We start from the raw sequence: 67,833 nt of genomic DNA, 5'->3' as shown, positions 1-67,833 counted from the left end.
ATATATAAAGCTATTTGAAAAGGAAGGAGCTTACTGTTGCATCAGGAAGCTGACAGACTAGCAGGCTGACATCTCTTGCGTTTCAAAAGGCCCCTTCAGCCTTAGCTAAAAACATTTAAGGTGGATATCTACAGCTCACTCACAGTGGGAAGAACCATCTTCCATGAGTGTTGGCAAGCTGTTCTGACTCTCAGGAGGGAAGTCTGAATGAAACTGGTGAAATCGCATAGTCTAGAAACAACATAATGTTTCCCTTGAGTAAGAACTGCACGTACGGAGCTGCGGATGTGGTTCTGTTGGTAGAAAGTTTGCATCGCGCACACAAAGCTCTGGGTTATGAGACCCTAGCATCTCATACGCTGGGTTTGGCGGCACACACCTGCAGGCCCAGCACTCAGGAGCTGGAGGATCAGGAGTTCAAGGTCATCCTTAGCCTCCTAGAAAGTTTTAGGCCAGCCTGAGCTGCTTGACACTCTTTCTCCAAAAAAGATTTCAGAGTTCACAGCCTCCTTAGTGACTATGATGAAACTGAAAATATTGAAAGTGAAAATATGCTTACCATAAACAGGCCAGCTCTAAAGAGTAACTGCTTTTTATTTTTGAAATATAGTAAGAGTTGGAACTCATTCTCTTTGGATGGATACCTAGCTCAGCCTAGATATAGTAGGGAGGGCCTTGGTCCTTTCTCAGAGCAATGTGCCTTAGCTTCTCTGAGGAGTGGATGCGGGGTGGGATGGGGGAAAGGTGGAGGGAATGGGAGGAGGGAGGGAGTGGGAACTGGGATTGGTATGTAAAATGAAAAAGGATAGTTTGTTTTCTTTTTAAAAAATTAAAAAAGAAATATAGTAAGAGAGATTACTTTTTATTACTATTAAAATTAGAGTATTCAAATTTTTTTTAGAAAAATAGAAATTTAGAGCTAGGCGTAGTGGCGCATGCCTTTAGTCCCAGCACTCGGGAGGCAGAGGCAGGCCAATCTCTAAGTAAGTTTGAGGCCAGCCTGAGCTACAGAGTGAGTTTCAGGACAGCTAGGGGTGCACAGAAACCCTGTCTCAAAAAGCAAAAACAAAACAATAAATTAGAAATTTAGGGACTGGAAAGATGGCTTAGGGGTTAAGAGTACTTGCTGCTCTCGCAGAGAACAAGAGTTTGGATCCCAGCATCTGTATGGCTGCTGACGACTTTCTGTAGTCCAGCTCTGGTTTGATGCCCTCTTCTAGCCTCTGGGGGCACACCCACGGTGTATTCCCCCACTCCACGCCCGAGAGAGAGAGACAGAGACAGAGAGAGACGGGGGGGGGAGACAGAGAGAGTTTTTATATGCTAAATTTGGCACCCACTTTCAGGATCCCTTTTTCTGGCAAAGCCTACAGCAGATTCACAGACTTCTGATTAAGAACAAACTAGCCCAAAGCTCTGGGGATTGTTTCCTTATGAGTCACTTCATTTCCCAGGCTGGAAAGTCTGTTCTCTGGCCAAAGACCACATCACAGCACTGGCCAGCAAATACGGTTGTCAGGGAGCCAGCTGACAGAGGATAAAACTCTCAGCCACCATCGTCACCACTTACAATGCGGCTTGATGCCAACCCTATTCTGCCCCCCAAATAAGCGTCTTGTGTTCCCAATTAATTGCCATTCCTTGGAGGGATTAGGAAAAGACAGCCTTTGGTTCCACGACGCAGCTCAGGGTAGCTTTGCCTGTGTGCTGTTTCGTCTTTGAATCACATCTTACTGTGTGATCATTAAAAAAAAAATCAAAGCAAACTAGAAGTCCAATATTTATGCAGTCTTGAGGATGACCATTGTGCCATAGAGTCACGGGAAGATGCTTAGCTTATGATGGAAAGAGGAGAAAAAAGCAGAGCCAAAGTAACATCTCCTACGCATCCGTGATAAACTATGCCCAGGATAAGCCAAAGTGAGCAGCAGGCCCTAGGACCAGCGTCAGCAAAGTCAGGCGAATCGCGGTTCCTGTCTGTTTTCAGTATTACCTTTGGGGTTACATAATTTTTGCAGATTTGAAGTCAGGAGACAAACGATACATCTGTGTTAAATTAGCTCCCAGTGGCTCTCCCTCCCTGATCCCAGCAGTGCACTCCTCCTGTGGCTTCCCTTGTGACTGGCTTTGGGGGTGTAAGGCCAGGACAGAGCTAACAGAAAGAACCCCCAGACTCGGATGACCACAGACCCCGAGCCTGGCATGAGAAAGAGCAGGGAAGACCCCATCAGCTTTTCCAGCATCCGTCCTGTGTCCCTTCACACCCCTCCTAGTTTCCGTCCTAGGGGTGTGAGAGGGGGGCTCCGTGTTTAAATTCATGGGGTGTGTGGAATGGACACGCTGTCTTGCTTTCTTCATGTCGTCAGAGACTGATGGTCACAGTCACATCACCCACAGACTGATGTTCGGAGTCAGCTGTAAATGGCTTGTCTGTGGTGACCAATTAGTGGTGAGAAACATTACAGTCCCTCAGCTGCCAAGACCCTGGCCTGGCCCAGCTTCCGCCTGGCATCTGCAGCCCTCATGGGGTCCCCATGAGAGCATGAAGTCAGCTACTCCCACGCAGCTACCGAGAAAACTGTGGATAGGTTCCTACTGCAGAATCTGAGGGAAAGAAAGAGACAGCTCTGACACAGAGAGGCTCCAAAGGCTAATTAGGGGTCAAAGTCAGATCCCAGTGAACTGCCTCCAGGTCTGCCCTCAGAGCCCCGCTGAACTCCTCAAGCAGGGCTCCCAGGAGATTCTCTTTCAAGGCCAGTCCTTTTAGGGGAAGTGAGCAAGGGCCTAAGGGGCCCGTCCTGTTCTCTGACCCCAGTGCTCTTTTAAGTCTGGACATGCAAATGACCTGGCTTCCTTTTCTGCAGGACCATGGGGACAGTTCCACTGCCCCACCATTTCGACTCCTGTTGGAATGAAAGGCTGACGTGCCAGACCAACTTTCATAACCACTTTCACTGTTCTCCTCAGACTTGACAGTGTCTTGGTCTCTGGCTGCCTGAGGGGTGACGGAGAGTTGCCAAGCTGAGGGCTAAAGAGGCAGAGGAATGTGAGGAGAACTTGACCCCCAAAGTGGCAGGATAGTAGGAGGAGAGATCAATGAGGGGAAGATCTAGCCAGTGGCCTAAAAGAACAAGGGAAGGGTACCACACAAACAGCCCAGAGGGCAGAGAAGCAGGCTTAGCAAGGTCGTGTCCCCAGGCAAACAGGCGCCAGAGTCTCCTGGGGGTAGAAACCCTCTCAGCTATGCCTGGGCTCTGAAGAGCAAGTGTCTCTGCCCACCTCAGATGTAAACACACTCTTGTCCCTTTCAACAGAGCCCAGCCATTCCAGAAACCCACCCAGCCTCCTGCCTCCTACTGACACAGCACCTCTGCAGAGGAGGTCTTCCTACAGCAAGACCAGTGCAGGACAGAGCTAGGAAAAGGCTCCCTCTGGCCCAGAAACAAGTGAATTAAACACGGGAATTAAACAGGTCATCCATTCCCCCAGATCACACCAGCAGCCCAAGCTTCTGCAAACCCTAGGGCTCTCTATGTAAGAGTGTGCACACTGTACCATAGATGACACCCAGAAGCCTCTCTCCTCTCTCCTCGTAGGCCCTTTTCCATCACCGTTTATCAACAACCTCTACTCAACAGCTACAGGCTCAGAGCACTCATTAGCTCCAGGAAACACAGCAGGAGCCCTTGAGGGTCAGAAGGGATTTAACCCAGGAAGTGAGGACCATCTACAGCCCTTGTGGACAACACAGTGGGTTTGTGGACACAAGCATCCCCTGCATTTGCTGTGCACACCAGATGCATCGTGTTTTTCTCCTCTTGGTCCTGAGGCAGCATCCCAGCTGTCAGGTGTATAGAGACCAACAAGGTAGAGATGACAAGGTCTCCCAAGAACTTCCTGCCAATGGCTTGGGGAATTAGCATCCTTCTGGTGAGGGAGGTCTGGGAGCTCCACGGTCACCTTGTGAGAGACTTCGCTCTGAAGGAGAACCTGTATTCCATCTTGTGGTTCTGTTTAGCACCCAGATCTCTGCTCAGAAGGGGCTGTGGATACTGTTTGACATGGCAAGGGAACAGAGCACAGAAGAGTCAGGCCACAGTCTCACTTTCCCTCACCTAGCAGGTTCCACAGCCTCGTCCCTGTTCAGACCCCTGTACCACACCACCTCGAGGGAAGTAAAATGTGCCAGGATTCAGGGCTGTCCCTTCTCCTGAATGTGCTGCTTCAGCCCACAGCACAGGCCATGGAGACCACCGTGGAGTCCACCACAGTTAATGGTGGCTGTTGGAGCTTGGCCCTTCCTCCTCTGGCTCTCTTCCTCCTAGCCTAACCTTCCCCTGGACTCAGCACTTCACTCTTTCAGTCACTCAAAAATGGTTTGCCAGCCTGGTGGTTCAGATCTGAGATCCCAGCCTCCCAGGAGGCTGAGGATGGAGGACTGAAAGTTTCATGCCTGTCCAGGCCACAGAGCAAGCCAAAGGACAGCCTGGACACCCAGTGAGACTCTGTCTCAGAATAAAAGAATGAAAGGAAAACAAGGAGCTGGGTTAGGTCGGTGGCACACACTTCTCTAGCGAGCTTGAGACCTTAAGTTCAGTCTCAAGTCAGGAAGAGGAAAGAAAAGGAAGAGAAAGGAAGGGAGGGAAGAGAATGGAAGGGAAGGGAAGGGAAGGGAAGGGAAGGGAAGGGAAGGGAAGGGAAGGGAAGGGGTACTCCATGAGTAGGTAGAAGACTCCAGGACACCATAACACAACACTACACAGCACAACAAAGCATAGCCTACCAGAAGCCATGCTGGAGGGAAACCCCCTGAGGTTAGGTCCTAACCACTGTACTCTGTTTTGAATCTCATCTCTGTGCTGTGATTCACATCTAGGCATCGTCTTCCTGCAACTTTATCAGTCTCTTTCCTTCTTCTTCAGCTTCTAAGGCATCGCTAATCTGGCAGAGGCATCGCTTTTGAGGAAAGCACACCTGCTCTGCCGGGCCTGCTGAGGAAGAGCTGAGCTGCCCTGTCCTACAGCTCCTCTCCATACCCCTAAACCTTCTCAGCAGGTCCCTGACTGCCAGCCTCAGGCGCTGGTCCCCGAGCTCCATCCCATAGACCAGAGTTCACGCAGAGGGAAGAATTTTCAAACACAGACCACAGTTGCTGGGTCAGCCATGGACGCCTGTGCTGTATTGCCTAAAGGATGACTGTCTCCATTTAGTTGAGAGGCTCTCTGAAGGTCTGGGTGCCCCCTTGCCTCCTTGAAGAACAGCTGGGCTTGGGAGGCTGAGTCCACACTAGACAGTGAGCACTGCCCAGCAGGGCAGGCATTGCTCAGCTCCACAGCCCCTGACACGAAAAATGTAAACCCAACAAAAAATAAACAGAAGAAAAAATACAGGGAGGGGCAGGGAACACAACGTGGCCCTGAAACAGATGGAGGATTGGAACGAGTGGGATCAGAGAGAGTGGCAAAGGCCTCCTTGTGTTCCAGAAGGTTCAAAGACAAGTTTCCCTGGGAGTGCTCATCATGTGACCACTTCTGCCCTGAGGCGAGATGAGTACAATTTTTTTTTTTTAACTTTTTATTTTGAAAACAATTCAAGGATTATGGGGAAAATGGCAGTCACCAGAACTAAGATACTCACACTGGTACAGTGGCACCAGGGGCACTGATCTGGGGCTTTACCACCTGTGTTTGTTCTTTTGTGACCCCGTCAGTTTTGAAGATTAGGACATTGGAGAATGGCCTTCGGTTTGGTCCTCCACAGTCATTTGTTTAATCAGGCTGTGTTGCAGGTTTGGGCAGGGAGTGCATGGTGGCAGAAGTTCACAGAAGCCCATGTGCTATCCCTGGTGTGGTTGGTCTTGGTGAGCTGGCTAAGCGGCAGTCTGTAAAGTTATCCTATACTGCTGCTCTGTCTGCCTCTCATACTCTATGCCCAGTCCCCCTCAAGTTCAGGGGGACTAGCTCTCCATCTACAGACAAGTCAAGAGAATTCTCCTACAGTTCCAGCTCAAGGTAACACTGGTTCTTTGTTGGTGTGGGCCAGTGAGGATGGAACCAGTGGCCAAGTACAAAGTAAATGAGAAGCTTTGACAGTCTTTGAAATTGTGTGTATGGGCCGGGTGGTGGTGGCGTAGGCCTTTAATCCCAGCACTCGGGAGGCAGAGGTAGGCGGATCTCTGTGAGTTCGAGGCCAGCCTGGTCTACAAGAGCTAGTTCCAGGACAGGCTCCAAAGCTACAGAGAAACCCTGTTTGAAAGACCAAAATAAATAAATAAATTGTATGTGTGTGCACATGTATGGGTGTTATTTCTCAGGAGCTGTTTTGTATTTTTTGTTTGTTTTGTTTAGACATGATCTCTCACTGGAGTAAAGACCATGGGGTAGGAGAGACTAGCTGGCCAATGAGCCTCAGGGATCCTTTTTTCTCTACCTTCCCAGGACTGAGATTGCAAGTGTGTGCCACTAGGCCCAGATTTTTTTTAACACGTATGCTACTGGATCAAGCTGTCTTTACACTTCTAAAGCAAGCACTTTACTGATTAAGGTATCTCCCTAGGCCAGGTCCAAGATACTTTAAAAAAAATCATTTCAAGAAAGCGTGACGTAGTGGCACGGACCTTTAATCCCAGAACTCTGGAGGTAGAGGTAGGAAGAGCTACACAGAGAAACCCTGCTTGAAAAACCAAAAATCAAACCAAACCAAAACAACAACAACAAATCCTTTCAAAATATGTTATCAACTATTTATTCTTTCGTCGCGTTGCCTTTCCTAACAAACCATATCTTGGCTAAAAAGATCATTCCAGAAATCAGTCCTGTCATATCGTCCCTGGGATACCTGAAAAACCAGACAATTTCATTCAAAAACAAAGTAAGAGAAAGCAACAGCCAGACATTGACCTTGAGTCAGACAGAGCACATGTTGCTGCCAACCTCACTGGACTCTGCATGGTGGCTCCAGCTGCCTCTCTTCCTAGGAGATTGTGGAGCGCACCTCTAGCCCCACAGCTGTTCTGCATGTGCCCATCCATCTTCTCTCATAGCCCAGGCCCTCTGTGGAACCTTCGCCACCCTTCCCCATCTTAGAGCGTCCGACACAGGATCTCCCCTGGATGGGTGCACTTTTATAAATCCAAAGACTTCTCAGGGAACAGACAGTGGGGTACCTTATCCATAGGCACAGAACAGAGTGCATGAATCCCATCTGTAACACCCACAGCAAAGTCCCTGCCCGCTCACCCATCCCAGAGGCCTCAGAGTGCCCTTGGCATCGTGTAGAGAAATGAACTGCCCAGAACCCAGCTGAGAGACCGACCTTGCAGGACTTCAGTAGCTTCTCACCATGGCTCTTCAGATCCCAGGGTACACGTGATTGAGGAAACCTCTAGTGGTAACCAGAAACGCTGGTCCCGGTTAAGAAAATTCAATCCCATCCCCAGAGGGATTCTTCTCATCTCAGTCAGCGTTGGTTGCTCGTGGCTTCCTGCCAGCAGCACACAGAGGTACCTGTGTGCCCCCTGTTGTGATCAAACTTCCATCAGCTGCCCCAAGGAGCTGCTCAATGTGAGCTCCACCCCCCAGCCAAGTCTTCTGGGGACTGCTGACTCCTCAGCCCCAGGGGTGCTCCTGGAAAGTTCCATGGGCACCTAGCCTTCAGCCATAGTGGTCACGATGTCCCTCTGCCACCCCAAAGTTTTCTCATGGGTTTTGGTTTCACCGTGTGGCTGGTGTTTTCCCTCAGCTGGTTCAGCAGGGCCGACACTCCTCCAGCTAACTCTAGGAAGTGTTTTTCAGTGGGCTCTGTCTGGGCCACCTGTGGGAACTAGGGCGGTTGTCCTCTCCAGTCCGTTGGTTTGGCTGTGCTTTTAAACGATGCTAATATTAGTGAGGTCACAGGATGCTGTGACCATTCAGTGGCAGAATGGGTGTGACTAGAGTATGAGGTATAGACGCATGGTAAGTACAAATCCCCCCACGTTGGATAGTGCAGCAGCCTGTGCGTGGTTCTGACCCCAGAGATTCTTCAAACAACCACTCTACTTGGCAATGAAACTCAGAGAAGAGAGAGTGAGGTGACAAGGGGAAGGATTGTAACACCATAATTGGGCATGTCCTTTCCCACATCAGCCAAGGGGCAAATGGGACTAAGAAGGTCACTGAGAGGACCTGCTGGCCCAGCAGACTTCATGGGCCGCTGACGACCTGCTCATCCAGGCATCTAAGGGAACCGGTGGGCAGATCTTCCTTCATCCTTATGGTCTGGGAGGATGGAGTGTGTCATCAGTCCACCAGTTTCTACACCACACCCCATAATCTGTCTCCAAAGGGAGCTTCCTTTCTGGGTTTAGGACTAAGACAGTGTTCACTGCAAGTCCTTGTAGAAAAGAGCTATAAGAAGTTCTTTGCGGCAGGGCTCGGAGCTCTTGGGTTCTAAGTGTTGCTGCTTGTCCCCAAAGGTTTGCATTGGGGATGGAAGCTGTATTCAGGTACAAATGTCCTATCACAGTATTTATGACAGAGTAAACAGCTGGAGTGTTCAGTTGAAACAAACAGGCACATGTGTGTGGAAACCAGAGGAAATCCTAGAAATTGTAATTGTTCCTCAGGTATATATATATATATGTATATATGTATATATGTATATATATATATATCCAAGTTTTCTCATTGGCTTTAAACTTGATGAACAGGATACGGTGGCTGGCCATTGAACTCCAGGAATCCTCCTGTCTCTGTTTCCTCTGGGCTGAGATCATAAGCACACACCAGCTTTTGTCTTGAAGTGGGTTCTGCAGATCTGGCGTCTTCTGCTTGCATAGAAAGCACTTTACCAGCTGAACTATCTCCCTTGAGCAGGGAATGTTTGGATAGTTTTCACACACTTGAACCTGAGGCTAGGAGTATACACAGGGAAGTCAGGATCCACCTTGCTCTGACACTGGTTCATCTACCCAGAGATGCAGAGGGAGAGCGGGGAGAGTTGGCTGAGAGAGATTCCAGTTCGCTGGCTGTAGATTATGGCCTTTGCCTTAGTTTAGCCTGAGAAAAACGTATCCTTCTGTTTTCCACAAATAGAGGTTGCACACACCACACCACACACACACACACACACACACACACACACACACACACATCACATGGATTCCTGCAACCACCCAGACAAGAACAAGGAAATGTTGCTGCTGGCTTCAGATGTCTGAGCAGAAGTGAAAGCTGACTTCAGCCATTTTTACCCCCCAAAAGTCTCAGGGCCCCTAAGAGAACTGGTGGGGACAGGACCCAGGGGAGAGATGGTAAAGGATGTCAGGTTAGACGGGGCATCCTTTGTCAGACATTGTAGAAAGTCAGGGAGCCTCAGAGAGGTCTTTTTGGGGCATGACTGAGACCAGACCCTAGGTCTGACTCTCCCGGCTTTGCGTTCAGCCTGACTGCCTCCCTCGGTCACTTTCCCCGTTTATTTTTGAGCATTTGAGGTGACTTATGCAAAACTCGGGGCTCTCTTTCCATGACTCTACACCGACCTCCTGGTAGCGGCCCATCTCCAATTAAAAAGTTACGATAATCTAACCCAAGATTCACCTCAAAGTGGTGGCATGAGACATTAGATAGCCGCTCCCTTTGAATGGCAACAAGCATATGAGACAAAACTGTCAACAAGACAAATACAAAGAACAGCCATTCAGATCACTGGACGATGACCACTCATTAAGAACTTCTCTTGTGCCAGGATGGCCACTAGTCTGTGGCCTGGCTGTGCAGCCACCCTGCAATGTGCTATCTTGGGTAAGGAAAATCATAGATTTGCTCGTGGTGGGCTTGGACCCAAGGCTAATGGAAACCAGCGGTGTACCAGGTAGAGGGAGCAGGTTTGGTCTGGGGGGAGGAGGAGAGAATCTGCCGTTGATAGGTTAAAGGTTATATATTCAGTTGTAGACAAGAGGTAGGAAAAACTACAACTTTCCTGGCTCAAGGTTATAGCTTTGGTTCCAGGAGGCGAAACACTCAGCCAGAATAGGAGAATCCTTCAGGCGAGGTGGCTATAATGAAGTTGAGATCATAAAGTCTCTGCACACACCCAGGGGATTGCTAACACAAGCGTGAGTGAGGTGGTGGGTGGGGGGGAGACCTGAGAGAGTGCAGCCAAAGTGAGATCAAAGAGAGACGGGAAGGCTTGTCGTACAACTGTTTCTCCAACCACACCCAGCTTGGGCAGCCAAGTGTGGAGAGCTTCTTGTTCAAGATGTCTGAGCATGCTCTCTGTTCAAACGATTATCTGGCAACACCGAAAGAGACCAGACCCTTGGGGGTCCGGACTGAAAAGTAGAGTAAAAGGGCTGAGAGGTGGCCCAGTGCTGGGTGTACTTGCTGCTCTTGCAGAGGACCTGAGTCTCGTTCCCAGCACCCACGTCTGCTGGCTCACAACTGCCTGTACCTACAGCTCCTCCGGGGAGATGCAGGACTTCTGGCCTCCACAGGCACCCAACACACAGGCACACATACAATTGAAAATAATGAAACATACATAATTGAAAATAATGAAAATAAATCTTAAAAAATGAAGTAAATGCTGGCTGGCACAGCTCTGTGCAGAGACGACAGTGGCTAAGCACCATGGAAGCGGTTCGTTTGGTAAACCAAGCCCAGATTAGTTCCTAAAATCAAGCACCAGGAACTTTCAGGAAAATCAAGCAAAACCAGAATCACTGAGATGCAATGACCAGTTTGCAACAAAGTGACCAGACATGAGACAAAAAAAAAAAAAAAAAAAAAAAAAAAAAAAAAAAAAAAAAAAAAAAAAAAAAAAAAAAAAAAAAAAGCCTAAGTGACTAGAAAACAAAGCAAAACCATCAAAAAAAGCCCAAGGAGACTTCAAAGCAGTTACTCTGGACATGTTCCGGAAGTTAAAGGAAGCTAGTCTCTAAGGTGTAAATGGTTACATTTCATGTTAAGAGTCAGAAAATACGTGCTCTCAACAGAGAAGTGGAAATTATAATAAATAAATGATAGATAAACAAATAAATAGGCTGGGGTTATAGTGTAGGAGTTAAAGAATTTTACCAGCATACACAGGCACTGGGTTTGACCCCAAGTACTATAAGAAAATAATGAAGAAGATTTCTGAAGCTATGAATTACCAAAACTAAACGGGAAAGCCATGAGCGAGGCCTGTGCCTACAGCTGAGATTGAGAACTGACATAAAATCACATTGTAGAAATACAGGTCAATCTCAGAGGAGACAGCTCAAAGTGTGGACCTCGAGAGCAGGAACGGTAACAGGTAGAAAGAAAGTTAAGGAAATTCTTTCCTACAGTGTGCTTTCCAAGAGAAAGAACGGCAGGGCCCCAATGTGGCAAGGGAACTCCTGATGTCACAGACATGGGGCAAGTCTGGGACATGGCCTGCGGAAATCCCCATGCTACCTGCGAGAAGCAGTCACTGCGCATAACTTCAACAGCCGTCCTTGAGTCTTTTTCCTAGGCCTCGGGACCTCCACTAGGAAGCGAACATGTTTTTCAGAACTCACTGAGGGCACAGGAGGCTGCCGTTTGCCTGTGATGCTAGGCTGGTAACTTTCATGGCACTGTGGTCACAGTGAGGAAAGGCTTGTTTGGGGCTCATGGTTTTCAGAAAGTTGCATCACGGCACGGTGGTGGGAGTGGTTTGGTCTCTGGTGATGCCAGCCTGTGGTAGACTTCTTCCATAGGGTACAGACTAAGAAGCTGAGAGTGGGATTGCTGAACCAGAAGTTAAAGGGCCAGCAAGAAGGCGCTTTCCCCTGAGCCGGAGAGTTTGAGTTTGTTCCCTGGAACCCACACGACAACTCCTACAGGTTGTCTTCTGACCACCACCACACATGATGCAGCAGGCACTCCCAGCCACCTAACATGTGTGCACACGCTAAATAAACACATGCATATTAAAAAAAAAGAAGTTAGTCCATGAAACATTATTTAGTTCCGTGCATTTGCAAAATTTGTTTTTTTTTTTACTGACTTTGGCTTTAGTCCATTGTGTTCAGAAAAGGTACTTAGCACTGTTCCGAGTTTTCTTAAGCTTATTGGCTTTCTGTGACCTGATAAACACACTCCATCTCGAAGCCTTTCTGTGTGTGTCTGGTGAGAATGTGCATGCTTCTGCCACTGCTCGGTAAATTCCGTGTGTATGTTGCCAAGGCTCAAAAATACGTTTACAATGTTCCCGTCTGGTGCTCTAGCTGATCTTAGGGTAGGACATCAGAGCTTTCAATGACTACCGTAAGAGCTCCCATTTCCTTCTCCAGTTCTACACAGGCATCCTTTATACATTTAGATGCTCTGATCTTGGATGCAAATATAGTCATAGTGATTACACTTTGCTATCAGCATGGATGACTGTTTTATCTACAGCCCATTTCTCTGGGTTACCTCTTGCCTGGAACCATCTCTTCTTCCCCATTTCTAGTCCTTCAATCCAGCCTAGAAGTAATCCTCAGTTTGAAGTATTTAAAGGTCATGTTTGGTCCTTTGACTGTGTCATCTCGGTCTCCTAGGCTGCTAAGTTTCTACTAAGAAATACACTTATAGAGCCATGGGGGGGAGGGTTCCCTTGTATGTGATTGCTTTCTGCCCAAGAAGGGACAGTGAGAGCTTTGGCTCTAAGGAAGGAAGTGGGGTAGGTTCTGGGCAGCCTTATCAGCTTGGGGTTAGTATTGGCCTTCAGAGGCAAAAGTTGTGAGCAACCGTAACAATAGCAAAGACACTAGGGATCCTCAGCAGATCCCAGGATCTCCTTTTGCAACCATGGAAGAAAGTCATGACCAAGAAGAAACCTCTAGGCACTGAACTGCTATACTGGCCTGGGATTAGGACAATGTACCCAAAATGCTTTCTGTGCTCTGCTCACAGCCAGGCTCAAGTCACATGCTCCCCCGAGGGACTGCGGCTTCCTGGCTGTACTCCAGAGCTCTCCGGGACCTATTTTCGCCTGTGGTGGTTGTGAAATCATTGTTTTTGTGGATAAACAAAGGCTGGGAACTCACAGGCTGCCATTTTGCTGCCTTCACCTCACTTCTATTTCATTTCCTAAATGTTAGTTTGATCAACCAAGTTGATTTTCCAAACTTCTCAAGCTTCAGGTCCCATGGAGCAAAAACTCCATGCCTGTGTGAAGTTTCTAGAAAGGAGTTTCTTAAACCTAGGAGGCAGCTGACTCCAACAGGGGAGGCAGTAGGCCTCAGCGCCATGCAGGACAACGCTGATGTCCCAGTTTATAAATTGCCCAGCTCTGAGAGTCCCACTGTATCCCCCAGCTGTCTGAACTTCAATTTCCTCATTATTTAGAATTAAGACAACAAAACTCAGGTCTTGGGGTTCTTGTGACAATGGGTTTGTTAAGTAGCTGGTCCTCAAATGTACCCAGAAAATGTTTATTACTTCTTTTTGAAATATCACAAGTCCTTACACATAAGACCTTACGGGTTTCTTGGTGGGTAATAGCTTGGCGCTACCTAGCCTGCTTGAAGCACATTTCCTTGCCTTAAAAATGTGGATGATGCTAACGTCTATCTTCTAAGGTTTTCGGGTCTCTAGCATGGTGTCCGCTCAATGTATGTCAGAGGTGACTCTGTCTGTGGCTGCAAGACTCTGGTAAGGCTGCTTTCTTGCAGAGGCCTGCCAGCCCACTTATTTCCAGCTCTTCCTGGCCAGGACAACTGTCTTGCTCACATAGAAAACCAGCTCCGGATAAAGCTGAAACTCCAGCTGAGCAGTAAAGGTCCCAGAATCCAGTTTCGGTGCTCTCACCTTGCCTCAAGTCGTTCCAGGGAATTTCCCCTGGGCATAAGCTACTCCAGATGCCAGGCTCCATCACCGACCTCACTGGTGAGGACCAGCCTATATCCCGAAAGACAACCACGACATCTGAACAGTGTGAGTCCTCTCTATTCCTTCCCCTAGGCAGAAGCTCCCATGTGTTCCTCTCCAGCAGGACATGTGTAGACCCTCCTCTGCCCATCTCCATGGCTAGCACCAGGTCAGGGCCCTGGTGGCTAGACAGTAACCTCTGACCAATATCATGCTCTCCTCCTCTCTCATGACTGCTGTTTTGTTTACTTGATTGTACGTCTCAGTCCTGTAAAGAAACTTTGTTCATTGGTTTGTGTGATTGCTGTTGCCTGTATTCACACACTATAATAAAGTAAGACCCACGAGAAGGGACAGGGCTGCCTTTCCGGCCACTGTGCCTATAGTGACCTCTGACAGTCACACTGTCGAGTGACTGAAGGAGTCATCATACTTGGGTCCCATCATCCCGTTTTACAGGGTTAAGAAAGGGACTGCTTTTGGTTCAAGTTAAGAGCCAGGGAGCAGTTGCATGAGACCAAACTCCAGGCTCTCCCATCTGCAGTCCGCTCCTCTTTTCTCTCCAACGTGTGTTTCTTGGAAAAACCCTTGCCAGGCCTCCATTCCAAACTCCCACTAATGACAGGTTCCGGGGCAGTGGTGCTGGGAGCTTCCAATCCTGAAGGCTGAGCAGCCTGCCACAAACCAAGCTCTCTTAGTAGCTCAAAGGTCAGAAGTCTTTATAGTTCAGCCACCGCAAGCCCCCCTGAGACCTCAGGGGGACACCCTGGCTGCAGGGCCCACCCTGGCAAGCTGTGGTCACTGCCCGCTCTTACAGGCCTCAGTGCCCAGGCCTTCCCATTTCAGCAGTAGCTATTGGTAAAGAGTCAGGCTTTCTTCGCAGGACATCACACAATAATAGACTGCGCTGGGCAAACACAGTGGCTTCAGGAGTTGGCATTGGTGGATTCTCTCCAGGGAAGAAGAGGCCACTTCTTCATTTAGGGCAGGACTCCAGGATGCCCTGGCAGCACCTGGTACCCACTGACTACCTGCTTGGACTCCTGATTCTTTCATGTACGTCGGGATGCTTCACCTTCACGCCTCATTTATAGATCGTGTTGATACTTTGTTCTCTAACAAACTTCCCTGCACAACGGACCAAAGAACACATTTCTGAAAAAGATGGAGTTGAGGTAGCAAGTCCAAAGGGGAAGTAAGAGGGAAAAGATTAAGAAGTATGGAAGAGAAGGGCAACAGACGACAACCTCTTAGAAAACGTCTCTGCTTGCCCAGGGGATACTCCTGACTCTCGATATTTTAGAACCAGAGTAGAGACCACACATAGGCTGGGAAATAAGTGTCTGGAAGATAAAAGCGCCTTCAGAGATCTAGTTCTTCTTGAGACTGAGACAAGATCATCTACCCGGTGTTCCCAACTGCCTAGTGGGTGTTCCCTGCTGGAGACACTGTAGACATAGCATTTCCAGTCCCGGCGACAAGGCTGAGGAACAAGGCTCCTGGCTATTTCCTAGCACACAGTAACTGCATGATGTGGGGTAGCAGGGACTGGGGTGTGAGGGGGGGTAATAACAGACAAGAAGGTGTGGCCCTGTGTAAAGACCCTTTCTGCTGTGGGAACTTGGTGAGGCAGGCTGTGGACAAATCATTTTAATCCTGAGTTTCAGATTTCCCATCCGTAGAAAGCAAACAAAATTGGCACCATGCTTTTTGTGTGACTGTTGATCAGTTATGGAGTTACAGTTAAAATAATGTAGCACTGACTAACTAGAAATAACCAGATCACTAGACTGAGTAGAATGAGCCACACTTATACTGAAATAAGTTAAAATGTTTGGTGTGGGATTCCCCTCTGTATGCTGTGAATATGTTTTATCATCATTGGTTAATAAAGAAACTCCTTTGGCCTATGGCAGTGCAGAATATAGCAAAGCGGGAAATCTGGACAGAGATAGAGAGTAGGCAGAGTCAAGAGACGCCATGTAGGAAGAGAACTCTGGGAAGAAGGAATTGAGGAGCAAGAAAAGGAGAGGAAGACATCTAGGGTCAGTCACTCAGCTACAGAGTCGGACACAGAGAAAGGAGTACAGAAAGGCATACAGCAATAGAGAAAGGGTTTGGCTTTCCTTAACTTAAACTATCCCAGAGGAAAAAAATAGAATAATTTAAGTTAAGAAAAGCTGGCTAGAAACAAGCCAAGCTAAGACTGTGCATTCATAAGTAAGAATAAGACTGTATGTGATTTATTTGGGAGCTGAGTGGTGGGCCCCCAAAAAGCAAAAGAATGGAGAGCCAAAAGAGTGAAGAGCCAGAGTTTAAAAAACAACCAACTAGGGCTGGAGAGATGGCTCAGTGGTTAAGAGCATTGCCTGCTCTTCCAAAGGTCCTGAGTTCAATTCCCAGTAACCACATGGTGGCTCACAACCATCTGTAATGAGGTCTGGTGTCTTCTTCTGGCCTGCAGGCATACACACAGACAGAATATTGTATACATAAGAAATAAATAAGCCGGGCGGTGGTGGCGCACGCCTTTAATCCCAGCACTCAGGAGGCAGAGGCAGGCGGATCTCTGTGAGTTTGAGACCAGCCTGGTCTACAGAGCTAGTTCCAGGACATGCTCCAAAACCACAGAGAAACCCTGTCTCGAAAAAAAAAACATAAATAAATAAATAAATATTTAAAAAATCAATCAATCAAACAAACAAACAAAAAAAACCCAACCAACTATATTGAGCTTCAGTGGCAACCAGAGAAATGCAAATATCAATGAAGTTCCATCATCTCTTTCCTAGACAGATAATCAGGAGTCAGCTTGGTTAACAAGCTGGTGCGATAGTCCTACAGTTGGATGTGTGGTTAGTTACATCCCTGAATGGAGGGAACTTGTACTGGAGAAGCACAGGGAGGCTGGATGAGATCACAGCGTGGAGGCTGGAACAGCTGGAATGCCCATCACAAAGGGAAGGTTAGATCTGCTCACATCAGCAGCAAATTCCCATGGCAGAGAAAAGAAACACTGTAATAACATGTATGCATAGTCAACAGCAGCTGATATTTAGGTACCAAGCGTCACACTGTCATCCATAAACGAGTGGCCTTCTTCTTTTTAGATACCTTGTCTGGGGTCAAGCTGGATCTTTGGCTTTCATGAAGAAAAGAATTTCTGGAAGAGCCAGTGAGAAGCAACTTTGAAATTTATTTTAAAAATAAAAAAGTGCCTAGGGAAAGAATGATATGGGTTTCTCAAAGAAGAATCTCAGTTGTCTCAGCGTTAGCTGCAATGCACCTTTCCAAGTGGCTCTCAACTCATACCTCAAAGAGTTACCAAGAAAATTCTCTCTCTCTCTCTCTCTCTCTCTCTCTCTCTCTCTCTCTCTCTCTCTCTCTCTCTCTCTCTCTCTCTCTCCGTGTGTGTGTGCATATACATGGTTCAAATTCCTTGGAGATATAGTTACATATCGGTGGTCTTGAGTCCCACAGAACCAAACTCTGGTCCTCCGGAAGAGAGCAGCAAGCCCTCTTTTCCACTGAGTCATTTCTCCAATCTATATCATGCTTTTAAAGGCTTCATTCTACTTTTTAATTATGTGTGTGGAAGGGGAAGAGGAAAGGGGTGTGTGCACATGACTGCAGGTACCCACAGAGAGGCCAGAGGCATTCAATTCTGAAGTTACAGGCAGTTGTGAGCTGCCTGATGCAGGCGCTAGGACTCAAACTCAGATCCTTCTGGAAGAAACAGTGCTCTTGAACATGGAGCCACTTTTCTAGCCTGTAGCCTATATCATGTTTTTACAAACAGTGTTCACTAGGAAAAAACACGAAACAAAAGGGCTGAAACACGAATGACCGTTCACCACGGAATGTGAGTGACTGTTCCTTGCGGGCAGGGCACCTGGCTTCATTTTTAAACATTTCTCACACCTGAAAGAGAATACTCAAAGTGAAAGTCAAAGGTTCCAAGTTAAAACTCTAAGTGCCATCAGAGCAACACAAACTAAGCTAGGGTTTTTGTGTGTTAATGAGCCATGGTGGTTAGGGGTGGTTGTTTGGGACCGACCTACACCCTGAAGTCCCCCAGTTAGGTCTAGTAAGGTAAAGGATCATTTTCTCTGAAAAAAAAAAATGTTCTAGAAGGGTCTAGGAAACCAGGGGTGAAGGGGCAAAAGGGTTCCAGGCATGATGCCAGACAGAGGAATGGCTGAGGATGTCCCCTTCAGAGAGGGACCACAGGGAAGGAGGGAGCCTCATCCCATGCCATTCTTCCTACTGTGCCTAGCTTTTTTCCTCAGCCACGGTCATTCTGCTGCCTGCCCATCCAGGTGGGAGGATAGCCAGCCCAGCCCCTTCTGTTCCCTGGTAGTTACTTTTCATCCCTTGCCTGCCTTGGGAAACCAGCTCAGTGGAGACTCAGGCTGGGCCTAGAGTTCGCACATTGTGAGAGTTTTCTTTTATGTCTGAGTTAAACTGTCTGATTTGGGGTCCTTGATTGCTATAAATTCAGCTTTCTAGGAGCTGGAACCCCCACTTTGTCTTCAAGAGATCCCTCCTTTCCCACATCCCTATATCTTTTCTGTGAGCCCTGGCCTCACCCCACACTTCAGCTCAAAGCAGTTTTCCCACACAGGCTCATGGAGAGAGTGACTCAGACCTAATCAGGGTTTCTGAGCCAGAGAGTACCTCCAGCCTCCTTCCCTCAGGCCAAAGTACTGGCCCATGAGGGATGATGTCAGGTCAGGGACTAAATGCACTGGCCCTGTGTTTCCTTCCTCAGCCTGGTTCAGCTCACAGGGTTCCGGAAGCTGGGTGCCAAGAGTGCCTCAGCGTAACCCAGGAGGAACAGAGTGAGCAACGCTTTCCAAGTCAGAACTTCAGAGAAGAATCACTCATTAGCCTCTTGCCTGAGTCTGAGCTTAAAGCCAGAGAAGAATACATAAGAGGGATAAGAATACATAAGAGGGACCCAGGCATCTTCCCACTGGGAGCTGGAGGGCACAGGAAGATGCATGGGTAGCTTCCATGCCAACCTGAGGCCAGAAGCATTGGTGAGGAGGCGATTCTCTAGCCTTAGCCTCTCCTTCTATGGCTGCATCTCAGTTTACCCCATCCTGATCTCCCGAAAATGGAAACAATATACTCCACAGCACTCTTTCAGCCCTTAGAGAAGAGGGGAGCTCATAAAGGTCCTTTAAGGAGAGGGGACACATCTGTCTCTGGCTTGCTATAGTCAGTTCAGGGGTGGGGCATCCGGCTTCCATTCCACAGCAGAGGTGAAGAAGATAGTCTAGGAAGCTTCTCGCCGCTTCCCTGGGTCTCTCTTCTCACCCCATTTCATTCGTAGTATAGAAGACAAGAGGCCCACTTTACCCTCTTCCCACTTCATTAGTAGAGGCTCTTCCAGAACATTCTGGAATTAAGTATGTCAGCCCATCTCCCTCTGTGGCTTTTTCAGGGGTGGGGGAATCACTGAACTTTATTGCTGATGTTCAAGAGAGCAGGGTTCCCTAAGCCTCTCCCCTTCTTCTGGGGATCTGTGAGGGGAGATGCTCAGTGTTGGGACTCTGTGGGACTCTGTGGTGGTTTGAAAGAAAATGGTCACCAAAATGGTTTTTATTTTTCAGTTTCTTCATATGGTAGATTACGTTGACAGATTTTTGTATGTTGAACCAACCCTGCATCTCTGGGATGGTCACCAAAAGGAGTGGCACTATTAGGAGGTGTGGCCTTGTTGGAGGAAATGTGTCACTGTAGGAGTGGGCTTTGAGGTCTCTTTTGCTCAAGCTTCCCTCAGTGTGGCAGTCAGTCAACTTCCTGTTACCTGTAAGATGTCAGACTATCAACTACCAGCACCACATCTACCTGCATGCCGCCATGCTCCTGATCCTGATGATAATGCACTGAACCTCCTGAACTGTAAGCCTGCCATCCTAATTAAATGTTTGCTTTATAAGAGTTTCCGTGGTCATGGTGTCTCTTCACAGCAATCAAAACCCAAACTAAGACAAACTCCTCAGCAGTTGAGGGCCTCTTTCTTGCTCTCATGTTCTTTGCTGGGGTAGGTGGTCCAAGACTTCGAACTCCATGGAGGTCATAGAGGCCATGAGTTCCACTACCCTGTTGCTATAGCCGTATTCATTGTCATACCAGAAAATGAGTTTTACAAAGTTGTCATTGAGAGCAATGCCAGCTCCAGCATCAAAGGTGGAAGAGTGGGCATCACATTTAAAGTTTCAGGAGACAACCTGGTCCTCAGTGTATCCCAGGGTCCTCCAATGCCTCAATGCCTGCTTCACCACTTTCTTGATGTCATCATTCTTGGCAGCTTTCTCCAGGCAGCATGTCAGATCCACAAAGGACACATTGGGGATAGGAACATGAAAGGCCACATCAGAGCTTCCTTTCAGTTCTGGGATGACTTTACCCATGGCCTTGACAGTACCAGTGGATGCACAGATGATATTCTGGACAGCCCCGTGGCCATTACATCACAGCTTCTTGGAGGGTCCATCATAGTCTTCTGGGTGGCAATGATGACACTGACTGTGCAAATGAGTCCCTCTAAAATACTAGAGTTGTTATGGATGACTTGGCCAGGGATGCTAAGCAGTTGGTGATACAGGGAACATTGTTGACAGTCTTAAGTGAATTATCATCCTTCTCATGGTTCACACCCATCACAAACTTGGAGCATTAGCAGAAGGAGCAGAGATGTTGATCCTTTTGGCCCTATCCTTCAAATGGGTCCCAGCCTTCTCCATAGTAGTGAAGATACCAGATTCTACAACATAATCGGCACCAGCATCATCCCATTTGATGTTGGCAGAATCTCACTCCTGGAAGAGGGGGATGGCCTTCCCATTGATGACAAGTACCAGTGGATGCAGGGATGATGTTCAGCCTTGACTGTGTTGTTGAACTTACCATGGGTAGAGTGTAGACCATGTAGTGGAGGGCAATGAAGGGGTAATGTCCAACGTCCACTTTCCCAGAGTTAAAGGAAGCCCTGGTAACCAGGTGTGCAATACAAGCGAACCTGTTCATTCTGACCTTCACCATTGTGTCTCAGGCATGAGGCTGGTACTTCATACAAAGATGAGGATGTCTGGGAGGCAGAGGCAGGTGGATCTCTGTGAGTTCGAGACCAGCCTGGTCTATAAGAGCTAGTTCCAGGACAGGCTCCAAAACCACAGAGAAACCCTGTTTCAAAAAAGAAAAAAAAGAAAAGAAAAAAAAGATGAGGATGTCTCTGGAATAGAGAGAAGCAGAAAGCCCACCATGCCTCTTTAATGGAGGAAAATAGACAGAGGTGATAAGAATGCATACCGTTCATGCACCGGTACACACACCACATCTTTCACATTCTAACCCTGTGCTGGGCCCCAGGAACATTCCAGAACACAAATGAATGCCCACCATTGCCAAACTCACAGAACTTGAAATATCCCAGGAAGGCAGATGACAGAGATGACAGAGGAATGACATAGGGATATGTCCACATTATCAGCTTGTCCTGGGTGACAAGGAATATAGGCCCTCCAGGGGCAGCAATCGTGTGTGTGTGTGTGTGTGTGTGTGTGCACTCGTGTGTGCGTGTGTGTGTGTTGGAACAGTGAATGCATGTATTCTAGTATCTGCAAACAAACAAACAAACAAAAAAAACCAGGAACACCTGATCAGATTTGTGAAGTCCAGTCCAGTCAGACAGCTGGCTATGGATACATTAATGTGAGCATGTCTGGTCGTGAGTAGGATGGACAGATGAGGGCAAGAAGCCTTTTGGAGAAGGAGGTTCAAAACAAGAGTTTTTAAAATTCTTATTTTTTAAGTTGTGTGTGTGTGTGTATTGGGGGGGGGGTGTTGCGCACAAGAGTCAGATAGCTACAGAGGCCAAAATAGGCCATCAGAGTCTCCAGAGGTTGTAAACTCCCTCCATCAATGGAGGGAACTCAAAACAAGTCCTCTGTGAGAGCTGTACACAATCTCAGTGGCTCAGCCACCTCTCCAGTCTCAGACATGTATTTTAATCTCAGCCTCTGTCTGTTTTTTGTTTTTATGTTTGTCGTTTGGCCTAGTCTGAATTTTCAGACTCTGAGCGCTCATAGACCTGAGTACTCGACATGGGAAGGCTCGTTGGGCAGAGTAAGAACCGAGAGGACTGTTTAACAGCACACTGAAGTACCACCACCATGCTGCTCTTTTGTGTTGCTTTTTCGCTCATTGAAAGAAAGCTTCGAAGACAATTCAACCTCTTCCATACTATGACTATAATTTTAAAGGGTGTAGAAATTTTCACAGAAGTGGCTAGGGAAACTGAGGTCAGGATGGGGGAGAATAATACGATCTTACAGGGCAGATGCTGAAGAAGGGGGTCTTCTTTATCCCTTTCCCCTTTCTTTCCTCCTCTGCCTCACTTTCTCCGACCCCTTCCAGAAGGACCATCTGCAAGGAAGGCTGACTGTGTGCTGAACCGGAACATTAGCTGGGGGTGTCTCTTGATGGTCCAGCTAAAGTGACTCCTCTCTGCGCTTCTCAGTTTCTCTGTAGTCTCCAGTATGATAAGCAAGCCCATCCCTGTGTGTCTGGCTCCCTTGATCTCACGTTTAGGACTTCAGTTCTCTGTGAAGTAGAAACAAAGGCAGGCTCCTTCCTGGGAGACAGGGAAATGGCAGCTGACCCTTGAGAAATTATCTGCTGCACTCTTAGCCAGGAAGAGGTCCATGCTCTACACCCCAAAACTGTGGCATCTCTGTTGGCACCTCATTCTATACTGTTCTATCTTTCTGCTGTTGGATCCCAACAGGCCAGCCTCAGGCCTGGACAAGGAAGGCAGCTAAGACAGTCTCCACTCTGCCCAGCTAAGGGAGTATTTGCTTGTTAGATATTAACCTAGACTGGAAAAAAAAAAACACACCCCTTCTCAGGTGGCCTCTATGGCAGACGAGATAAGGAACAATATTAGTGTGTGCCTGTGTCCAGTCAACCAATATGCCAGGCATTTATAACCATTGATTCTAATCCTTACAACCACGATTAACAGGAGACAGGCTACCTTGGTGTTTGGGTGTGGTAATTGAGGTTTAAATCCTGACAGGTTTGTCCAAAGCATCCCATTTGTGAGAGGCAGATACAGAGGCAGAACAGGAACCACCAGGCACCCTCCCCAAAAAACTCAGGGTTAAAGATGAAGATGCACAGAATCCTTCCCCAACTCCCTCCTGCTCTACATGACATGAAAAAACACTCCACATCTCTTACTGTCTGGTCTCCACCCAGCTCTGAATCCCCTGCTGATGTCTAGATTCCCTTGGGGATAGAATGATTAGTTTGATCCATCTTATTAGGCAACAATTTCTCCCCTCACCCACCTCAAATCTGTCATTGGGGTTTGGCTGATGAAATCAACTCTTCGGGCCTGTATCTATCTGCCAGCCCTGATCAGCCGCTGGCTCTGTGTGAGGAAGGCAGAGGAGCTTAGAAGTCACCCCGGCCTGGCTTGCGCAGAGGCAGTGTTCTGCTGTAGGCTCTAGATTCCTACCTTCCTGTTTGTGTTTGGTCGTCTGACCGTGAGTTTAAAGCAGGGCACTGAATGAGCCATGTTTGGGTTTGAACATGAATAATTGTCCAGCCTGGGACCATGTGCTTAAACACTTGATCCCCAGCTGGTGGCGCTGTTTGGGGAGGTTGGCTATTTGGGTGGCTTTTGAAGCCTGGCCACTATGAACAGGCTTTGAGAATAATAACCTATTGCTGCTGTGTGGACCAACCTTCAGTAGCTCAGGGATTGAGGGGGATTCACAGAGTTGGCAAACTAATCACACTACTTGACTTTTGTATCTGAGGGAGTAAATCTTAATTCTCTGGGGCCAGCGAGGGGGAATAAACTTAACGCTCTGGGGCCGGTGAAAAAGAAACACACACATACACACACAAACACACAATCTCCAACATGTCAGACTCTCACCTAGGGTACTGATGAATGGCAAACCTTCAGCAGGTCAGAGAAATTGAAGAGGAGACGCAGCTCAAGTAAACTACTGGACAGACACACACACACACAAGGACTTATGTGAGGGCCAAAGCTTAGCTCTTCGTTTTATTAGTCTTCCTGTTGTTTGTTCTACTCTGTCTTTTTCTGTTTTGTTCTTCTATCCTGATTTTTCCCATCTGTCTCTCTCTTGATGTCATCCTTCTAACTCTCCTTCTACATCTTTCCCGGTGTTTTTCTTCTCTCATGTCTGCTTTTTCTCCAGCAAAATCTTTCTTACACAATTAAACATTTTACATATTACAGATGAAAAACAAGCTGTCCCAAGAACCCATATACATTCACACCCAAGCAACTTGTTATAGATTAACAGAGTGTAAGCAAGCAGGATATTTTTCTCAGCCAGTTCTTTTGCTTGCAGGCTGCATTTTGTGGTTAAAGAAAGGATCGATTACTTTATTATTTATCTCAAAAGGTAATCTTATAAGAAATCTTAAAAGAATTTTAACAATTCTTTTAATTTAGAAACAAATCTAAACTTTTATATATGAAAACCAGTCAACTCTACTTTAAATCCTCGGGGTGCATAACCACTCATCACCAGTTTTTTATATCAGGAAGCTGAGGGCAGAAATGGGTACAAGGAATGAATTATCGCTCTTTTTTTAAGGTTTTATTTATTTATTATGTATACAGTGTTCTGCTTGTATGTGTGCCTAAAGGCCAGAAGAGGACACCAGATCTCATTACAGATGGTTGTGAGCCAACATGTGGTTGCTGGGACTTGAACTCAGGTCCTCTGGAAGAACAGCCAGTGCTCTTAACTGCTGAGCCATCTCTCCAGCCCTAATCATCATTCAAGATCGCCAACCCCATTCTAGCAAGAAAGTACATCGGCCATCAACAACCAAGCTGTTATTGTTTATGTTTCTTGACCTCAACAAGTCCCTCACTAACTATATGTGCCTTTCTTAACTTTAAATTGTTCCCCCAAATTTTCTACCTCAAAGCCATTAGCAAAAACAGCTTAACCTAACTGTACTACCAATTCTACATGCCTAAATTCTTTCTAAGGATGGGGATTGAATCACTAATCTGCTCCAGCAGCAATGCCTGAAAAAGTCAATCACTGTTATAAGTACCAGTAACACCGCCCAGTGAGGGGATAGAAACACTTGAGAGTTTCCATACAGCCCATAGATTATGAGAGATGTGGTGACCGTGGAGGCACCAATCAGAGCTATGCTCAATAACAACAGGAGATCTTCAGGACACATAGTCCTCGTGGCATTGCCTCTCCAAGGCTCACTCAGATGTGACTTTGCCAATCACCCAGCCTTGTTTCATGAGTTCCAATGCTGCCTGTTGGTCCCCTTACATGGCCCCTGACAATAACCCAGCTCCATTTCAGGTCTAAGCTCTTGACTTCCTTGTCCCCACTACTCAAGAAGTTACTGCTGTAAGATCTTGTTATCACAAGCTGACTGGCCAACTCTAGGCACTATGCCTTTCCACCATGGTGGACTGTAATTCTCTGAACCATGAGTCCAGATAAATCCTTCCTCCCTGAACTTCTGTTGGGATTTGGTCACCTAGATGAAGATAGTAACTTCTATACGCAGGCTTTCCCACTCCAACCTCTTGCCTTGCTTGGTAGTGTCTCAAATCAGGTGTTCATGTAGGTCTCATCACACTGTTTCTTTTCATAAGACCTCCTTGGTCTCTTGTTGGTCCAGGTTGGCACTGTCCATCAGAAGCATCCTGCTGTGTGGGTTTTCAGCATCACCTCCTGCCCCTGCCAAGGTGATAGAACCTAGGCAGTGGGTGTGGAGTATCACAGAACAGGGGTCAGAGGAGGCCAGGACAGAAATCAATAATTCTAAGATGCAAAAACGGCTAACCTAATTAGTGTCAGTGTTGAGACTGGAATCTGGATCTCTTGGTCTCTTGGTTCCTTTCCAGGATTCACTATGCTATGCTGCATAGCATAATGTCTGGAAGGCTCTCCCCTGTCCACCAAGGCTGAACAACACCACTGGTAGCAGTGACTGCTGATCTCCTTCTAATGCTATATGTGCTGGGGAGACCTCTGTGCAGTTGCAGGTACCAGACCTGGAAACACTGTCTCAATTTCCATTTTTACAAGTGTTCACAGGAGAGAAGAACAAGCTCCAAGAGGCCACTGTGGAGATGGAAGGGAGGATAGTGACAGCCCGGGCTTGTGCACAGGGAGCTGTGTCATCTGTTCCTTAAACAAACCAGCAACACAGACTGGAATCACGCCCACCCCTGACATTTGAGAAGCCCAAAGCAAATGCAGTGAAGGAGGCCCACGAGCCATGTGTCTAAATATTTGAACATTATAAATCAAACTAATAAACTTCGAAATAAGGTTTGTTCTTCCCTCCTGCCTTGACAAATATACAGTTATATGAACCACAAAGGCCAGGCTTTGATTTCACATCTTGTGGGGTCCATTCACTTGTGAATATGGAACTCAGAGGGGTAGGAGAAATGAAGCAAACTCCCTCTTTTCTCCTTTCCCACCCTGGGAACTTAAATTGGGCAAAGGAACGCCCCAATTTGGCTGTCTAGCCTCCATCTGAGTCTTAATAGACCAGAGAAGAGGCCACGTAGGGAAATAGCCAAATAAGATTGTGTGTGTGTGTGTGTGTGTGTGTGTGTGTGTGTGTGTGTGGTGCGTGCAGTCACCAACATGCCAACATGGATTTTTACAGGTTCTGGGGTTTGAACCCAGGAGCTCCTTTCTACAAGGCAAGCACATCACAGACTGAGCCATCTCCCCAGCTATTTCCCCCAGGAACTTCTGGGGGCCCTGTTACCCAGAGGGTAGAGCAAAAAGGAGGTGGGGACTGTGAGAGACACCTCATGAGCCTGCAGCCACTTGATCTGCAACTGGCCCAGGGCAGAGCCACTGCAGGTATCCTGGAGTCCCGTTACCCACAAATCAACATCAAAGAAATCATTTTCATTTACCCAAAAAGTCACCTCATATCCAAGGACCTCAGAGACTGCCTCCCATACACCAAACACCAGCAGGGCCAAGACTTGGTTCAGGTCCTCCTAACTCCTGAATCCCTGGTGAGTCCCTCCTCTCTGCTATCCCTATTGGCATTCTCTACTGGGGACATGATGCTGGTGCTCTCTTCACCCTCATCAGAACCTTGTATGCCCTTTGCTTCCTTCCTCCTTTGATCACAGGCTTCCTGGTGCACCCCACGACTAACTTTCCTAAAACAAAAGCTGTGACCTTCCTTCTTCATCCCACAATCCTGGGGACTATGCCACACACCACACTGCTCAGCCCCTGACACCTATACTCTGACCTCAGTCAAATTGGACTTCGGTGTGTAATCAGGTCCTTCTCTTTCTCTCCAGTTCTCCTTCCCACCCCAGCACTCCCTGAAGCCTCCCTTAGCCCACACCCACCCACCTTCTTACCTGGGCTCCTAAGGCATCTGCCCATTTTCTGACCCCCAGCAATAAAGTGAACGTTCAATCAATTATCTCCCTAGTAACAAGTTGTGCGCACCATGCCTAGGATTGCTGACCCCTAAGTGGGCCGAATGGGCTCCCTACAGGATGGGGGCCTGCCTTGTTGCTGAGTGGACTTCTCTGAGAGACAAGGAGGAATGCACTGATGACAACCACCTTCTGTCCCCTCTTGAAAGTCATTGTATCATTTGGTGGGAAAAGCCTCTTCCAGGAGCAGCTGACTGAAGCTGATAGACTCTGGCCCAAGACTTGACATCCTAATAGCCCTCTGGGGAGGAGAAGGGTGTCACGACCCACCTCGGTAGCCTGGCAAGGTCAAAGTCTTAAAGAGCTGCAAGCAGGGTCTGGTATTTCCAAGATATTAATAGAGCTTTATTGGGTGGGTTGGAAAGCCAATCCAGGAAAATGATGGAAGACAAGGTATTTTGTGCTTCAGTTGTAAAACCCCAAAAGTAAAGAGTGGACTTTCTCCTGGTTACCTCACTATATAGATGCAAATGACTAACATAAAAGGGTGACCCTGGAAGGAAGCCTGGAAAGTTAGGGTTACTACCTCACACCCTTCCAGGCCCTGCTTGTTTGTTGTAGGAGGGACCTGCTACCAACCCAGGGCCATGTACTAGTCACACAGGTTTCTGGCTTTCGACAGGCGAGCAGAGGGGCTCTAGTGACATTCCAGATGGCACAAGTGATTTGTGATGACGAGTGACCTGGTCAATCAAGCCCTTGGCTTCTAATCCCAGGATTATTCCCCAGGGAGGTAGCTTTGGTCTTCCTTGTCCCTGTGTGCAGCATCCCTTTGTCTTCTGCACACACACACACACACACACACACACACACACACACACTGAAAATATGCTGCAGACCACTGAAGAGCCACTTCTTTCTATGAGGTTCTCAGCCTGCACTGAGCTCAAACAAGTCTGCTGAGGCCTCTCTGCTATCCCATTAGCCGACATACAAGGAGCAGTCAGGTGGCAGATGCGGCACCTAGCTAACCAACTACTTGATAATCTTCATACTGCTGCTGTCCACATTCGTAACACAGTCCACCCACAGTGCAAACAGTGTTGAGTGGGGAGGGGTATGTCGGGTATTGAAGGTCGCACCTCAAGTACTTCTGTAGCCAGTAGGAAAGAGAAAGCTTCATCCCCTTAAAACCACATCAACATGACTCAAGAGACAGAACGAGGCACAGGTGGTTAATGGGGCAACAGGCTCAAATCAGGACTCACTGGCACTACCCACAGTTCTTTTCCCTTAACATCCCGGAGTCTCAGTCTCCCCATTTGAGAGCTAAGTCAAAGCTGTCCACAGATGCCCACCCAGCTAGAGTCCTGTGATGGTGTGGCATGCGCGGACCAGTGGCAGTTGGTCTGACTTGGTGGCTGCTGCTAGGATCAAGACCAAGCCTTTGGTGGGTGGAGTGCAGCCGGTTTTCCCTGCCCACTCCAGCAGCGAACTGCTGACAGTGGCAAAGCCACGTTGCCATGCTCGGAGAGGTCTGGGGGGTGGGGGGAGTGGAGATGGGACGGGACACAGCTCTCTTGGCTTTGGTCTTGATGGAAAGAAAAAAAAAATCAATGTTTGGATTTGATTTCGTCTGAGGCTTTCTGAGAGCGCCTGGCTGGGCTCAGCCCTGCACAGGGAGTGAGAATAGGGGGTCTTTAGGACCCGGACAGGCTCGGACCAGCGGGGCCTGGAGGCCAACCTGCCGTGGCTTGAATGGGAGGCGGGCGGCGGCGCCGGGAGGCTAGTCGAATAGCTCTGTGGTCGCCAGGCAACCGCCCTGACGCAATGCAAAAGACCGTCCCTTCAAAAAAGAACCGTGAGGAGAATTCGCAGTGTTTGTGAGCTCGGGAGGCGGGAGCCAGAAACCGAGAGCGCCAAGGGCAGGCGCGGGCTGGCTGCGGGGTCCTCGACAGCTCCGGCGACGCGGCTGGAGCGCAAGAGGTGGGTTTGCGGTGGTGCGGGTTGGCCAGGCGCTCGGGCGCCCAGGTCTTCAGGGCGGGCAGTGGGGGGCTCTGGATCCCATAACCCTGTAGTGGAGACACCGCCATCAGACAGTGTGGTCCCTTCCCATTTGCTCCTGGGGTCTCAGGCCTGTTTTGAAGGCGTGGGAGGAGTCAACGTGGACTCCATGCCTCGGGTTCTAGTTCTCTGTTGACCCTTGTAGGGCTATGATTCCCGGTGGGGATTTGCGAGTCTATAACCTGAGAGGGAGGAACCTCTTGGGACTCAGGTCCAGGTCTACTTATCTGAGCTGGTGACCCCCATACCTACACTTCTAAGGAAGATGAGAGTTTTGGCCTCAAGGGTTCAATCCCCAACTCTGAAGTGACCCAGGCTACTTGGCTCTGTGGTGCCCCAAGAGTGAAGGCAGGGAAACCAGAGGGGACTGCACACCCAAATGCTGCTCAGGGAAGGAGCAGGTCAGCCATAAAGCTGAGCACCTGGATGGCCAGAAAGAACGAGGGGCTATGATGGGAGGGAGGGGGCAGCTTTCTCTCAGATGGCTTCTGTCTGCATCAGTTCTGTTGAGATAAACCCTGGGAACATCTGGAAAATGGATTGTCTCTAGGCTGGCCCAGCGTCTGTTTTACACTCACAGCAGGTTCTGTCTACCGCCATCCCTCCCACCATTGGACAATCATTCCTGGAGAATCCTGGGTGAGAACAGGTTCTTGCAGGGGATGCTCAGGAGATGCAGCCCCCACAGCCGGTTTCCTTCCACACCCAAGGTTCTCTTCTCTCTCCTTCCCTCCTCTCTTCTTGCCCCTCCCCATCATTCTCTCTCCTTCTTCCTCTCTTCTCTCTCCTCCTCTCTCCTCTCTTACCAGGCTTGGGATTCACTGGTCAAAGTCCTGGCCAAGCCAAGGTAACCAAGGTACCTGCTAGCCTGTCCTCATCCTTGGGATGGGGGATCCTGCCAGAGTGGTTTTCAAGAGCAAAGCAACATGCTCACTCTACTTCAAGCGACAAAGTGACAGTGCCTCTTTCCTACTGACCTCACTGCTGAGATCCCTTTGCATCCTTGGTCACTTGAACCTTACAATTACCCTTTGTGAGTCTCTGTTTGGAGTCTGAGAAGCAAAGGAACTTGGAGCAGCTTGTGTGGCTTTGGAAGTTGCAGAGACATCCCTGTGCCTAACTCCCTGCGCTCCAGAAATGCTTGCAGGAGAAGGTTGCTTCAGGAGGCCAGGGAATCCACCCTGGCCCAGAGACAGGAAGAAATAATTCACACCCACATGAAATCACAGTCACGGGGTGCTTGTCTCATGGCCTGAGAAAGTCCCCTGCCTGTGCATAAAGACCTGACTTTGTTACCCAGCACTGAATAAACTGGGCTTAGTAGCCCATGCCTGTAATCCCAGCACCTGGGAGTTGGAGGCAAGACGATCAAAAGTTCGAGATCATCCTTGGCTACCTAGCAAGTTTGAGCTACATCTCTGAGGAGGAAGGAGAACAAAAAAGCTGGAATCTCATACCCAAATGTACGTTGAGTCAGTGAAGAAGACAGATCCCTTATGAAAGAGACCTAGAAGGATGAGACTGGCTGAGCTCCTAGGAAACAAGGACAGTCAGTGGGCTAGAGTTTAGCAGGAAGGGGCAGATGAGCCTTGCCAATTAGTAACCTGTAACCTCTGAGCTCCATAAAAGCTGGGTTAACAGGATCTGAGGACCTGGGCCAGAATTCCTGCCCCTTAAGGACCAATTCTTTCCCTAGTAACAGCTACCACTTCTCTCTTGAGTAGAGAGCAAAGGAAAGGAGAGGGAGGGGGACACCAGGGGTCAGAGGTTGTATTACTCTATCCCCACCTTTCCTATCCTGTCCCCACCAGTCTTCCCAAGCACTACACTCCTCTCTATCATATTACCATGTCATATCACCTAGGGGGCAGCTCTGTGGATAGCAGCCCTGAGTCCCATCGGCATGAGGAAGAGGGCCCTGTTCTCAAAGCTCCCCTGCATCAGGTCCTCATCACACCTCAGCCTCTCGAAGTCGCCCCTGGCATATGGTAACTGCCTTCATGGACGCATTTCCAGAGTTACCACCCAATGGGACAGGCTTCTGTTTCTCACCTCAGAGTGGGAGACCGAGCCCTCCTTCCTCACTGGGGCTACGAATTCTTTTCAGGATACCCTGATCAAATGTGGGAGCGGGTTGGTGGTGGATCCCCAGCACCCCCTTACAGGGTATGCTACGTGGGACCTGGAGGGCAATCCTGGGTCAGATCTCATTTTCCAGGTTGAAGGGCAAGACTTGCGTGAGTTCATGCTTCGGTCTATGCAGTGGCCACTGTCCCAATTCTTAAAGGCTGGCCCCTGTATTTCCTCATTCCAAGAAGTCAGTAGAGCCTCTGAGCAGTGCCTGGGGACAGACCAATGGCAGCTGGAAGGAAGGTGGTCGTAGAAACTTTGAGGAAGTTTTGATGAGGACCTGCATGTCCAGGAGACCACCTGGGAGCCTGGCTTTCCCTTATCTACCAAGTCAGCAGTGGCATCAAATGCATGTTCCCTTAAGCTTATACAGGTGCCGAACCCTGGGGACACAAGGCAGTCAAGAGCCTGACCAACCAAGTAGCCGGAAAGGCAGATGCTCCGGGCTCAGGCGAGGCTGTGCTGTCTCCTCATCTGTTTTCTTGATTGGTTGGTAGCAGCTGCTGGAAACATGGCAGAAGGTGGCTGCAAGCCTGTTTTGTCATCCAGTTTGAGTTAAAGCGAGCCTGACAGCAAGTTCTGCCCACATGTAGGCATCTTTGGATGTACATACTTCCAAAGAGCTCCAGCACATCCTGGGAGCCTGTCCTGGAGGTTTCCTGATATCCCAGCCATCTGCCTCTTGGCACCCTGGCCACCCCTCCTTGGAGCACTCTCTAGAAGCGTTCACCTTGCAAGTCCATCTGTCCCTCCAATTCATTCATCATCCCACCCCTCTGGGATACCTTAGTCCGCAGAAAAGATCAGAGAAAGAACATGTTTGCTGTGCCGGTTGCTGGGTGTTCCTGCTGCCAGCGAGCACAACAGCACACCTGCACTGCTGCCTCTGGAAGGGGTGGGGATTTCCCGCTCAGTGAGCCCTAGGAGGAGGGAGTCTCCCTTTGAATGCACTTGGGGGCAGCTAGCCTGGCAGAAGCACCCAGAACACCTACCTCTCTTCATCTTCAAAGCCTTTTAGGATCAAGATGAGCATTGTGTGGGGGAGTTCTTGTAAAGGAGCAAAGACCCCAGTCCAGGCTGCTGAGGAGTAAATGCCGTTTGCATGGAGAAAAGGGTGGCATCCAATTGGTGCTCTGCCCATCTTAGAACATGCAGACACTCTGCTGAGTGTTAGTGTTTGGGAAGCTGTGTTCCCAGGGGACAGGCCAAGGCCCAGTCGAGGGCACAGGGTGGCAGTCCAGTTTGAGTTGTCACTAGTATTACACACACGCTTTCTCTCCTTTGATCCCCCAGACCACAGGTTGATTCTCCTATGATCCGGTTTTATGACCCGAAAGTCTGAGGTGTCAATCATCCGCCATAACAGCGGTAGTTGGCCAATCTCCACCATCTCCACCTGCCCCATCCCCCACTATCTGAGATCCCTCTGAAGCACCAGATTCCCTCCTTATGTGGCCATCAGGTGCAGCTTCTGATGACATAATAAGGGGCAGGGTCACACAATCAACTTTCTCTTCTGCCTTAAGTCACTTAGAACAGAGACTCTCTCCACACCCCAGTGTGAGCACAGCATGCTCCTGCGGGCAGCTGCAGGCCATCCTGGACATTGCCCAACCTAACTTAGATCAGCTATAACCCCACTGCACCCTCCACTGTGTTCCATCCAAACTCAACCAAACCAGACCAGATCCTAAGACCCTCCAATCCCTGAGCAGTCAGCCTACCCAGATAGGGTGTGGAGGAGGTATGGTACTCAAGTAGACACAACTGTGCACCAGGAATCCGCTTAAGAAATCCTTGCAAAGTGGTTGGGCCTTGGGAACTTGCAGAATGACATAGAAAACAAATAGAACAGATTCCCACTTGAACCAGACCGTTGGTTTTGCTTATTTGAAGTTGGAGCCTGTTATCATGGATTTGAATAGGCCTAACTGCCTTGTCTAGGGTCCTGGGGAAATGCCACTTAGGACGTTTTCTAGAGGGCCACTATGTCTTTAATTGTGAAGTGGTACCTGAGCTTCCTGGGAAGTGTATGCTGCTCCTGTAGCTAGGATACACACCCCAACTGCCTTCTGCTTTTATACAGATTGCTTCAGAGGCTACTCTGTGTGTTGGATTCCTTGGAGCCACTGTGGTCACGTGGGGCCCATGACTGGGACAGTAAGAGACTGACTTATCAGAGGTCCTCCTTCTAGGGAGGACCCTTTTCCTTCTCTTCATTTCTCAGGGCTCCATTCCACCCCATTGCTCTGCCTCTCAGGAATCTTCCTCCACGCTTGCCAGAGAAGCCCTAGCCCAGGGCTACGGAGGGGCCATAATGAGGAGTCCGGGTCTCCTCATAGACCCCCCTCTCCTCCTTGCAGCTGCCCCATGCTTTCTGCCCTCCTTTCAGGGATGATGTCAATTAGCTGTGTGGATCCTGGGAGCCATGGCCTCTCCCAGACACATAGGGAAGCACACGTCTTTCTTGGCAGTTTTCTCGGCAACTTTTTTCACTGAGCAAAATGAAAGCAAACTCAGGCGTCTTGCAGGAGGCCCGTGGAGCCAGGCCTATCAATTATTCAGCACTGACCTGGCGCTTTGCATTTGCAAAGATCTTTATAAGTACTTTTATAGATTCTTCCCTCATAGTGTCTCAGTGTGACAAAAAGAAAAAAAAAGGCTTCGCATTTCTTAGACAATGGAGGCAGGACTCTGCTTAGAGTCTAAAGGTTCAAGTCCAGGTCTAGTCAGCCCCTCTAATGGAGCCATGTGACCCTAGGCGCCAGTCTTATGACATCTCCAATTTGGGGTTCCTATGGGGGTCTAACTCTGGAGAAGGTTTCTCTAGCCCAGGCCACCGAAAAATGTTATCAACAGCAGCGTGGTTTGAAAATGTTTATGAACGATTGTATTTCAGGTATGCAGAGAGAAGCATTGGATCCTGAGTGGAGGGGCAACTGTTAGCACTGGACACTGCAAACCAAGCCTTTCTGGGTGAAGGTCCCTGCGAGAACACAGGTAAGTGGGTTCTGTTGCCCGTGGCTCCAAAATGTGGTTGCCAGCCCACTGGTTACTATAACCTGAGGAACCGTGCCAGAAGGAACCAGAGGCCAGTGACACACTGTGCTTACTGAGAGCTCGGTGACAGCTCTTGGGCCATGTCTAGGCTGTGGGCTTGGGGCTGATGCCTTTCTCCTTATCCCCAGGCTGAACCTGCCTCAACTAGATCTTATTTCCACCTCCCTCAGGAAAGGCGGGGCGGGATGTGCCCAGCTGTCACCAGAGCCTCACCTCCCCCAGGGCTTCTATTGGACCTCCTGCCATCTTCTTGTCCCTGCCCCTCCACACACTGGAGGACTCAGGCCTAGCATCAGGACTGCCTCTTGGTCAGTCCCCTACACATAGGCAGAAGTCGGTCCCCACACCATACAAGTTCCAAGAGCCATGTGGCTTGTCCAGGGTGGCATGATTGGTGTGGCAGAACCATGTCCCCACAGCCATGCCTGTTTGCAGAGGAAGACCCCAGACCAGAGACAGACTCCAGCCTCTTTGGAAGGAAGGACTGGGTTAGCATGGTGCTCCATTGCAGGACGGAACTATCCAGGCAGCACCCAGATGGCTTCGTAGTTGCCCTGGGTAGACAGCTTGCTCACTCACATGGACACACATCCAACAAGACAACCATCAACTGTCGTACTACACACACTCACTCAGGCATACACAGAGAGTATAAGGCAACATGATTCACACACACACACACACACACACACACACACAGAGAGAGAGAGAGAGAGAGAGAGAGAGAGAACAAGACAACCATCCCACTACACACCAAACAAGATATTTGTGCGCTCACACACACACACACACACACACACACACACACACACACACAGCATTCCACAGTCAGTAAAACAACCACCTCCTACTCACACACACACACACATCCCAGCACAGTTAACCCCCTCCCTGCCTCTGTGGCCAGGGACACCCCGTTTCAGGTGCTCCCAACAATACTAACTAGAAGCTGGAATAAAAATGGGCCTAGGAAGGGGAAAGATGACTGGCAGAGGGCCAGATCAGCGGGTGTCCCTCCTGCTTCTGTCACCATGGCAACCCCAAGGAGGAGGAGAAGGGCTCTGGGCAGTCAGTGCCCAGCTGGTGTTGTCAACACCAGGGGCGGGGGTGGGGGTGAGGGGGACTGTGTCTCCTCCTTTCATCCCCAGGTCGGCAGGGCTGAGGCACATCTGCCAAGCTTGGGTGGTCATATTTACAGACCACACCTTCCAGGTTGGGTGAGCTGGGTAGGAGTGCCCCACCCCCATGTAAGATTAGCATCAGGTTTATGATTAAACCTGGACAGATAAGCCTGCCTGGGCCAGGAAGCCCTGACCTATGACTCTTCCAACACCTGAGAAAGTGGCAGAGCCCACTGAATACCTTGTCCCTCGTCATTTCATGCACCCGTGACTATGACAGCTTCATCTTCAGAGAAGGAGCCCAGACCTGACAAGAGATGAGAAGGTGTGTGCAGGCTGTCAACTCAGTTCACTTTGTCCTTCACTCTATGTTGGAGACCCCCTCAGAGCACAGCCTATTGGTAGAAGCGGGGGGGGGGGGCAGGGGCTGTAGGGGCTGCCTTCCCTAACGTTGATTAGGAGACCAAAGACAATGTCCCTAATCAGGTCACACACTTTCTGATGGAGTTTGCCGCTTGGTGACGCGCGGGCACACTCAGCAGAGGAGCACCGACTTCCTTGTACACAGTGTGAGCCTCTGCCCACTAGCCAAGCCTGGCTGGGCTCCAGCAGTAGAGTATTGGGCAGCGAGACAATGTTGGGGTATGAAAGCCAGACTCAATGAAGACATTCCCTATACCTGCCTTGCTAAGCAAAGTTAGATTCCAAGGGAGCTTGATCCGTGGGGTAGCCAGTTCTTCATTCCAGAAGCTTCTTTAACATGCCTAAGTAACACCTGCTGATGAAAAGTTTTCTATGTGGGTGGGACTCAGAAAGGAAATAGCCAGCCCTGTCCAGATAGTATGTTCTAGAAAACAGCACAGCAGCCCCAAGAAATGTGGAGGAAGGCTGTGGGCTGTCACCAAGGTAGCCTACACCTTAAGCTGGTCACTCAGTCCCCAACTCACTTAGCCAACTGTGTAGTCTAGAAGACCTGACTGACCTTCTTTGTTATATACAGGTAGCCTGTAGTCACAGTCAAGGTGGTCCTCCAGGTGGGGGCAGCATCACTGGATAGCACAGAGCTGGGACAGAACTAGCTATCTCCAGGACAGTCGTTTGACAAATGATATGTGAGCCCCGTCTTGTTGAGCTATATAACAAGGGAGAGAGCCTAGCCCTTAGCTCCAAGCTCAGCCTTGTCTCCTTGCCGGCATTGTCCTCGTCACAACTACCTAGTATCCACCTTTGCCCTACCAGTTCTCTCTCATCTCTGCGCCTCAGTTTCCCCAAATAATGGGATGGTCACACTATGCTCATGAAATGCTCTTTCTTCAGGCACTGGCTTGGTAGGTATTAGAAGTTTGGCAATGTTAATAAATAGTACCTAGAAGCATGGTTGCTAGGGTGGGATCCAAAATGTACTGTGCAAGATAAGGGGTCACAACTAATGGGGTCCCAGAGGAACATCCAAGGGCACGAAGGAAGGGGGCACTGGTCTTCGGCCTAAGCGGAAGAGTGTTGGGTGTGGTAGGCATCAGTGGGTAAGGAGTGTCAGAGTATGGCAGACATCAGTGGCTGAGGAGTGGCAGGGGAGGGAAGGCATCAGTGGTAGTTGGCAGGAGATAGAGAACTCCCAGCTTTCCCCAGTAGGACCCTGTTCCCAAGAACCAACCTCTTCAGCCTTGGGGGACCTTGTAGAATCAGAACAATTGAGACTCAAATGTGTTAAAGCCCTCTGAGAACTGTTCTCTTTGATGTTCTGCTTGTTCTGAGCTTGGGGCACCTATCTGGTCCTATGTTCTAAATAATGTGCCTCTTTTTCCTGGGTGGCCATCCAGCCCCTTGCCAGCGTTCCTGGGCTGGGGTTTTGTGACACAGGTTTCTTGTTGTTGTTTCCCACCTGTAAAATCAACCCAAAGCCCTAGGGTTATTATACCTCTTTCAGGCAGCAGGAAACGTCTCCAGGCGACATCAGGAGTTAATAGTGAGACTAGCCTGCCAGTGTGGAGCTGCAGGAAGCTCAGATCCATGGCGACCAGCTATAGGAGGTAAACTGTAGCAGTAGGGGATTGTCACCTTGCTGAGGTCACCTAGAGAGGCACATCGCCGAACAGCTGTCCAGGCTGACCAGACATACAAATGTTTGCCCCAGTTTGGACATCCTGCTGCTGTCCATTAAGGAAGGCCCAGAGCATGTCCTCCTCTTCCTCACAATGACCCCCTGGGTGGCAATTCTGTTAGAAGGAGCAGCAGAAGTGTGAAAAGTCACACATGGCAAACTGTCACCCTGTCCTCACCAAGTGCTGCTTGTGGTTGACTGTAAATTAGGAAACAACTCTGAATGCAGACGGACTTGGTAAACAATTTACTAAGAAGAAGGTGACAGCTCCTCCTGTTAGTTCTCAACCGTGTGTCTCTGAGGGACAGAGAAATGTGGGTGAAGAGAGTGTTGAAGTGTCGTGGCATTTCATGGCACTGCTTGGCTCTCGGTTATATTTGTTGCCCATGCAAATGAGCTGTGTGGCCCGCACTCTAGCCAGGGCTCCTGAGTGTAGGCACACAGAAAGCAGCGTGGTTGTAGGGATATTGGGCAGTTGTGGAAGTGAGAGGAGGTGAAGGCCAAGGAAGAAGCACGCAGATACAGGGCAGAAACAGAAGTCAGAACCAGCCCCCTGGTTATTTAGGAGAGACCATTGGCTAGGTGGCCTCTGTAGCTCACAACTGTCTTGGGACTGGCACCTAGGTGGCCACATGGGAATTCTCATTGGCTCTTCTTCTCATGGGCCTCACACACTCCAAATTCAGAGCCCAGGCCTGAGCCTCTGATTGGTCAAGCTCGAGTCACATGCTCAAATCTAGTCATCAGGTCCTTAGCAGAAGAAGGGGACTTGGGGCTGGTCCTGTGGTCCCAGAGAATGAACACCAAGGGTGTCCGGCCTGATTCTGGTTCTAAACAACGTGGGAGCTCCCTGCAGACAGCAAAGGAGGAGCTCCGTTGTGGGATAGAAACAAATGAACGCCGAATACCAGTAAGCATTCGCCATATTGTTTTCTTTCCTTCTGTAATACGTGCTTCTGCTAGCCAGTTATAACAGTTGAAAATCTAGCTGGAAGTAGCTTAGGTCTCAGAGGAGAATCTGAAGGGCTGCATCATCAAAGCCTAGCTAGGTTGTAGGTCCTGGGTAACTGAACAAATGTCTGTAGGAACATGGGCGTCTTTCACACCACTGAAGAAAATGTCCGTTTCCCCTTAGCGACTGTTAACCTCGTATATGCCTTAGGAAAGGTGGGGCCTCATGAGCTCCCTCCTTCCATGATGGGATGTGAATGAGCCTGGTCTTGTGTAGGTCTTTAGTGGGTGATATCAGTTGCTAAGAGTTCAAGATGGCAACAGTCTTGTCATACCCCGAGAACAGTGTCCCACGACAGCCGGGCTCCCAACAAGGTCTAATTGGGAGCCTCAAACTGTTGTGTGTGCTTGGGGTTATACCCTAGTAAATGCTTTCCCTGTGACAGCAAGAGGCCCCTAGTAACTCCAGACTGCTGGCAGTAAGGCCAGGTTGGAGGAAGGAGTGCTCTGATTAGTTCAGTTAAAGTCATGTGACTGCTACCCCTGAGGTGAGAGGGAATGTCAGTGCCCTAGGGGTTGGGCTCCTCAGAACAAAGTAGAATGGTCTTTCTGGAGAGCAGAAGGCGGAAGGTGCCACGTGGAAATGACCCCATACCATACTGAGCACCAAGGAAGTCCTAACTGTGTCAGTTCAAAGTCTCAGGACATGGCCCAAGCTGACTCTGCTCCTGATTTGCCTGGGGAAGGGTTGGGGAGGCTGCACACCTGTGGTCGGGCACACAGGTATACAGACAATTTCTCATTCAGGCAGTCAGAGCAGGGAAGGTGTAGGTGTGGCATCTCCTGAGGACAGATAGATGTCCACAGTAGGCCCAGGAGCCGCACCTCTGCTTCTCTGAGTCCATTCAGCGGGCACACATGTGAGCAAGCACAGGCCACAGAGACAGGGTTGATTACAGAGGGCAGGCAGCCCTGTGCTAATTAGGTTCTGGATTCAGGACCAAAGTACCAGTTCACGTTGTGAGCGTCACAGGGTGGTAGAGGAGAGCATCGTGAGGTCCTGGCAGGAGCTGGAGAGGTGGCTCAGCAGATAAGAACACTGGCTGCTCTTCCAGAGGATCCAGGTTCAACTCCCAGCCCTGTATGGTTGCTAACGGCTGTCTGTAGCTCCACTTCCTGGAGATGCAACAACCTCTTCTGGCCTCCTCAGGCACCACACACTCCTCGGTGGTGCCCAGACGTATGTGCAGACAAAGCACCCATACACATAAAATACAAATAAGTCTTGCAAAAAAAGAAGAGCCTGGTATAAATGTGTTGGTCTAAGAAGGACAAGAAGTCCAGAGGGAAGTCCAGACATTAAGAGATAGCCAGCCTAGATACAGACATGGAAGACTTGAGTCCCAGCTCCACCACTGACTAGCTCTGTGACCTTAGGCAGTGGCCACACCTATCTGGGCCTTCACTCTCCCCATCTGTATGATGGGGGACAATCCCAGGCTTTTATGATACTAAATTACTGTCCTGCGTTCCTGTGTCAGGACAGGCCTGTTAGAATACTCCTGCTCTGCTTGCTTCTAGTGTTAGCTAATCTTGTGGTGACATCATTGTTTTCCTGTGTACTGACATCACCAGAACACACCACTCAGCCAGCAAAGATTAAAGCAATCTTCCGGAAGGCCTAAATCTCTGAGAACGGAGGTAGGGAAGGGAGGTAGGAAGAAACAGCTGTACAAAGTCATGAGACTTAAGGGGGCAGGAGAGGTGGGAGGGGGTGTTAGATTGTATCTCCCAGAGAGGATATGGTGTGTTCCAGTGGAAAGAGGGGAGTATTGGTCAACACACCCCTGGCCTTCCTCTGCCCAAGAGCCCACTGGGGAAGTGGGCTTGAAGACTTTCCAGATGAACAAATTAGCTCATAATGAGACAAGGTGTTGGCTGACGGATGCAACTGTACCCACCCACCTCCTCCTCCAGCAGCCTAGGAATTAGCTCACAGCTGGCGAAGCATCCTGTGCTATCCTGGAAACCAGGGAACATGTTTGAACAGCAGTCATGTATGCAGAGTTGGCCCCTTGGCCCACACATCCTTTCTTCAGGAAGGCTGGCAACACCTGCAAGGCTTGTCCTTGCTATTCCTGGGGCATCTGCCATGTGGGGGGCATCCCTGAGCCTGGTGGGATTCTGGGATTGTCTTCTTTCTCCTGGTCCCCTGGTCCCAAGTCTGAGGATGCCCTTTGGCTTTCTGCTTCGCTATATACTTAACCGCTCTAGGAGAATCTAGGTTAGGTGAGACACCTGCTGCCCAGCATGTCAGAGGGCTCTTCCTGAGCCCAGGCTCCAGAATACCCCACTATATCAGGAAAGACAGAAGGGCCCTGCTGCCATTCTGCCCACCCAAGAAGCTGCCTCGGGGATGGCACCTGTTGCAAACACCCATTCAACACCTTGCCACCAGCTCAGAATGACGTTAGCTAAGTGCTCACTAAGTGGGCAGTTGATGGTGGAACTTTCTCCTGGCACCTCCCCAGGCCTGTGTGGGTAACATCCCAGGCCAACTCCTACACCCAGTTCTAGAGGAGGGAAGAAACCCTCTGGGCCTCTTCAGATGCCGGGGTTATTTGGTTTCCAAGACAAGGTGGGGGGGAGCAGAGATCATTCAGGTCACCCAAAAGGTCCAGGGAGGGCCCACAGATGACAGCCCGGTGTGGCGGTGGGGTGATGGGACCGTGAATGTGGGATCAGCCATATGTTCCATCCCCTTGGTGGCCTTTCTAGTTTCGTCCAGGATTCTTGTATTTTAGGTACAGTGCTAACAGCCATTACCTTGCTTGACCTCAGATCCCCTCAGTGACCTGTACATTTAACAGAGACTGTCCCTTCATTACTACTCGGCAGCCATCATCCTGAAAGGCTTAGGAGCTCTTTTCTCGTTCTTTTTAAAACCAAGAGCCCAGTGTTTGCATTTTGCACTGAGCCCAGCCTGCAGATTATGCAAGTTCTGGCTGTACCAACATCTCAGAAGAGGATGGAGAGGCTTGGGGTGGTCTTGAAACCATGGGTCCAGAGCACAGACCTGACAACCGTTTTCCTGCTCTGAACTGGGTAGAAAGAAACTGACCATGTGCCCAGGTCCCAGCTGGCAGCTGCCTATAGCCAGCTCATGAAAGCACCTCGCCTTTCCCATCTCTGGGTTCTCCATGTTGTAGTTCCTGTCCTACTGTTGGCTTCCTGGATGAGACCAAGGCTGGAGGCAGCCAGAGGATAGCCAGCACTTCCCAGACACCATGAAGGCAGCACCCCGGGGCTGTCGTCTCACTGAGCTCTTGTTCAGGCCTTCTCTGAGTCTATGCAGAAACAGTAATTAAAACAGGACCACACAGTGAGACTCAGGAGGAGACCCTGCAGAGTGCCCCCCACCACTGCAGAGAAGCATGTAGGAGTAGAAAGCTCCCCCCTCCCAGTATTGTCCCTCTCAGGGCTCGGTGCGGAGGGTGCTGCTCACCAGCCTGTCTAAACGGGACTTTCTCCAAAAAGCTCTGCTGGGTGTAAGGAGAGCTCCCTTGTCTGGGGAAGGAAGCTTTCTAGGGTTCAGCTGGCCCCAGGTGTACTCAGAATCAATGGCACCTCAGCACCAAAAGCAGACAGCAGGCGCCTGGGAGGGCCCCTGGAAGCCACTCCCAAGTTTTCCTATGTGGAGAGATCTGAAGAAGGTGACCGTGAGAATCTGGAGAGGGCATATGGGAGGAGATGGGTAGTTCCAACTAACCCTTTTTACAGAAAGCCAGACTGAGGCTCAGCTAGCCTGACAGCCTGCAGCTAGGGCCAGCATCTCTAAAGGTTTTCAAGATTCTAGGAAGCTGAGCAGTTGCCAAGGGAGCCCCATGGCCCACATAATGGGCTTCGAATCCCTAGGAGGGGTCAAGAATCATCACCTGTTCATAGAAGGCAAGAAATGAGACTGGGTTACCCTGATGATATGTGGGGTGGAATGTTTTCATCCCCTAGTGATGCCCCAGTGAGGGTCAGAGCCTGAGGAGGGCGGTCCCTGGTGCTCTGGTCAGCTCTTCTGCAGCCTAGGCTTGTATGAGTGGCCCTGAGCAGAAAGCTCTCTTCTCACCTTCCTGAGTATCTCTGTGTCCATCAGAAGGACCATGCCCCCTCAATGGCCCAGCCTACCAGATTGCTCCCACACCTCCCCCATCTTAAATCCTTATCTGTCTACCCAGTTCCTATTATTGCAATAAGGTGGTATCACTCGAATTCCTGAATTAATTTTTCTTTGAGTGGGTATATATATATATATATATATATATATATATATATATATTCTTATACTGGTTTTATTCATCATCACTAAAGTGCATAAACAGTTTCATGCATTTCAACAGGTAGAGAGACAAATTGTATTCCATTCATTCACTAAGAAATGGAGCAGAATGAAATACTGTTAAACACAGGCATATCTCAAGTGTGCTACACTAACCGCAAGAAGGCTGAGCTTATACGGTGTAATGATGGAGCATGCTCAGGAAGAAAATGTATGGAAATAGAAAGCAGATCATCATCGGGGATTAGGAGGGTGGGGATCCTGCCCATGCAAAGGCTGCATGACTGATTTGTGTCACCGTGAAATCAGGGGCTTCCAAAGACACACAAAGTCAATAAGCATCTCTTTCTCCCCTCCTTTCCCACACAAGGACAGCATGTGCCCCAAGAGGCAGAGCCTATAGCTATTCCTCTGAACCTTCACTTGGATGCGGTCCCACCTTGATTCATTCGTGTTCAGAGCTCAGCAGAGATATTTCAAACCCAAGTTCAAGTTATGCGCTTTGTCCTCCGATCTGCCCTTGTCCAGATCTCCTTAGACACGAGACGGGAGACTCAGGTCTGTTTCTCACTCAGCTACTCCTCCTTTGGTGTGATAGGCTAAGAGTCACTAGAGGTGGTCAGCTCAGAGCACAGTTGGATCCCTTGCAAGGTGGTGCTGCCCTGTGGGCATTCCAGGTAAACGTGAGAAACTCTTTTTCCAAAAGAGTGAGTCATGAGTCTCCTTCAGATTCACAGCCCAGCTCTGGCCGCCAGCTTCTTTCCTTGCCCAGGTTGCCGGTTTATTAGCTTCCTCTAAAGAGGTGAGGTCAGGTGTTTATGTTGGAGCCGGAAGCTGTGTGTGGATAGAAGGTGGGGCTGGGTGGGTGGGGGTGGCTCAAGGCCAGTAGACACCTGTCCTGAGTCTGTGCAGAACCCCACTTGGCCCGTCAGCTGGCTCTAAGGACCTGCCCAGAGAGACCTGTCGTGAGAGTCGGACCAGCTGGCCTTGTCCCCCTATGTCTTGCTGAGGGATCTATCTTGGTGAGTCACTTGGCTTCTTGGAGACTGGGGTTCTTCCCCTGTGTGTTGGGTGTTAAAATCAAGCCTCTAAACTCCCTGCAGGGACTTCCATGACCTCAGAGAGGTAGAATGGTTTTACAAACAGTAAAGCTCCGCCAGGTTCTCTCAATTGCTTTGCATGAAGTCTGTGAAATTGCCTCATTTCTTGCCAAAGAACTGGCAAGTAGAAACCCTGTCCCTGGACCTCAGTTTCCCATCTTGTGGGGGTGAGACCAGGGCTGATATGATTCTTTTCCTTCCTGCAGGCTCACGCCCCCCCCCCCGCCCCAAAGTGCATTCCCATCACCTCCGACCTGCACACTTCCGGCAAGCATAACTAGATCTCGGAGGAGGCCGCCCCAGACATTCCTGCTGATGCCTGTCTGATCCTGCCTTCTGTGAAGCATGGCCCCCATGGGATTATGGGACAAATCATAGACCCTGAGCCACACCTGCTCGGAGAGGCACACTTCACAGCCTCCCTTGGCTCCAGCTGCTGCCAAGCCTCGGGACTCACTCCCATCCCCGCAATGCCTTCAGGAGCCATGGCCACCACTGTATGAGGTCCTTCCCTAGCAGGACTTGACCTTGCTACCCAGCAAGGCTCTGGAGTGACCTCCACTGCCTCCCATGCCTGGCAACCAGGGCAGACTAGAGAATGTCTGTGCCACGGATCCAGGTGGAAGAAGTGGGTGAGAAAGACAGGCTGGCAGGAGCAGCCGCACCTCCCGATGACCACCTACTCAGCCTCAAGGCCCTCACCGAGAAACTGAGGCTAGAGACCCGAAGACCCTCCTACCTGGAATGGCAGGCCAGGCTAGAGGAGCAGACATGGCCTTTCCCAAAGTCAGCTGCCCCACAAGAGGCAGGCTTGGAACAGGAAGCCTGTGGAGATGGAGTGCCGTCAGTCCCTCTGAGGGAATCCAGAGAGCTGCTCCCACCTCCCAGGAGTGCCAGCCAGGGTGACGGACCTCTGACCACAGGCAAGCTGGAAGGCTTCCGGAGTATCGATGAGGCTATAACCTGGGTCAGAAAGGAACTGGTGAGTGGCTGGCTGCCCCACGAGAGGCCCACACGGAAAGTGGGCCATGCTTGTAACCTCTCTCCATCTTTCTGTCTGACTTTGCCTGTGCCCTACGTGATGTTTCTCCTTCCATCTCTGCCTGTTTCCCCTTTGCACATCTGTCTTCCTTTTGGGCAAAGGGTAAATCCTATTTCTCAGTGGATGCATGTGGCCTGAGTCAGTCGGCCCCTTGTTACCCGCAAGGATCTGAGACCACAGTAGGGTGTTCCTACCCTTTTCCCACCAGGATCAGACTCTCCTGCTCTTATTCCTGGACAGGCAGGGGATTCTCAGAGTTTGCCTGTACTGACTTCTCTAAGAAACCCTCTCCCTATGCACCACAGTTGTCTACAGGTTGGGGACCACCACTCACTCAGCAAGCAAGCGGCCTCTTTTCCTGGGGTGGGAGTTGACACTAGGTGGTAGGTCCCCCAGGTGAGGTGAGCAACTTTGGGAAGGGCTCTCAGTCTGGGGGTCATAGTTGTAAGTACTGGGGCTCAGCATGGGAAGTGCCGTTCGATAATTTGAGGTGTTTAAGAGCTGCCAGGAGGGGACACATGACTGACCACACTTAGAGCGAAGGCTTTGGCAAAGGATGTTAAGAGACTGCCCAGAAGTCAGGGTGGTTAGGCCTTCCAGATGGAACTAGTGAGCAAAGACGGAAGATGCTGAGTGGCACAGCAGCTGGATCCTTTTACTGCCCACAGAGGTCCCCATCAGGAACCATGAAAAACCTGGGAAAGGAAGTGGGACATTTCCCCATGCCGCCCTCGGAAAACCACTAGGTTCCTCCATCATAGCAGCTTCTTAGCAGACCCAGATCTGAAACAAAGCCTCCCCTAAGCTTTAGCTGCTTCCCTAATCACTGGCAGGGCCGTCTGACTCCAGGGAGCCCCCAGTCAAGGCCAGCTGCTTTTCAGAGACAGTGGCATCTCTCCAGCCAACAGGAAAGCAGAAGCTGGCCTGACTTGCTTTGCTGAATCCTGCAAGACATCTCTCCACTGGAGCCTGAAATTTCTCATGGGCTGAAATAAAGCACTAGAGCTCAGGGTGGTAGCAGCTCGGGAGGTTGGGCCTTTGATTAATTGGGAGCCTCTCCAGTTGACATTGAGACGGCTCAGAACACTCTCTTCCATTGGGAATGCTGTTAAGGCCTAGCAGCATATGCTTGCTGTTGACTTTTGCAGAAGACGGGGCACCTGTGGATTCTTGCTTCGTGACCCCGGGGTGCTCATAGGAGCATGAAAGATGAAGGGGTGGGCATGCAGGGCCAGAGACAGACCCTGGAAGCTGCACCCTGAATTCCTGAGGCCAACCTGCTTTGATCTGTTTTTCACAGAGGGACAAAAAATATTCCTATTAGCCAAGGATGCAATTTGTTGGTTTTGGGTTCATTTGAGAGTTTATTGCTTCTTGGAGCGGTGTTGTTTACTGTCTAAATATGTTCACATTCCTTGTGGGCTTCCCTTTGGAGTGAGGAGTAGAGAAAATATTCCTCTGAGTAAATGGAAAGCAGTAGGGGCTTCTTTCAAATTTTCTAGACACCCCCATCATCCTTTAGATGACAAAGTACCATGGGGAGGGTGCTCAGGAAAGTCCCCAAAGCCTCAGCCACACCTCAGACCATTGAAATGAATACCTAGGGTGTGATGCTGAACTTCTAAAGACTTTAAAGATTGGTTAAAGCAGCACGCAGCCTAGCTGAGAACAGTGTCTGAGATCTATGGGGCATACTTTACACTCATTGCCAGGACACATCCAAACCAAGCATGGCAAGGTGCCCCACCCAGAGCGTGCTGGCTAAGTGGAGGAGGCCAGCCATGTTTAGGGTAACTCAGACTGTCGGATCCCAGGGCAGGGCAGTCAGAGTCAGGACTAATTTGGTTGCCGACAGCAGTCCTGATGTGGGCACAAGAAATAAGTGCATTAGTAACGTGCCTTCTATCTGCATAGCATTTTCTATTCTCCTGGGTGACCGGGGGTGGGTAATGACGGTGATGACGATGACTGACGTGTCATTGTGCTCAGAGTGCGTCAGGTGACTTCACCTGCGTTACTCACATCTCGTCGTCATGTGACCTCACCTTCCCAAACTCTTTTCTTCAAGAAGACCAGAAAGACTCAGAGAGGAATGCAAGTGGGAATAGGAAAGTTGTCATTTGAAGCCGGGGCCATCAGGTCACCGTGCCAACGCTAGTCTTAGCTGCTGTCACGGAATATGGCACCCTCCATCGGCAGCCGGTCTTCCTAAAACTGAGTTCACGGGGATGTCAGCAGTCAACAGAATGCGTGGGTTGGAGGCAGAGAGAGAAACAAGGTTGGATGAGACTCCCTGCCTTCCATTCCACCTTAAGAAGATCCAGGGCACTTGCTGTCGGGTGAATTCTCTGAAGCTCCTGGGAGTCCGCGAATATAGCTAGGAAGTGACAAAGCCGGAGCTCAAACTCACTTTTGGGAAATGCAGGAGGGTGTCTGGTGAGCTGGCCTGACTGGGGAGGGCACAGCTGAACATGCTGGAAAAGCCATTTGGTCTCTGAGCTCCAATGTGCATACAGAGCCCTCTGAGTCTCTCGTAAGGATGAATATTCTTTTCTGTGGGTCAAAGATGGGCATCTGTGATTTGGGACTTCCAATATGGACCAAGGGACACTAAATGTCATATGCCACACCACACTTAGAGTGCCAAGGGATGAAAAGAGGCCCAAGGGGCTGTGAAAAACTTCAGAGGGCAGATCCAAGTGTCTCCAAGCTTGAGCTCCACACCCGTCCCCCTGCCTTACTGTCCCACAAAGCCAAGTTCAGACAGCAACTAAGACAGGGGCCTTAGTGAAGAACTCCTCTCTTAGTGAAGAACATCCTCACCCAGCCCAATGAATGATGCAGAAACCCCACCTGAGTAAAGATGGCCCTCCTGGAGACCAGCAGCAGCTCTGGTGCTGATCTCGGGACCCCCACACTCCACTCTGCCCTGTGAGAAATCAGATACTGAAGGCAGTTTATAAGACACTTAGCTGGAAGCGGCTGGACTAGAAATGCCTTTTCTCTCTGGCTCAGTTAAAACAAAGCTTCGTGATAGTTTTCTAATCTATCCTGCACTCACCATCAAGGTACCTTTAAAATCTCACACTTTTAAGGCCCCGGTGAGGGTAGCTTGTATTACCTTTATTATTATGCTGTATTTCTTTCGATTCAGAGTCGAGCTTCATCTGTACCCGGGCACCCCACCCTCTCCCTGCATATCTGTCAAGCTCCTGTGCGAATTTATCCTTTTTCTCATGTGTCTGAGGAGACAGACGGAGACTCTAATGCCAGTCAGTATTCAGGCTCCCCTCCCCTGCCACACACACACACACAGCCGAACACCCACAATAGATGTTTTCTGTAGTTCTGGGGATTGAATTTAAAGCCCTTCCTTCCCATACTAGCCAAGTGCCCTTCCCTGGAAACATATCCCCAGCCCTCCTTCTAGTATGCTTTTCATGATAAGGTCTTGCTAAGTTGCATAGGTCGGCCTTAAACTCACTCTCTATAGCCCAGGCAGGTTTTGATCTTACAATCCTCCTGACTCAGCTTCAGAAGTAGATGCAAGTTTGGGTCTCTGCCACCAGGCCCCAGTTTTACTGGAAGTTTTGGTCCTAGCAGAGGGCAACCCAAAGTGTGCCTCCTGTTTATCTGGTGATCCTCCCGGGAGCTGTTAAAACAGCCAGGGAGACATTTGCCAATGAGCCCGCATTCAAAGGCAGGCTATACAGGGACAGACAGCATTGTTGCTTACCCTTCCCTGCCTCCTCTAGGACCAGTGGAGAGGGATTGTATGATCTGGACAGGTTTCTAAAGCAAAGGAGGGGCTAGAAGCTTCCTCTTGATATTCCTTCCTGGCTTTCACTCCTAGATATGAGGTGTTACTGCCAACATCGCTGTTGACCTAGAGTAGGGTAGCTTTTCCTTCAGCTAATGTACCAAGGGCATTGGGACACAAACGCTCAAAGCTCATAAGACCATCTCTGAAGAAGTGTGATTCCGGGACTACCGGCCTGAGTTCCTTCACTCTGACCCCCACACAGGCTGAGCCTTGGGCCACATGGAGGCAGTGATAGCAGGAACAGGGCCTACAACTTAAGCTTAGGGACCTCCCTGGTCTCTCATCTGATATTCCTTGCTTCCCCTTGGTCCTATCCTGGGTCTCCATTCATTCAATGATTCTCAAACCGTAAATATCATATGACGTCCAACTAAGGCCTGGCATCTGCTTCAGCTAGATCAAGAGACCATGTCGCCACCCAACTGTGACAGGCAGGGAAGTCTCTACGCTTGGTGATTTGGGACCACCTAACACCCCCAGGCTGGGATCCGACCTCACTATTCTCAGGGTCCTAGAAAATAGCCACCATGTTCCTTTGATGATTTGAGATTGCTCTGGTTATCAGGAGGTCATAAGCCCCAGCTACGCCCCTGCAGTGAGGATAGCCAATGAATGGTCCGGGATGAGGTGGTGGCAGTTCTAGAAGAGTGAAATGGGAAGGTCATGGTCCTGGGTGGCAGGGATATGTCAGATCCTTCCAGCTGAGTGTGGGATCCCATTTGCCCTGGTAGCTCCTTTTGATCCGGGAACCAGCTTCAGGTTCAGCAATAATCAATCAGTTGCCTATCTTCAGGCTTGTCTCTGTGGTCTTGCTTAGCAGTGCCGTTGGCAGACACCAAGATAAGAAACAGGCCAGGATACCTTCTGCCCTGTCAGTGGCAGACAGAAGTAAAAGCCTAACCTCCCAGGTCCCTGGGGCACTCTGTGGTGAGAACCTGAGAATCCGTAGCACCTACACTGCTGTCTATTAGTTTCCTGCAGGTGTTTGATCCCTGCAGGCAGAAGGTGTTTATAGTTGTTAGGAAACGGAATAAGAAACCTGGCAGGTACTAATCAGGCAGGGCCAGTGTGTCAGAGCTGGAGACCCAGGTTCAGGTGGTACCTGTGGCCTCAGTTTGACCACCAGCCAGAGTTCTCAGTGGTAAATCTAGGCAAGCACATGGCTCCAGCATGTATGACACCAGCTCCCATTCCTCATCGGCTGGACGCCCAGCCAGATGACAGATCATGCTCGCTGTGTGGGCAGGAGGTCTGTGACGATGGCGGGAGAGAGGACTCTAAGGCCCCAGAGCACTTCCGTGAGGTGCTCCCAGAAGTTTGAGGCTGTTTGCCCTTCCCATTTTACAAAGGAGAAGACAGAGGCTCAGAAAGCCCAGAAGTCTTAGGACAGAAGGGTTAAGTGACAGCCAAGGATGTGGCTAAGCACCCATCTGACTCAGGGTCCAGGAGTCTTTCTTGTTTCAGAGAAACAAATTCATAATCACATATTCATATCATGGGCCACAGGCTGTCAAAGGCCCACACTCAAACCATGATGGTTTCAGAAGAGGATGCTCCTAGAAGGTCCCACAGGGTTGCATGCCCCTCAGAACATGTCATTGGGACCATTCTGTCTCAGGGAAGATGAAAACATGTTCAGAGGCAGCCAGCAGGAGACTGGCGGAGAGGACCTTGATTCACAAATAGCCCATGTATCTGTCTGCCCAAGGCTTGTCTCTTCTACCCGTGAGCACCCAATTCTATTCCTCTGAGAAGATACTTTGTAGGGGGTTATGAAATTTTTATATTAAATCCAGCTTGAGCTACATAGAGTGTACAGGACCAGCCAAGGTTACATAGCAAGGCTATGTCTCAAAATAAATAAATTAAATAAATAAATAAGAGAATTTATAGACAAAGGTACAGGAGACATCAGAGCAGTGGTGATAATCATTTCTTCTTAGTAATATCATTACTTTTACTTTTTTGTAGTTTTCATAAATTTCTAAAAATAGAAACAATATATATATATAATCAAGAAAAAGGGGTTACGAAAAATAAAAGGTCAAAGAAAGAAAGGTATTGGGTTCTTTTGTCTTGCCACTGTAATTGGAACTCGTGCCTCGCCCTGCAAATAGGAGTCTCCTAGAAGGGAAGAACTAAGGTCTCCATCCCCAGACATGCCTCTGGGGTCTGAGAGCTACAGGAGCTATAGCCAGTAGACCGAAGCTGACCCCCATCCCAACACCCCGCCCACAGTCCTCTTTCCTCCCTGCAGTGTTGAGAAGGGAACAAAGGAGCCCATGGACCCAAACTGAGCAGAGCAGCAGCTCAGGGCACCCCAAGAGCCACAGAAGGCAAGAGGGGATTTTTCCCATCGCACCACATCACCTGTAGTAAGATGAGAAGTCCTTGGGTAGCTGGGCTATGGAGCTGAGGTGGGTGGGTCTAGTGTTCAGAGTCTCCCTGGAGAGAAGGCAGACACTGCCTAGGGGCCTGCAGGTGGAGTCCTTTGGAGAGGGGAGGCCAACCAAAGGTAATGGTTTAGGGCAGATCTCTCCTGGCCTCTGTGGAAGTCCATGCTGTAAATTTGGAGTGGTTTGGGGAGATAATGGGTACCCACAGCTGACTGTAAAGCAGCTGGTCCAGTATCTGGGCATGGGTGGGGTGGGAAAATCACCCATCTGCAATTAGATTAGTTCTACTATAGCCCACTTGCAGTTTCCCCAATCCTCCCCAATCTTATCACTGTAAAATGGGGGCAACAAATACCTGCCTGTCAGGGTGTTGATAAAGGAAAATAAAGAGGAGGAACCAAAGGCCAAGATAAGTACTGCACATGCTTACTCCTCTCACAACGCTTGATGCCCACAGCCACCTTCCCAGGTGGGCGCTACTGAGAGTATTACCACCTCCTCTTTACAGATGAGAGAACTGATTATCAGCATGGGGGATTTGAACTCAGATCTGCCCAGCCTCAGAGCCAAATGGCTGCTCTATCCACCACTCCTCCAGTCAGTGAGCTTGAAGGTGCCTTCTGCTTCCTCAATACATCCTCTCCACTCTTAGCACTTTGCTGTGTTATTCTCCAACGTCAATTCCATTTTGGCCTCTTTCCAAGAATTTAATTCTTTCGTTCCGTATGAGATAGTATCTTATGGCTAACACAGAGGCTGGCTATGGTGGTGGTCTCAAGTGTTAAAGTGGTTAGTTCAATCTGAAGCATGCCTGGGGTGCATAATCCCTTTCTGACATAAATGTGTGTGTGTGTGTGTATGGTTCTATTGTGAAGTGTGGTAGTATAATTAGATGTGGTGTGTGTAGTGGTCAAATCAAAATTGGCATTTCCACCTTTTCAAGTACTACCTCTTTTGTGGTGAGAACACTCAAATTCTTGAGTTATTCTGAAATATATATTAAATTGTTGTATACTATTTATCTAGGTATGCTCAGACTAACAGAATTGGGTTAGGGTTGTAGCACAGCGGTGGAGTGCTTGCCTCCCATCCATGAGGCCCTAGGTTTAATCCCTAGTACTACCAAAAGAATATTGGAATGGGTCTCACCTGTTTTGATACCCATTACCCAGTCTTTCTGTATTTCTTCATTGCCTTCCCAGCCTCCAGGACCTCTAGAGTTCAGCTTTTTCAGCTTTCACAAATGAGTAAGAACATGTGGTATTTGTCTTTCTGTGTGCGGCTTGTTGCACTTAACACAGTGTTTTCTAGTTCATTCTACCCTGCTGAAAACATGAAGGTTTCACAGTTTTATAGTTGGATAATAAATTACATTTTAAAAAGACATTCATCCCTTGGTGGACATCCCAGTCAATTCCATGTCTTGACTGTGGTGGACTGTCCTGCAGTAAACATGGGAGTTCGTTAGCTTCTCAGGTAGTCAAGGTAGGTAGTCTTGTTTACAGTGGTGTACGTGCGTGTGTGCGTGTGTGTAGCTCTGCTTTATTCCTTTACCAGCATTTCTAAGTGAGGTAGTATCTTGCTGTGGGTTTTTGTTTGTTTGTTTTTGTTGTTTGAAACAGGGTCTCGCTCTGCATCTCAAGCTAGCTTAGAATTTATAACATAGCCCAGGCCAGCCTTGAACTCATGATCTGCCTGTCTCGGTCTCCCAAGTGCTAGAGTCATAGGTGAGCGCCCTCACACCCAGCTTCATTGTACTTCTGATTGGCATTTTCCCAGTGATTCGAGATGTTAGGCACCTTTTCCTAAATTTGCCTGCTACCATATTGTCGTCTTCTTTTTTAAAAATTGCTTTTACTGAGCTGTTTTTTTTTTTTTTTTCCTGCTCCTCTCCCTGCCTCTCCCCTCCCCTCCAACCCTCTCCCATGGTCCCCAGTGCTCCCAGTTTACTCAGGAGATCTTGTCTTTTTCTACTTCCCATGTAGATTAGATCCATGTTTGTCTCTTTTGGGGTCCTCCTCATTGTCCAGGTTCTCTGGGATTGTGACCTGTGTGTATTGTCTTCTTTTGAGACGTGTCAGCTCAAGCCCCCACCGGTCCTCAACTCCTCGCCTCTCCTGCTTCACTCTGTTGTGTGCCTCTTCCAGGCACACCTCCCTCCATCCCACCCCTGATGCCGGCTGATGAATCAGGGTGGGGGCAACCATTCTTTTCTCTTTTCTGCTAGGGGTTCACACCTCCCCAGGGATGTTCACCTAGTAGGGGGCTGTTTGGGAACCGGAAGCCAGAGCCCCTGATAACTCTGAAAGTCCAGCCTCTCATACAGAAGGTAACAGTTTAGGGACTTTCCAAGTATGAAAAATTGAAAACCTTGTCACGTCTTTAGAGCTTCACACTTGGGTAGAGTCAGGAATTCCCCAGAAGGGCTTGAAGGGCCCCAGTTCTGTGCTTAGCCCTGACTCTAGTCTGGCCTTCCCAATCGATACCCGCCCAGCTCACAGGAAGTAGACTAGGCCCAGACAGAGCAAGCAAATTAAACGGTTCCCTCCTCCCTAACTGAACCAGCCCAGGGGACTGGAGCCAGGCTGCCAGCTCTCCAGTCCCTCAGCCCAGGCCAGGGACTACAGATAATAGCGCCTTCCCACTGTCAAGAGAGGCCACTCCTACCTCTGTGGCCCAGCCACCTTCTCCCCATGAAGCATACTTCCACCTCCACCCGAGTCCATAACTCCCCCGGAAACCAATTCACAATGTGGAGCTGGCTCCTGGGAACCTTTGAGTTTTTCCTTCTATAGATTCCCAGAAACTCAAGTTTCTGTTGAGCAAGACACCTTACCCGTACCACCTGCCTCCTTCCACAGTCATCTGTCTGGCAGTCTCGGGGGTCAAACGAAGGTTAATGTGTCCTGCATTGTCTTGGTTCTACACGGACTCCAACACAATACCGGCCGTAACAATGGGCTGACATTATACCTGTCCGATTATAACAATGGCTGACCTTTGGGTGGATCTAGACAAACACCAGCCGCAGAATACCAAGAGTGTTTGCAAACCTCACGTTGTCCAACCATGTGGAAATGGAACATAGTCTGCCCCTTCACATGTGCTGAGATAGTGCCTGGCCCTCTAACATCCATCAGAGACAAATGGAGGCTCTGAGGCCGAGAGAGCACCCACAGGAGCCCCAGAATTAGGGACTAGGTGCACGCTCTTCCCCATATTGTATTCTCTTTCTATCAGTGCTGGCCGTTAAACACTGATTCCCAGCCCCCACGCCCTGGCAAACCCTTTTCTGCTGTTGGTTTCACATAGATGGGTCACATATTTATCCCTTTGTCACTGGCTAGTGTCACTTGGCATAATGCCCCCAAATCCACTTGTGACATGTGTCTGAGTCTCCTGTGGCTACGACTAGATACCATCCAGAGCGTGGATTGACCGCTTTCATCTGTTTTACAGTTGGGGTGTGCCGCTATGTATGTGGGGGCAGAGGTCTCTGTTGGAGTGCCTGCCTCCAGTTTTGGGTGAAACCCCTGGTCATATATATGGTAACTACTGAACTTATTTAGGGCATCCAGGGGATGTCAACAGCTGTCATTTTTATTGGCCCCAGCCCAGAGCAGGCCTGAGCTTCTCTTTTCTCCTCAGGAAAACACTTGGTGCAGTTGGGGTGCCCTTCCCAGTAAGCAGTGTTCTGTTCTGGATTCTCTCAATGGACTCTCCTCCCAGGCTTTCTTCCCTCAGCATCGCCATCACCTCTCCCCACCACACAGTGCTCTGGGAAGTCAGGAAATGTCTTCTCTTACAGAGCCCTGTAATTGCTGTTTAGTGAGCTAATCCTACCCTTAGGGGTTCGCCTTCTACCTGAAGAAACAAGCCGATTCTCCTAAGAGGTTTCTCATTTGCCTCCAAACCACCAGCGTCCCAGGAGTCCGAGGGACAGCACTGGCTCTCAGAAATGCTACCTTCACTACCTCAAGTCTCTGGAGACCCTACAATCCCCCCAAGACCCTGACCAGTGGCGTCTCTACCTGCTTCATCCGGTGCTATGCCCTGATTGTGGGATTACTGGGACAGCAAACCACAGCTCGGAATCCAGCCTGTGCCTGCCTCCCCAGAGGGAGGGCAGGCCACCCTGGGGTTGGGGTGGAAAATAAGTACATTCTACGCTGAGCTCCAGAGGACAGTATTTGACCTAGGCCCAGTTGAGTTCTCTAGGCTGGAGTCTTAGGACCAGTGCACCAGCCTAGATGCTCCCGTGGGTTCCCTTCCTGACCGGAAGGGGGGAGCTTGACCACAGGCAGCTGCTGCCCTAGGGTTGCTATGCACAGCTTCTTGATGCTATGATGATCTGGAGACCTCATCAGTCCTTTCTTGGAGAAGTAGGGGTGGAAGTTCAGGAAGCTTTAGTGACTGGTTCAGCTAGCAGGTAGGAGGGGCACCCTTGCAACAGGGTCTGCCCCAGAAGCCCACTGTCTCCAGGCCCTGGGAAAGCCACTGCTTTGACCCAGAGGGATCTGAGTGCCACCATTCCCAGGAGGGCTGGGCTTGAGTTAGTTTCCTCTTCTATAAGACAGATAAATGTGATGCCTCTGGCCCAGGGCCGGGGAAGAGACAGGCAGGCAGCGAAGTGCAGGGAGCCAGGGGTCGGGCACAAATCTTGCCATTCATGTTATCCACAGTGACCTGTGTCCTTTAGACATGGCTAAAGACATTTAATTTTAAAAGCCTCTCAGCCATGTGAACCCAGAGAGCATGATGGGAAGTGAAATAAGCCAGTCACAGAAGAGCAAACACTGTAGGGTCCTGCTCATGGGGGCAAGGGGCAGGGTCTTCTAGAGCCATCTAGGTCATAGAGATAGGCAGTGGAATGGGGTTGCCAGGGTTGGAAGAAGGGGCTGGGATTTTTTTTTTTTTTTTAATGAGCACGTCTTTTAGTTGACAAATACGGAACAGTTCTGGCGTTGAGTGGTGGCAATGGTTGCACAGCAATGCATGTCTTTGACACTACTGGACTGTGTGCTTCAAAATGACCAAGATGATGCATTTTATGTTATATAGATTTTACATTTTTGTAACGTGTTAAAGACTTTATATGAAGTCTTAGCCCTTCACATTTAAGAAAAAAAGATTTATTTATTTATGTATTGTGCTTGTGTGTGTGAGAGAGAGAGAGAGACACAGAGAGACAGAGAGAGAGAGAGACAGAGACAGAGAGAGAGAGAGAGAAAGGAAGGGGGAAGAAAGAGAACACTGAATGCTCACTAGTGAGGTCACTAATTTTCTTCATGGAAATGGGCTGTATTTCCAAACCGAAAGGAGAAAGTGAGAACATTTGCATTCATTTGCATAACCACAGGGGCGGGGTCCTCCTGAATCTCAGGGCTCTTTTGGCTCCTAGCACCTGGACAGCTGAGTCTGAGGACAGAAAAAACATTGAAACAATAGCCACTTGCAGGCATAGGCAGCGTCAATAGCGGGATGGAATTGGGTCTCAGGTCAAGTAGAAACAGCTGGTGGCCTGTCTGAGTGAGCAAGCTTTGTTAATAGGGCAGGGCTGCCCAGGAAGCCCGGTGAGATCACAGCTACATTCCTTCCCTGCCAAGTCACAACTGTGAAGCTGAGGGACACCTTAAAGCCCTCGGAGTTCCTGTATCCTCACTTGCAAAATACAGACCTTCACGGCAGGTGCCTGCGGTACCGCAGGGTCTGGTGTGGAGATGGATTTTGCAAAGTGCTGCTAAGAGGAGTTCTGAGTACATCCCTTTCCTAATAGAAAATAGAGATGCTGAAAAACCATCAGAAACCCGCTACAGGGTCCCCGAGCTTGGATCAGCCCTGCATAGGCTCCACTCTACCTAAGAGGCGAACGGAGTTGTCAGTCTCGTGGGTACCCACAGTCCGTGCCCCTACCCCAGCTTCAGGGCCTTTTGACAGTTGACTTTAACTTCCCCATCTGTGACCTGTAGCATAGTAAGAACTTTACTCCTCAGGCTATGATGGTGATTTAGTGTGATAGTAAATATCAGCTTTTTTTTTTTTTGATTGGCTCTTAGGAACGTTTATTAAGATATATATCAACAAGTACATTGTAATATGTCTGATGAAAGAAAAATAGCAGGTTGCAGAGTGAGGGAGAGTCACATGACCACTGGTAGGGCGCTACATCCCAGTATATATATGGTCCACACCCCTGAGCATATGGACAGAACTAACTGGACTCAGAGTTACTAATTACACTTTTTTTAAAAAAATAAATAAATAAAAGGAGGAAATGAATTTGAAAGGGTTGGGAAGGCACTCAGGAAAATTAGAAGACGATAGTAGTAGTAGGTGGATATGATGAAAATACATTGTAAAGTGTCTGAATTTCATGTTGTGCCAGCCCACACTCGGGACCTAATGGGGGCTGTCCCAGTAAAAAGCCCTCATTGTCCTGCCCACCTCATCCCTTCTTCCCATGTGGAAGCTATGCTGCCGAATTTGGTGTCTGTTACTCTTTGCAGTCTCGCTTCACCTGAGCATCCTCTTGAACACCTAAGGATGGGAATGAGCTACAGGTGACTGTAAGCTAGGACGGGCCTGTAGAAAGACATAGACGTAATTGCTAGCCTGGCACAAAGCTTCATTGGGCCGTGACACCTTCCCATGCCACCACAGTGTCCTTTCACCTCTCTGACCTAGGAACTGTGCCTGTTGGCAGACAGACCTGTCAGTGATCCAGGGCATCAGTTGGGATTCCTATTAACGAGTGTCCTCAGTGTCCTCAGCAGAGCCCACGGAGCTGCAGGCCCCATGCCCCTGCTGACCCATGTCTGGCCTTGCCCCTCCAGGCAGAGATGCGGCTCCAGGACCAGCAGCTGGCCAGGCAGCTCATGCGCCTCCGTGGAGACATCAACAAGCTGAAGATTGAGCAGACCTGCCGCCTGCACAGGAGGATGCTCAACGACGCTGCCTACGAGCTGGAGGAGCGCGATGAGCTGTCCGACCTCTTTTGCGACTCCCCTCTGGCATCCTCCTTCAGCCTTTCCACACCGCTCAAGCTCATTGGCGTCACCAAAATGAACATCAACTCCAGAAGGTTCTCTCTCTGCTGAGAAGCCTTGGGATGGAAGGGGGGGACCAGAGCCAAGGGCTGGGGGCGGGGGCTCAGACCAAGTAACTCGAAGTGGGTCTCCCTGTGGCCATGCTGGGGAATGGAAGGCCCCCGGGGCTTCAGCCTTGCATACCTGGGTCTTCACATTCAATCCCCGAAGAGTCTACAGACACTATGTAAGACAGGGGTCTCAGAGAGATCCCTGTGGCCTGCTCCCCTCTGTGGCCTAAAATCATTGGTGCTATGATATTGAATCCCAAAGGGGTCACCCCCCACCACACACACACAAAGCTTGTTCTTACAGAAAGCTCTCCTCTGAGGAAGCGGGGAAGATTAAATGTATAAGGCACTCTCATCTCTCATGTACTGGTACCACCCTCCCAGTCCTAGCTCTAATTGCTCCTAAGTAGGTGACTCAGCAGCCTGGACAGGGATGCGTTAGGACAAGAAAACCTAGAGGAATATCGAGGTGGCACGTGGGAATGCAGGCTTCTCTTTGATGGCTGCCAGCATCCCTGGGAGGGAGCTCCGCCCTGTGACTTTGAACTATAGCCTTAATGCTACAAGGCCATGCTGTTTCCAGCTTGCTCCATGACACATGATGCATGTACCTTGGATACCTTCAGTAGGGGGACCCAGACACCCTGCTCTCCACGCTAGCTCCAGTTACAACCACTTCAGTTATTTCTCTGCCACTCACAACCCCAGGGGAGCACCTAGCAGTCCACTGGTGACTAAACCAGGCAGATAGGAAACAGATTTCCCCCAAGTAAATTCTACCGTAGGGGGCATGACAAGAGGCCTTCCTGGTGGGACCTGATGGTGTCACCCACAATACCTTATCCTCAGCACCAAAGACCCCAGGGAGTCCAGAAGCCCGCCCCTAGCCTCTCTTCAAGACTGTGCCTGACCTAAACAATGAATTTTAATTGACCATGACTGTTAACTAATGTGTTGCTAACTCGTTAATACCTGTCTGATTCTTGTCCAAATTGTAAGCCAGTTGAGTAAGCCAAGCAGAGTTTGGGGGTTAGTTTTGAGAGTTTTTTTTTTCCCCCTAGGAGAAACCTGGAGATCAGCAAAATGTTAAGTTGATCGGTTCAGGGAACCTGATACAGCACATCTGGCCACATGTAATCCTGTTGACACACGTTTCTCAGATATTGGGTGTGTCTAGTGAGGCCGGCTCATTAGCAGAGGGGCCAAAGAAAAGCCAGGAATGAGAACAGCTTCTCTCAAGTCACCTGGTTGCTTAGTGGCTGTAGAATACTAAAGTGTGAAATTACTGTGAGTCAGGCCTAGACGGATCTCCTGTCAATGAACTTAAACTTCCAAGAGATGGTCCTGATGTTCTGCCAAACCCATAAGTTGCCAGCGTCTCTCTCCCTCCCTTTCAGGCCCCACCCATTCTCCCCACTTTGCAATCTGAAGTCTTGCGGGGACGGGGGAGAAGCATGATGCCAGGATGGTGGACCTTCGACGCTTCCCATCAGTCATAGTCCTGTAGTCTACACTGACTGCTCTCTGTATATAATGTTTGTTCTCCCTGGGATCCCAATTGGCTGTGTCCACACACACCACAACACACCCAGGGAGAGGCTGAAATGGGAAGTTATAACTGAATGGTCACGGATGACTGAATCTTGTGATTTCAGAGCCAGGCAGTTTGTGTTTCTTTTTTTAAAAGGTAGAATAAGATAGCCAAGATTTTTTCTTAAGATCCCTGAAGTCCATAGGCCTTGACCCCAATCCCTTCCTTAGAGACCACATAAAACACTGCCAAGTCCCAAGAGGCCTCAGCACCTCTCATGACCTCCTGACTCCAGTCTCCTGCTGGCTGTCCCTCACACACCACGTCACAGAGAACACGTGAAAGAAGGCTCATCCCATATTCTAGAAACAAGGCCAACCTGGTAAGAAATTAATCATTAGTCAAGCTACCACACCTTTAATCCCAGCACTCAGGAGGGGGGGGGGAGGAAAAGGAGTTCAAGGCTAACCTATGATACTTAGTCAGTTCTCCAGGCCAGCCTGGGCTACCTGAGACCACGTCTCAAAAACACTGTATCAGTCATTACAGAAACTGACACCCTCAGCTTAAAGCAATGGAATTGGATGTGGTCAGCAACTAAATACGTGATTGAGCAGCTTGTGCTCAGCTAACCCAGCATCTTCCTCCTCCTTTTGTTCTCTGAGGAAACTTTGTCCCAGGCATGGATTTGAATAGGTTAGATGTCTCAGCTCAAGTTGTTCATCTCAAGTTCATCCCAAGAGAATCTCATCCTGGGAAGAAGACAGAAAGTGGGCGGGGGGGGGGGGTCACAAAAGTGGAGGGGAAAGTCATTCTATTTTTTTACGTGCAGTTATTATCTGTTAGTTCCCTGCCTTTCATGGTGAGCACAAGCCATTAACTGTTCATTCTGCTTGTAGAATTCACGCAACATTAACAGCCTTCCACAGCCAGTTTCCTGGCTTACCGTATGTACACAGTCCAGTTTGCTGTTTCATCATTAACCATCTCCACGCCCCCCAAGTCTCTCCACCCCCCTGTGAGACACGAAATATCCACTGTGCTGCCACAAGGTCATGCCCATTGCCTCCATGGACTCAGTAGCAATCACAGAGCCCTAAGGGGCCTGGGTAGGCCTGGCTGTAACCTGGCCTCATCCAAGATCTACCCCTGTAGCAATACCAAGTGCTATTACATAGTCAATGGACAATTTACAATTTTATTTTTATGATTATTTGTTTCTATATTACTGTTAGAAAAGAGTGAAATAAAAATACTTCAAAAGAAGATATCCAGATAGAGACATTTCCTTTTTTTTTTTTTTTTGAGACATTTCCTTTTTCTTGTCATGATTACAGCATACGTAAGACCAGGACCATAATTGGGTGAAGGATGGATGGATGGATGGATGGATGGATGGATGGATGATTTGAACAATTAGTTGAAGATGTAGGAGGGAGAAAAAGATTCTCCAGGACCTTCTTCCAAGAAGGGCTACTTGGAGGTGGTTACCATGGAGTTCCATCCTGTAGGCTGTGTGAGCACACCTCATGTAGCCATCCTGCCTGCATTTGACCAAAGCCAAAAGAGAAGCCATCTTTTCCCTCCTATTGTGGTCTTTCCGAGCTGATTCTACTAGGTGATATTATCACTGTGTTCTGGGGGAGGCTGGAACTTCAGAATGCTTCAGCCCCTCACCCTTAACCCTGCAATCGGTGTACAAGAGCGCTGTGGAGATGCCCCTGAAAACACGCTCAGGAGACACAGATTCTGGCTACGCAGTTCCAGAGCTGAGAATCTGCTCTTCCTCGTGCCCCGGAAGACCGAGGGCGCCAGGGTCTTGAAACAGTCCCGTCTTCATAACCTCAGAAAGGCCATATCAGAGGCCAAGGTGGGTCAAGAATTCCTTCCTGTGGAACACCTCTCAACAGCTCCAGAAGACTGAGCAGCTGTGGCTAGGTTCTCTCAGGAAGCACACACAGCGTGAAGCCCAGCAGTTCTCAGCCTTCCTAATGCTGCAACCCTTTAATACAGTTCCTCATGTTGTGGTGAACCCCAACCATAAAATTATTATCGTTGCTGCTTCGTAACTGTAACTTTGCTACTGTTATGAATCGTCAAGTTAGTATCTTGTTTTCTAGTAGTCTTTGGTAATCCTTGTGGAAGGATCATTTGCCCTGCCCCCAGGGGTCAGGACCCACAGGTTGAGAACTGATAAGGCTATGAGGAAGTACAGGGCACTCAGACATCCACCGCCGAAGTTGAGCATGTTGGTGCGTGCTTTTAATCCCAGAGTCCCAGAGTCCGAGAGGCAGAGTCAGGTGTATCTCTGTGAGCTGGAGGCCAATGGGGTGAATTTAATTTATTTAGTGAATTCAAGATCAGTCAGTGCTATACCGTGAGACCCTGCCAAAAAAAAAAAAAAAAAAACAAACAAAAAACAAAACAAAACAAAAAAATCAGAAAATCTACCACCACAATGATCATGCCACTCAAAGGACACATAGAAGCTACACACTCTTTCACCCCAATGCCCAGGATGCATGGCCATTTCAACACAAAGCTAATATGTGCTTTAAGTAAACCAGTAAATTAAATGTAAGGGCAGAAGGCGACAGGAAAAGAGCGGTCCAACAATCACCTTCATGTTGGAACCTGGTCGCTACTCAATTCCCATAGCTGGATGCCTCTGCTGAACCCATTAGACACAAAGTCTGGAAGCTCCTTGGATATCTGCTGACATTGAGTCCCCAGTCCCAAAAGAGGCTGATGTGGGTGGCAGTTGGCAACAGCTTCACAGCCTGGGTGTGAGGGCCACAGAGGAGACACAAGGTGGGAGCAGGGAGATTGCTTAGTTGGTAAGGTGCTGGTTGTGTAAGCTTGAGGACCTGAGTTTATAGCCCAGAACCCACCTAAGACGCAGGGCTAGGTCGAGACATAAGGATCTCTAGGCTTTGCTGGCTAGTCTACTGAACTGATAAAGTTCAGTGAGGGACCCTGCCTCAATAAATAAGTAGGAAAGAGACTGAGAAAGACAGCAATGGGTGACCTTCACATGTTCACATATGTGCAACACACATACATACATACACACACACACACAAAATGAGCCAGTGTGCACTGTATGGAGAGACAGCTCTAACTAGTAAAATCTCCACTTGTACAATTCTCAGAGAAGTTGGTGTTACAGCTGAGTCATGGCCATGAACAGACCAGGGCAAAAGATTAGAGACAGAGAGGCAAGGACACAGATGGAAGGAAAGAAGTGTTCTCTGAGAGGGATGGGGAAGTGAGGTCAGAATGCCTAGTGGCTGCGGGAGTGAGGGGCAGCTCTCACCAGCCTCTGGGACCTCAGGAGTTCAAGCTTTCTTTGGGTAGTACAGGAAGTATCTTGAGGTTTTTGAGTGGTAGACGATCCGAGGTTAAACCTTATCAGAATCTAAGAAGAAGGCACTTAACTGGTGGTATGCAGAAAGCAGAGCTGAGGGGATGGGAAATGGCTTAGTCAGCAAAGTGCCTGCTTTGCAAGCATGGGGGCCTGAGTCTGACTTCCCAGAACCCGGCTAAAACAGGCAGGCATGGTAGTCTGTGCCTGTAACTCCAGCCCTGGGGAAGCAGAGACAGGCAGACCCCCGGGGCTCACGGGCTATCCAGCCCAGCTAATTGGCACGGTCTAGGTCCCAGGGAGAGATCCTGTCTCAAAAAACAAGGTGGGTGGCACCTGAGTAACAACATCTCAGGGGACTATGCATAGCCCCCCAACATGCATACACGCATGCACACCTGCACACATGTGCATGCACACACAAGAACGTAGAAGCGGGGTGGCACAGAAGAGAATTAGGGGGTGATGATCCAGATAGGGCAGTAGCTGTGGAAGGTTGGGCATAATCTCTGATGTGTATTTTGGGGAGCAAGCCCACTGAACTACACAGGGCGGTGGTGGAACAGAGGTGTTCACAGGTGCTAGCCAGACTACAGAACATGAACGTGAGCTCTCAGAAGTGTTGTGGCCAATTGTTCAACAGAAGCCCAGGTGCCGCTTCATCAGGCTGGGCCGACCACCTAAGTGTGCTCTGGGAGAGTTTGTTGCCAGCCCAACCTGCAGCCTCCACATTCCAGACCCAGAGCCTCCCTGGGTGTCTGGATTCCGGGAAATGTTGATCGACTCCACACCTTTCCTCCTCCTATGTGACTACAGAGCATTCCCCTCTTGTTCATTCTCCGTATTAGAACCCGGTTGTCTGTGGTTGTGCAGGCTTGGGGGAAGATGGAGCTGCGCTACCCTGAGGAAAATGGCCATGCTGACAGGCCTGGTCCCCAGGTCCTATCTGACGGGTGCTGCTCAGATAGAAGGCGGCAGATGTGGCTATTATTTAATTGCCCTGTTCCTAGGCACAGGACAAATGGCCACAGAGCCTCGCCTACAGGAAGATACAGAGGAAGGGAAGCCTCAGAGGGGTATAAAGGCACTGGAAGTGGTCGCCCCACTTGCCACAAGGAAGTGTGCCCTGCACATGTGATTTCTATCAGTTAGGATGGTAGCAAGACTCCAGGGGCTCCGCATCTCAAGAGACGTGCCTACGCCATGTTAAATAGACAGTCCCACACTGCCTGCTACATCCCCACTTCTTACAGGGATGAAGAGGTAGTCGGAAAGGGACACTCGCCAAGGAGGTGATGAATATTTAGAGAAAATGAGCAGGAATGTGAGGCCAGGCCTCTGCTCCCTCCAGCTGGACCCCAGCTAGGCCTGAGAGTGCCTCACAAAGTCACCCCCTCGCCAAGCCTACACCCCCAAGCCTTGCTGGAAAGGGTCACTAGGGGCTAGTGGTGGGATACATACCTCTCTACCTGCCCAACTGGATGGATCAATCCCTTGGTTGGGAAAATGGGAGCTACTCCAAGACTTCTGGGAAGGGAAAAGGCAGGGGAGTCAAGGAAGGCCACCAGAGGAAGTGATCCCCAGAGCTCTCCTCACTGGGGTGTGGCCTCGCAGGGACAGCAGGTGATAGTAGGCTTTTCTGGTGGGTGGGGACCATTAGCTTGGGGGTCCCCTACTGGGTAGTGGGGTTCCCTGAGTTCCCTGGGAGTTATTGCTATCTGTCCTGGGCCTGGTGTGGCCACTGGGACACAGCCAGTTATACCTGGTGTCACAAACTGGACTTCAGTCTCCCAAGTTCAGATGCTGAAGCACTGAGAGGACCTCAGAATAGATGTATCTGGAAAGAAGGCCTTCATGGGGATAATAGATTAGAATAAAGTCAGAGTGTGGGTGTCTTTATTTCTAAAAAGGTGATTTGGACACAGACACACGGAGGGAGGTCAGGTGAGGACACAGGGATAAGATGGCCTTGGCAAGCCCCAGAGGGAGGCCCCGGGAGGGCCAGCCTTGCTCACTCTTGGACTTCCGGCTTTCAGAGTCTTGACAACAGCAGTTGCCATGGGAGCCGCCTGCTCTGGGGTATTTGCGCTAACAGCTGTAGTGGATAGCTGTGACTCTCAGTCTGACACAACCTGGACTCACCTGAGAGCCTCAGCTGAGAAACTGTTTTTGTCTGGTTGGTCCGTGGCCATGTCTGTAGGAGTGTCTTCATTGTTAATTGATGTCACCCGGCTCACTGTGAGAGTTACTATTTCAGCTCTAGGCATGCGGGCAGTGGAAAGTTAACAGGGTAAGCAGACAACAAGGGCACAATCTCCTCTCTCTGCTCTTGACCGTGACATGAGGTGGTCAGTTGCTCGAGCTCCTCCCTTGACGTCCACGAGATGATAGACTGTGACCTGGAATCATATGAACCTTTCCTCCTCTGAGTTGCTTGCTTCCAGGGTGTTTCATCAGAGCAACAGAAAGAACCCAGAATAGCAGACCACCCAAAGCAGGACATCCGCTTCTCCTGCCTGGCCTCGCCCCCTCCCTCCCACCCCTGACTGTCCGTGGGGAGGTAAGCTGTGCCACTTCTCGGGCCAAACATGACCTCAGAGGGGGCGAAGTACATAGGTAACCAAGCCACAGTCGTGAACATCCAAGTGGTTACAGATGGGCCCTCAGTCTGGGAGCAGACCAGAATCTTCCATCAGCTGTGGCCACAAAGGCTCTTCAGTGAGAGGACTTGACATATGCTATGTCAGTCCCTGGCAGGCGGCAGGGCAATGTGGCTGAGTGTGGGAAGAAAAGACTGCAACTCCAGCTAGTGTTGTTAACGTCTTCCGCGAGATTTCAATGTGGATGACATCGGTGTGGCAGATACATGAATCGGGAGGGACACACCAACCTTTTAGTTGAAAGACCAAAATCAAGCAAGTATGTAGCCGGCCTTTGTCTGCAGACATGGTGCTGGGTTGTGCCTGCGGTGGTCCTGGGCTGTGCTTGATGGCACAGGAACCAAGACTGTTCTTCCAGGAGATGGCTCAGGCACATTCTGTTTGGCCACAGCAGGAGGTGCCTGCATGCCTGTCAGTCACCCAGGAAAAGGCAGAATCTCTGCCCTTCTACTCAGAGCTAAGTTACACAGAGCAGCCCTCAGCAGAAGCCCCAGAAAACACAAGCTAGGGGAAAAGGTGGGCAGGGACACAATGTGGGGGAGGGGAAGTCAAAGAACAGGAGTCAGAAAAGGTAAAAGGCAGGAAGGAGGGAGCCTTCTGATGATGCAAATTGGTCCTAAATCTCAGACCACGAACTAGGCTTTCCTGCCTCCTCTGCCACCTCCCTTCCCTCCTGTAAACAATGGTCTGGTCAATTCTAAGAACAGGGCTTAGAAACCATAGCTTCCGAGTTTCAGGCTCGATGTAGCAGACCCTGATGCCTAGCAGGAGACCCCCAGGCCTATGGGCTCCACCAGTCAGAGAGGCTTCTCCATCACCTGTTGTCCCTGTGAGGCCACAGCCCAGCTTCAGCCAGAGATGCCCTCAGCCCCTACCCATCCCTTTAACCCAACCCTCAGCAGGTCATTTCCTACTCTGCTCTTCAGGCCCAATGCAACTCCCAGTAGCATCTCCCATACTGCGGTCTCCCTGATCACAACTACCCTGATCCCCCCACCACCACCACCACCAGCCGGCCTCAGGTAGACGAAGCTGAAGCCACCACCATAAAAATGTGCCAGACATCCAGGAGACACATCAATTTCTTTTAAGCAAATCAAGTTTCTTGTTTAAAAGATGACGGATACTTTTATTTTTAGAAGACAGTGGATCTCTCTGGGGCTTGGAGTCACAGAATGTAAAACCACGGCCCTAAACTGATTCCACTGGTTTTCTGGGACATAGCTGTTATACCGATGTATGCTTTGAGCACCGGTGGGTTATAAAGTGGCAGTTGGGGCGTAATTCATAATCATTACCAGACTGAGCCGTCAACCAGTGTGGAGCCAGTAATGAGCCAGAGTCCCCTGGCTTCTTCCCTGAGCTCTTCCCTCTGGCTTCCCATGGCCACATGTTTCTTGCCCATACAACAACAGAGAAGGTCTGAGGAAACAAATCTGCCCACAAATGGCTTTCAGACTGCTGGCCTGAAACCCATTGCAATTAAGAAAGCCTACAGTGCCTTCTACTGGAGAAACAAGGAATATAGTTGTATGTGCATTTTGTCAGTTTGGCAAAGCCAATCAATAGCTTTAGGTTTCCTGGGCTTCTTCAATTGTCAGAATTTACTGTTTATTGGAATCACTTACATTTTGGTGCTGTTCCTTATGGACCAAGCATGAAACCTCCAACTAAAGTAATCTGTCAAGATTAAAAATCCACAAATTCTCTCTCTCCCTCTCCCTCTCCCTCTCCCTCTCCCTCTCCCTCTCCCTCTCC

The 67,833-nt window shown here is 49.5% G+C and overlaps 2 protein-coding genes across 4 annotated transcripts in view; one reads left to right on the top strand and one right to left on the bottom strand.

Moving 5' to 3' along the window:
• Nucleotides 1-7,745, bottom strand: part of Blk (BLK proto-oncogene, Src family tyrosine kinase) — a 46,620-nt gene extending 38,875 nt beyond the window's left edge. Inside the window, exon 1 of the mRNA XM_050152373.1 lies at nucleotides 7,315-7,745. The gene's annotated coding sequence lies outside the window, so the exon portion shown is untranslated. The remainder of the gene's footprint in view (nucleotides 1-7,314) is intronic.
• Nucleotides 7,746-28,840: 21,095 nt separating this feature from the next.
• On the top strand, nucleotides 28,841-61,321 carry Fam167a (family with sequence similarity 167 member A). 3 transcript variants are annotated; one of them, XM_050152322.1, is made up of 6 exons: nucleotides 28,841-29,292; nucleotides 34,400-34,500; nucleotides 44,370-45,145; nucleotides 58,258-58,505; nucleotides 60,282-60,433; nucleotides 60,951-61,321. In XM_050152322.1, exons 3-5 carry the CDS (start codon nucleotides 44,762-44,764, stop codon nucleotides 60,391-60,393), a joined length of 744 nt encoding a protein of 247 aa, XP_050008279.1. In that variant the 5' UTR covers nucleotides 28,841-29,292; nucleotides 34,400-34,500; nucleotides 44,370-44,761; the 3' UTR covers nucleotides 60,394-60,433; nucleotides 60,951-61,321. The 3 variants fall into 3 exon arrangements, with proteins under 3 accessions (XP_050008279.1, XP_050008278.1, XP_050008281.1); XM_050152321.1 differs by having other exon boundaries at nucleotides 28,849-29,292; nucleotides 60,282-61,321; XM_050152324.1 differs by having other exon boundaries at nucleotides 28,850-29,292; nucleotides 58,258-61,321.
• Nucleotides 61,322-67,833: the final 6,512 nt, after the last annotated feature.

Source organism: Alexandromys fortis, unplaced genomic scaffold (genome assembly GCF_014885135.2).
Source record: "Alexandromys fortis isolate MF-2015 unplaced genomic scaffold, M_Fortis_MF-2015_v1.1 scaffold_75, whole genome shotgun sequence".
Classification (NCBI taxonomy): Eukaryota; Metazoa; Chordata; class Mammalia; order Rodentia; family Cricetidae; genus Alexandromys; species Alexandromys fortis.
The sequence above is the reverse complement of the archived record's forward strand: the minus strand, read 5'-3'. Positions and strand labels throughout refer to the sequence as shown.

Bases quoted from the DNA above. Each gene is read 5' to 3' on its own strand.
- Fam167a (XM_050152322.1), top strand. From the start codon at position 44,762: ATGTCTGTGCCACGGATCCAGGTGGAAGAAGTGGGTGAGAAAGACAGG. The intron at 45,146-58,257 runs GTGAGTGGCTGG...TTGCCCCTCCAG, and splicing joins CCTGGGTCAGAAAGGAACTG to GCAGAGATGCGGCTCCAGGA. The intron at 58,506-60,281 runs GTTCTCTCTCTG...TCCCTTCCTTAG, and splicing joins ATGAACATCAACTCCAGAAG to AGACCACATAAAACACTGCC.